Source organism: Uranotaenia lowii, chromosome 3, assembly GCF_029784155.1.
Source record: "Uranotaenia lowii strain MFRU-FL chromosome 3, ASM2978415v1, whole genome shotgun sequence".
Lineage (NCBI taxonomy): Eukaryota > Metazoa > Arthropoda > Insecta > Diptera > Culicidae > Uranotaenia > Uranotaenia lowii.
Window position 1 is genome coordinate 73,205,451 of NC_073693.1, and position 72,089 is coordinate 73,277,539.

At 36.9% G+C, this 72,089-nt stretch overlaps 3 protein-coding genes across 7 annotated transcripts; 1 reads left to right on the top strand and 2 right to left on the bottom strand.

The window, feature by feature from the left end:
- Positions 1-16,014: 16,014 nt before the first annotated feature.
- On the bottom strand, positions 16,015-50,929 carry LOC129751877 (activating transcription factor 7-interacting protein 1). 5 transcript variants are annotated; one of them, XM_055747635.1, is made up of 5 exons: positions 50,787-50,929; positions 27,850-28,214; positions 17,692-21,352; positions 17,034-17,623; positions 16,015-16,962 (listed from the first exon to the last, which is right to left on the bottom strand). In XM_055747635.1, exons 2-5 carry the CDS (start codon positions 28,115-28,117, stop codon positions 16,538-16,540), a joined length of 4,944 nt encoding a protein of 1,647 aa, XP_055603610.1. In that variant the 5' UTR covers positions 28,118-28,214; positions 50,787-50,929; the 3' UTR covers positions 16,015-16,537. The 5 variants fall into 5 exon arrangements, with proteins under 5 accessions (XP_055603610.1, XP_055603607.1, XP_055603606.1 ...); XM_055747632.1 differs by lacking the exon at positions 50,787-50,929 and adding an exon at positions 43,967-44,090; XM_055747631.1 differs by lacking the exon at positions 50,787-50,929 and adding an exon at positions 42,357-42,574.
- Positions 50,930-62,439: 11,510 nt separating this feature from the next.
- LOC129751879 (transmembrane protein 223) lies at positions 62,440-63,386 on the top strand. Its single transcript, XM_055747637.1, has 2 exons — positions 62,440-63,006; positions 63,073-63,386. The coding sequence occupies exons 1-2, from the start codon at positions 62,562-62,564 to the stop codon at positions 63,366-63,368; spliced, it is 741 nt and encodes a 246-aa protein (XP_055603612.1). The 5' UTR covers positions 62,440-62,561; the 3' UTR covers positions 63,369-63,386.
- A 112-nt stretch (positions 63,387-63,498) lies between these two features.
- LOC129751880 (H/ACA ribonucleoprotein complex subunit 3) lies at positions 63,499-63,918 on the bottom strand. Its single transcript, XM_055747638.1, has 2 exons — positions 63,757-63,918; positions 63,499-63,697 (listed from the first exon to the last, which is right to left on the bottom strand). The coding sequence occupies exons 1-2, from the start codon at positions 63,808-63,810 to the stop codon at positions 63,557-63,559; spliced, it is 195 nt and encodes a 64-aa protein (XP_055603613.1). The 5' UTR covers positions 63,811-63,918; the 3' UTR covers positions 63,499-63,556.
- Between the last annotated feature and the right edge of the window lie 8,171 nt (positions 63,919-72,089).

Consider the following 72,089-nt stretch of genomic DNA (forward strand, 5'->3'; position numbering starts at 1 on the left):
TACAGACTGTCGAAAACAGGCAAACACAAATGTCAACAAAGTGTTGCGTCAAGTCGTGCCCAATAGTATTTTATTGAAGCAGTTTTCCCGCTATTTAGTAAATCGATCTTGCTGGTTCCTGGAGATCTTCGAGAAGCAGGAATGGAGTTCGCGACGTTACTCAATTTTGGATCCGGTACTTCGGGGAAGAAAATAAAAGTAAGAATGCAACTCCTAACAAAAAATATTTGTCCGATAGAAAAATTTGCCACTAATAAAATGATTAATTATACACAGAAAACGATAATTACCGAAATCGGTAATTTTTTTACCGAAATCCTAACATGTGTAAATCGTTAAACTGTTCGGTAATTTTTTCGGTAAAAAATAAACGAACATCGGTAAATGAAGAATCGATTTACAGATGTTCGTTTATTTTTTACCGAAAAAATTTCCGAACAGTTTAACGATTTACACATGTTAGGATTTCGGTAAAAAAATTACCGAACTCGGTAATTTTCGTTTACTGTGTAGAAAGATTTTATTTTTTATTATAAAATGAGAAAATTCCATTATTAAATCATAACAACAAAAAATGAAACAAAACAAATTCCTATTGGATTTTTTTCTTCCAATATTTAGTGATTTTATAATTTACATCATTTTTATTTTACACGTTTTTAAATTTTACATCATTTTTTATTTTACATGTAGCAAAATTTTACTGACATGTAATTTCCAACTAGGACTGAAAATTCCGTCATATATGATGCTTCTTTTTATTTACATCACATGTGATGTGATTTTACAGATTTTTTTCGTAGTGTGTATGTTCAGTTTTTTCTGAACTAGAAAACTTGTTTCATTGTTCAAAAGTTTGCACAAATATTATTCCATGGCATCTCTGCCCTCAAAAAAGTAGTTTTTCTGCTTGTGACTCTCATGCTGAGGAGGCATCGACATTCAAGACAAGAACCGTTTGTGATGCTTACGATGAGATTACCTAACATCACACTGAGATTCAAAAAGGGAAAATCTCACTCAAAAAAATCTCAATCTCATGAGATTTCGCAGCCTTGCTTTATAAGAGCGCTAGAGAAGGTGGTCCAAAATAGGTCCACTGGTTAAAAATAAGTCCGTTACCAAGTCTAATATTATATCACATATGAAGGAATTTTCAGTGCGAATTAAATATTACACGTCTTTTAAATGTTACATGCATGTTGAAATTCATAGACGTGTAATATTCAACTCGCTCTGAAAATTGATGAAATATGTGATGCTTCTTTTTCTTTACATCATATGTGATGTAATTTCAGAAATTTTTTTGATCACACACAATTTTTAACAACACTGAATTACAAATTTCTTTAAATGACATGTCATGGAATGTGATGAGGACATTTAATTTGAATTTAATCAATATAACATACACTGAACGTGATAATGTCATGTAAAATTATAAACTGTCAAGAATAGGACCATAGACAAATGAAAACAAAGTGTCAAGTCAAGTCGTCGTGCACCAGATTATTTTGTTTAAGCAGTTTTCCCGCGAGTGAGGTTCCCGGAGATCTTCGTGAAGCAGATATGCTGTTCCGGAAGCGGCTCCACGTTACTCAACTCAGGATCCGGGGAAGAAAACGAAAGGGTAAAGTGACTCCTAATAAAATAATTGTGAGTGATAAAAGTCTGTGCTGCTAAATAAAATAAATTAAATTAATCATAGAAAGGTTTAATTTTTCTCAAGACGTGATATAATACCATTATTGAATCATATAAACAAAAATTATAACGAAACCAATTCCAATGGGAAAGTTTACCTTTTCACCTTTTTTAATTCAGCTAGCAAGAAGGTAAATTTAACCTTTTTCGCATTCACCTAGCAAACAATTGACAAAATTGACAAAATTGACAAAATTGACAAAATTGACAAAATTTACAAAATTTACAAAATTGACAAAACTTACAAAATTGACAAAATTTACAAAATTTACAAAATTTACAAAATTTACAAAATTTACAAAATTGACAAAATTCACAAAATTGACAAAATTGACCAAAATGACAAAATTGAAAAAATAAAAAAAAGACATTTCAAAGTTGTCAAAATGTTTAATATCTATAGTTAATCCGATCGATTATTGTACCCTACGTTGCCGCATCGTATTTTACTCTAGCAGTTGTAATTTTACTCAATTATTTTTTCAATATATTCGCTTCCTTCACTTGAGAGGTTGAATTATTTAAAACACATGTAGTGGTATGAATAAGGTTTAGCAATTGCTTCGGTAGCTTTTACTTTGCTCGAAATCAAGCAAAGCAAAAGCCCAAAGCATTTGCTTAGTTTGGTATGAATAAACGTTTGCTTAGCAGATGTGTACTAAAGTCTTAGAACATAGCTTTTGCTACGAAAAAAAAGAGCTATCCAACCAGCAGAATCTGAAATTTTCTAAAGTAAAATGAAAGAAGACGATCAAAAAATTGAAAAGTACGGCTAAAATAGCCATGAAATCGACGGTGCGGGTGGTGGGTGTAAGAACGATCGGAAAAATTTAAGTCAATACATGTTCGTATGTTGATGTTTAAAGAAAATTGAATATTGTCAAACAAAAAATGGCCTAGCTTTTTAACATTTATCATAAGCTCTCCCACACGTTTTCGGATCGGGATAATCCGATATATAAAAAAAATAGGCAATAGGCGCGCATCTTAACTTAGATGTTTTTTTTTAATCTTTGAATTATAAAAAAATCATATAAATTTGGGAGATCTGAATTATTACAACTTTCTTCCAACTTCAAGCCGATTGGGACTTCTTCCACTGTAGCCGGATTTTTTTAATTTGAAATATTTACTAATTGATTTGTTTTGTTTCATCTTAGACCAGCGGTCGGCAACCTTTTGAGACAGAAGAGCCAAAAATTGCAAATACAGGAAATGTCCAAGTTTCAAAGAGCCGCAACTCATTTTATCCTTACTACAAATAATGGTGATTGCTAAGATACATTGCATCCTGTTGTTAACTCAGTTTTATTACCATTTTTCACAACGCCACAGATTTCCGTTGTTTATTGGCAAACGGAAGCGATTTTCATTCTTCTGAATCAATACATTTTTATAACGGGTACAGCTTAGTAACGTTGAAATTTTGGCGATTTACCATTGTGACCTGATAAAATATATCATTTAAAACTTTGGTGCAATTCTTTCCTTACACCTATTCCCAGATAAAAAATAGACTTTCGATGTGTTCTGTTGAAATATTAAAAAGAAGCATTGAAAATTTTATATCATAAAAAAGCATGCTACAAGGTGTAAATTAATATAAAAAAAAACTATACAAGGGTTTGTCTCTATTATTTTTTCTTCAAACTTTACCAATAAGCATTCAAATTCTTAAGGTTTTAAACATAATACGTTAAAATCCATTGAGGTTCATTTGTTTGTTATGTGCATAAAATTCATTTTAAATAGATAAATCTTTTTCGGGCCTTAGGAAAAATAAACCAACAAATTTTAATTCATAAGTGATCATTTTACGGATTGGAAAAAAAATTGTCAAAATTTGACAAAATTTAGCAATTGGTCGCGAGATATGGTCTTTAAAATGTGGTTTTGAAATTTCTTTTAATTTTTTTTCATTACAAGCATTCCGATTCAGCTCTCTAGTTCTCATTTTGATTTCTGATAAAATTATAAAAAGGTTTCAAAAATTATATTTTTCGATTATTCTAATTTTTCAATATTTCAAAACAAAACAATTTCAAATATTTTCAACAGTCGAAAAAATATTTTTAAAATACTTTTAATTCTTGAGATTTACTGTATTTCAGTGTACCTTGGATTTTTGGAATCGTCAAGAATAGATTCAACCGATGATGTAGAAATATACTGGGGTCCGATGAAAGTTTTGGTAGCTATCTCGGATCTCCCATAAAAATAATAAATCTTACATAATAATAGACATCTCATTTTGGCTTTGCTTCGCTGTATTTAATTTTTCAACGAACCGATTTTTTAAACTCAAATATTTGTTTTTTGACGTTATTTTGATCATCACTTCATAGAACAAACCAAAATTCTGATAAAGACTTTGAAATCAAAATCAACTTTTAGAACAGCCATGATGTTTCAAAAATAATTGCAGAATTAGAAATAAGGTTTAGAATTTAAAAAAAGATGTTAGAAGATATATTAAAGTTTATGGAAGAAAATGCTTCTTTACCAAATAAAGTTTCTCCTTCAAATAAATTCTTAAAATATTCATATTACACATGAAATTCTAAAATTAGACCAGCACTAAGCTCCCGGTTTACAAAAATATTTTTTAACAAACTTGAAAATTTTGTTCAGTTGAACTCATGTTCAAAATTAGAACGAAGAACTTGATTTTTTTTCATGGATTTGAAAAGGAACATTGAAAAATGGAATTCAATATTTGAACAATTTAAAAACAAAATGTTTTAAGAAAGAAATTTCAATGCACAAAACAATTATTATCAGTATTCATCATCATCATCATCATCACTATTTTTAAAATATTCAATTCAAGAAAAACAAACTCAATTTCATAATCTTAACAGTGAGGACTTTGTTTGACAATGCTCGGTTTTTATCCGATTAAATCAGGAAATCAAATTTAACGGATAACTTCCCGTTCCCCGAAGAAAAATTTCTCCAGGCTTCCAAATGCTATATCAGACTTTCATGAAGAACGTTCACTAATTTCTAAATTTCAACAGGGTTGCAATCTGAGAAGATGCTGTTAATCTGTTCTATTTATAGTAGTTCTTTTTGAATCCTGGGAAATATTAACTGAACTGAAGGAACTTATGTTGCGTCCGATTACTCTAGAAAATTCCGAGGATTTTCAAAATTTTCACACATTCAGCTAAAGAGCCGCAGTTATACATCCAAAGAGCCGCATGCGGCTCGCGAGCCGCAGGTTGCCGACCTATGTCTTAGACGAATCATTTCATACAACGACAGGAATATGAAAAAAGTTGGGTTATCACTTCGACTGTTCTTTATCTACGTCGAAAATGCCTTTTTAAATTGTATTGAAGTGTAATATTGCTAATTTTATAAATTCATGACGTTGTTGAAGAATTTGTTTATTGGAAAAGTCTGCTACCAAGCATGCTTAGAAAATAAAGTAATTGCTAGGAGATTTCTCGAGCGATTGCTTCAGATTTGGGCTTTATTCATACCGAACTAGCTTGTTCTAAAAGTAAAAGCTCCTGACTGAGAAAACAGCTGTCAGAAAAAACTTTATTCATATCAACCGAAGCAATTGCTTTCTGCGACTGCTCGAATGCTCGATTTAGTTTAGCAAAAGCAATTGCTAGGGGTTTTTCATACCACCTATGGTTACGCATCTTTTTTTAAGTCGTATTCTTTATTTTTATATCGCTTCCATTTTATAGATGCAAAGCTATAATGTCATAGAAATGGGATCATACAAGATATTTCAGTCATTCAAAAATCTCCAATTAGTCGCAAATTATGTTATTTTTATGAAAATTAGGATTATTTTAAAATACTTTCATCCCATAAACAATTTAGAATCTTAATTTCCTAAATTCGTTTAGGATTTACTGTGTTCGATATTCTTTATTCAGAATTTATGAATCTATCATTAATTTATTATTTTGTGTCATGTGTATCCAGATATAATTTACAGGCTGTAATAAAGGCTACAATCCACTGTCAAGTTGCCCATTTATTTAATTTTGGTTTGCTTTTTCTAATGTTCTTATTGATTTAGAAACTGGTTTGTTAGGATATGAAAATTTCACCTTTACATCATAGCATATTAAAAAAATCTTAAAAATGCTATGATTTATGGGTTAAGACGAAATGATTTATTAAAGATAGAAAACCGTTAAATAGAGCTTAAGTGATTGATTTTTTTAGGTAATACATATTGGGAAATTCGTGAGTCCATACGGAAAAAAATTCGGGAAAAATGCGGGAAATCAAAAACTGAAATTGGTTGGCCATCCTGTCATTGTGAACTGTTTACGAAGTTTTGATCAACGATATGAAATAAGAAAAATGTGATACAATGTTAAAAAAGAAGCAAACTTGTTTCAACTTATTCAGTGTGTAATGTACACTTTTGTAAACCAATTTTAAAAGACAATACAACCCAGGAGTGGCAAAGTGTCTCTAAGAATCTAAATAATAAATAACAATTACCTCCATCTAGTGTAAATTTACAGATTTTAAAATTTTCTTTTTTAATTTTTAAAACGTGAAAAATGTACAACAATGTACAACTACGTTCTGAAAAATAGCTTTAAGGTACTTTGATATAAATATCACTTTGATTCTTACAGTTCGTGTGAAATAGAAAATTTTAAAAGGACTACAATAAAACGCCTAAAGTTATACTCAAAGCTCAACGTCTACAATTGTTCATGTACAAAATACATTAAATTTAACTCCTTATCCTTTTCTTAGCCAAGACATGAGCACATCAGCCCACATTTGAACAATAATTCACAAATTTAACTCACCTGGAGCAATCGTTCAGTCAGATATCCTAAACCCACACACAAAAATGCCGCATCGTTTGACCTTCATTAGCGAAACTGCATGGAAATGCGCACTCCAGCAACGTTTTGGCTTGGCCCCCACCAGTGGAACACAACACAACACACCTCTCAATTTTAATTCTTCACTCACCAGAAATTGTTCTTCAACTTACTACCCTCTCACCATCATCATCTTCAAAAGAAAGCCTTTCCTTCGTTTTCCTTTTTTTCCTGTGTGTGGCCTAAAACCGGTGGCGGTGAAAGGTGCAGAAAAATCCGATTAAGTCACAACAACAACCATTTTCACTTAGAACAAGCTGTTCTGCTGCTGAATGATATATCGATAGGCCACCTACAACGTCTCATTCGATTTAACTAGTGGTGTCGTCCGTTTGTTAGCTGGCTAGCTACCTATACCTAGTTAGTTTATGTACCTTCTCTAAATGAATGGGAATGTTAACTTTCTTTCAGTGGTCATTCTTTGAACTCGACGGCTCGTTATCGTTTGGTCTCTGTATGCATAGTTATATGAAAGGTATCCGATTCCATTCGCCAATCGATCGATGATGATTGTCCGTTACTCATAGGAAAAAAAACTATAACCCTTGCCAACAAACTTCATCAACCAACTACATATCTCGGTCGAATCAACTCGACCGAGGTTCGGTCCTTAATTTAGATCCTTATCACTCTGCCACTATTTATCCGGATGACGAAACTTTTGGAAGGAACCAGAACACACAAAAAACACGAAACTTTGCCCCACAACGGTGATACTTAATTATAATTTGCCACAACGCGAGGCGGGCAGTTTTCAAACGATTTTCGCCGACACTAAACCGCCAACTCCAGCCGATTTGCGCCTAAAAGTAGACCAACAATTAACGAGAACCGGCACCGAAAGACACCGAAAAGGAAAAAAGTGGAAGGATGTTTAGCAAACCCGTCGCGGTACCGAGCGGATTTTCCTGGAAAAACAGCCAGAAGCGTGCGTTCCTGTCGACCGAAAGGAATGTACTAAGCCTTCCGCTGGCAAAATAAACATAACCAGCCCTCACATTACAGCAACGACAACATCGCAGGCAAGGCAGGACTACTTTTGCCTACGCCAGCAGCACCAGAGGACATGCCACGATATTTAGCCGTCCTTCCGTTTGTTTGCTGCTGCTGCTTGCTAGTGGGGTGGTGGTTGGATTGGAGTCTACACTTGTCCCGCGCGCCGTCTGTCAGAATGTCCTTCCTCCGCCCAGTTGCTCACTACCACGGAATATATCGTTGCTAGCCTTTGACTGGTATTTCGGCCTCGATTTACACGTTTACTCTTGCCTTCATGTTATGGGATCCCGAGCAGTGGAAAAGTGTAAAACGATTTCTAAAAATCTAATTACCGAAGAAATTTGATTTTAGTTAACACTAACGAAGTCTCTTACCAACCAAAAACATTGAAAACACATTGCATAACAGTAGGCGATTTAAAAATTTAAAGATAAAACGCTGCTTTTGTACAGGCGTTAAAAAGCCAACGCGAATTTACATTCATTAATGTTTAAAATTCTGTAGAATTCTGATTCAAAACTTCAATTTCATACTTCAAAATGTAGATTCAAAATTTGACACAAATATCCTATAAAATCTTATTTTAATCAACACTAACAAAGACCTTTTTTGTTTGGAATATATTTTTGTGACCATAATTTTCAGCACAAAAATAATCGTTTCGTAGAATGTTTTTTAGATTGTCATAATTAATCGTAGGTCATGAAACTTCCGAGTTTAAGCTTTTGTTACGACCCTGAGCATCGTTTTTTTCGTTATGGAACTGTTATGCGGATATATTTGAGACATTTTTCAGTTCTACTCGCATAACAGTCGCTATTTTAAAAAAATCGACATTAACAAGTCATAATCTCTGCATACATACAGGCGTAAAATAAGCTAGTACAAATTAAACTCAAAATTTAGGATTCTACAGATTCAACATTCAGAAGTTCAATTTCAGAGTAAAGAATTTTATTATAATACAGTAAATGTTATCTGACTAAATCTAAATTTAGTCAACACTTACAAATTTTCATAAAACACATTGTTTATCAACAGGTTACTAAAAAATCTAGAGATAACACTCTGCATACATTTAGGGGTGAATGATCTTAAGTGATCTTGAATCTCTTTTTCAAGAACATTTAATGCATACTTTGTCCTTTTTGCTCAAATTTATTAAATGAAATATTATAATATATTCGCAAATTGAAGAAAATACGGCTTTTCTACTTCAACTTTAATCAATCTATGCTGACTGCGAACGTTAATTTATAACTCTCATTCGACCAATATGAAAAGGTTCTTAATGACTGAAATGGTAGGGGAGAGTGGGGTAACGTGGGCCACTTTTAATATCTCAGATGTGTGTTGAGATAAAAAATCTCAAACCAACTGTCATCGTCGTCGCTTTGCGTGAGCATATATTTCTATATGTTGTTGACTGAAATACGCATCATATGCTTCTTTTATTTATCAAGCTAAAAAAAGTTAGACAAATTTACTTACATAATTAAAAAAACACCCGCTAATTTCATCGATGGAGAGCCTAAAGTGCATAACAAAGATATGCTCATACGCTCATGATCTTAGTTTTGTCATGATCTTTCACATGGAAAAGCTATTTTTGATGAAACATCAATAAGTCAGACAAACGCAACCAATTTGCAAATCATAGCTTGTGGGGAATCGTGGGCCACATATCTTGAATCACCTATATTTTTAGGTTTTTATAAACATTCAGAACTTAAAATACGTTTTACCTATCTGTAAAATTTTCTTATGCCAAATGAAGAGTTATGAAAACATTTTGTCCATCCTATATAAGAAATTTTGCCAAAACGTTCGCGAGCCACAGCCCTCTTTTGTATTTAATCATCTGAAATTGCTTTGAAATAACGAAATGAATTAGGAAATCACAGGATCAACTCATAAACTTTGCATGTTATTTGGTCAATTTGGATTTGGTGGCCCACGATTCCCCACCATTTTTCAAAATCCAAAAAATATTTTTTTAAACAGTCAGAATTTGTGGAAAATAACTTATTAAAAATTTTAAAAAAATACCTTATGATACCTTGAAAATGTAGAAAACCTTACCATTTTTTATTTTCATTTTATCTTTTATAATAAAGACGTTATGGAACAACGAAAAAAAGTGGCCCATGATTCCCCACTCTCCCATACTAAAACTCATAAAAAAGCATGATTCGGGTTTTCGAAACAAGTTTTAAACAACAAGATCAAATAGATTTTCACATTTCAACCATTACCCATCGATTCAACCATGTTAAAAAAGCGACTAAGCTTTGTTGAGTAATTGACAAAACAAGATTTTTCATGTTCATTTTCACAAGAAGTGTAAATGGACCTTAAGAAATAAATTTGACCGGATATTTTGCGAACAACTTTGCAAGGATGAGTTTCTGCTACGAAAAAACATTATTTTTTAAAGTTGAAACAAAAAATAAACATGGCAATTAATTGCAGTTTTCACAGTTATATATACAAAGAATATGATTGAGAGATATTAACAATGTTGTCAGTGCAAAATGGTTTCACTCAAGATCATATTTCAGATTCAGAAATTAATTTTCAGAGATTCAGTTAAAAAACTGAACAATGAAAATTTTTCTGAAGAATTAAAAAAATATTCTGAAGATTTATTTTATAAAAACACATTCCATAACAATAGGCGAACAAATTTAGAGTTAAAAATCTGCATAGGGGAGAGAGGGGATACTTGATCCATTTTTCTTATTTTCACCATATCTTTTAGGATAAATTTAGCAACTCGCACCTTTTTACATTTTCTGACAGCGTGTAACTTCATGTTTCTATGCTCTAAAAATAAGAACGATACTTGAACCCGTAGATGAACTAGAAGCTTTTTCGTGGGAGTAAAAAAAATTGCGATATTTTTGAAGCTGAGGGAGACTTGATCCTTTACTCAGGAAGCTCAAATCCTTAGAAAACAATAAAACCAAACCCCAAGATAGAATGTCAATTGACTATTTTGGTCATGTTTGTTCTTATTTCTCAATTTACATATAACTGTCAGAAGAAGAAAATTCTATAATTTTATCTCAACCCTAATGACATTGCATACTTAAAGGCGCTATTTCCTATAATTAGGAGAAAATTAATTATTTCAGTCCTTTTCTTCAGACAGTGTTGGATAAATATTAGCTATTGGATAAATATTAGTAATCTCGTAATCAGCAATGATAACGATCCATTCAGAAGGAGAATTTACCGTTTTGAACTCTAGGGATCAAATGTACATCCCCATAATCAACATTTTAGAAAACTTTTTCTGAAAAAAGTTGAGAGTTTTCCATTGCTTTGAAAATATAGTATAATGAAGTTCATATTATACTCTAACGATAGCAATATATCTAAATATTTATGTTATATTTTTTCCATGTAAGGAACATTTCAAAGTGATGAAAAAAGATCTTCAAGTCACATTTTCTTATATTTTCCAAACATAGTTCAATAACTCAAATAATTATTTTGTTAAAAATTTTTGAGCTTCAAGCATTGTTGTTTTGCTCCATCTGGCACATTTTTCAGGAACAATAGATCTTTATAAGACATTCCAGTTACGAGATATAGCTAAGGAATCAAGTATCCTCATTCTCCCCTACCTATAGGCATAAAAAGTCATTTCAAATTAAACTCAAAATTTTTAATTCGCCATCAGAGTTCAAATTCAAGAGTTTTATTTCAAAAGTTCAGATGTCAGCATTCAGATTAAAAGTATGTACTGTAATTAAATCAACACTAACAAATCGTCCTAAAACTTAAAAAAAACATTTTTTTAATTTTTTTTTAAGAAAACATTACATAACAACACGCGAGTTTAGAATTCAGATTTAAAATTTTGTATTTCAATTTCCGAATCAGGGGTGTCAGGTGTTCTGATTTTTCAGGATTTGTTTCAGGAGGCCGTCCTTATTTTTCAAAAACGCTTGAATTGTGAAGAAAATCAATCAAATCTTTATTAAAATTGTTTAACCAGTTTAACCGATGATAATTTTTGGTTCAAATGATATTTAAATAGTGTTTTCGATAATAAACTTAAGGACAGCCTATAGGTTCTTCTCGCTTTAGTTGCATAATTTGAGGCGTCTTCAGCACCTGTATTTCGCCGTTAGTTATGCAATCTATGCAGAGCTGCATGATATTTTCATCAATTTAGTTGTGTCCTGAAAAATCCTGATTTGTTTCATCGTGGTGATTTTTGTCAATACCACCTGTTCCGAATGAACCTTCTAAAACCAAATCCCATCTCTATAGAAAGTAGAGGTGCCAGGTCGTTTTGTCAAAAATCAGGACATCGCAAAAAAATCAGGATTTTTCAGGACACCACTAAATTGGGAAAAATAAAATGTAGTTCTGCTTACATTGCATAACTAAAGGCGAAATTTAGGTGCTGAATACGTCTCGAATTATGCTACTTAAGCGATAATATCTTGGCTGGCCTGCAGTTAACATCGAAAAAACACCATTAAAATATCATTTGAACCAAAAATTATCATTGATTTAACTGCTAAAACTATTTTATCAAAGATTTGTTCGATGTTCTCAAAATTTAACAAAAAATTGAGTTATCATTTATATATTTTTAAAAAAATCAGGACATTTTAAGCGTTTAAGGACAATTCAAGCGTTTTTGAAAAATCAGGATGGCTTTTAAAAAATCAGGACAAATCCTGAACAATCAGGACACCTGACGCCCCTGATAGAAAGGCTTCACAGAAATCCGCATCTGATCAAAGTCAATCATTACTTACTTACTTATACTTACTTTTTGCGCAGATTGTTTCAAAACGTGTTAATCAAATAATCCATACTAAAGACAACTGCTCAAAACCTATAACTTAGATAAGCTTAAAAACGTGAGAAAACTGGAAATGGACCTAAATAGTTTCTGAAAATTATCATATTGGTAGCCCTAGAAAATCTTGGCCGATATAATGTTCAATCTATAAAAAATTAACAGCAGTTTGGTCTAAGAGTTTCAACAATTCTGGATCGATTCTGGAATGAGGAACTCTAATAATGTTATAAAAATCTGAAAAATTGGTTTAAGAAAAAACTAGAACCGAAAAAGTACTGAAAATTGAGTTTTTAAGATCTGTGGTATGCAATTTTTGAAAAATAAATTTAAAATATGTTCTGAAAGTTGTTAACTATTCAGCAATAAAAATATGAATTTTAGAGGGTCGCAACAATAATTGACGTTAAAATCTGGATATAAAACTGCATACATAAAGGCGCAAAATAAGCTAGTACAAATTAAATTCAAAGTTCGAAATTCTTCAGATTACAGAATGAGAAATTATAAAAAAAATCTTACTAAATCTGAATTTAGTCAACACTAATGAATTTATAAAAAAAAAATTTCCCATTCCTTAAATATTTGCGCTTTCGGGTAGTTAATAATTTTTCATCGAATTCACCATTTTCCGAAATGGTAAAAATTTCAAAGCCAATTCAGTCTGAATTCTTCCAATTTTTTACTGTTTTTTTTCAGTTCTAATTTTTTAATATTAAAACTTTTTTGGCAAAACTGCAGAAATGTTCTTACATCTAAGATATCATAAAAAAGAGGTTTCAATCCAATGATCAACTAGTTAGAAGACCACGAGTAATTCTGATTTCCGACAAAAAAAAAGTTATAGAAAATTTCTGTTTGTTTAGGTTCGCCGATTGGTAAAATGTGAGTATTTCAATGAAATTTGAAAAGCCATTTCACCAAAATTAGTGGGCTTATACAAAATCTGAAAAAAGACGCCAAATACTTCATTATATCTAGTCAGTTTTTAAAACACAATTATCTGTTCTACTTTGATATCAAAACGCCCTTCGGTAGGCTAGAAATTTAAGGAATACATATTTCGAAGTTTTGAGGTGCTTTAAACGCCTGAAGGTAGACTACACAACAGTACTGCCCCTATTCGCATATGAGTCCCATGTGTATTTTCATCGTTTTTGAGTTATCGATGGAAAACGCTTCTTTGTGCTCCAATTTACCTAAAAAACAAGTTTTTGAGCAAAGTTTGTTCCCAAAATTTCGAAAAAAATATGACCCCTGATGTGTCCTATGTGAAAAATATTCGCATATGAGTCCCATGAACAAAATTCAGCGCCAGAGGTTACAATTGAAGGAAAGGATAGATAGAAAATGAATTAAATCAATAATTTAATGCTTAAAACATTAATTTACATAAAAATTTAACGTATAGTAGTGAAATGTTTCCGAAGAAATTTGTTTCTTAGCCTCAAAAAACATTAATAAGTAACTGGTAACCAAAATTATTTCTTCGACAAAAATCAACCGATGAACAACGCTCAATAGATCAGTCTTCGGTCAGGATGGTTCCTTCGTGGGTAATTTCGACGATCTAATGTGAGATCGGGTGGGTAGTACTTGAAGTGTTGTTTCGGTAACAAAATAACAAACTTTTTTCAATACTTTTTTCTATATGCACAACAATATCAATACCACTGTTTTCGTTTTTTACCTAGAAAGATGTTCCCGGAAGAAATCTCCTTCTTTGTCTTGAATCCAGCAGACTTTTGATCGGTGTTATCTACGTATCCGTAACACACATTGAAATGAATGATAATGATGTATGATAAAGCAATTTCACACGAACGAAAACAAAGTTTTGGAAAAACACATCCCACTTGGCGAATAAACCTTGATTGAAATCAGTTTAGAATCAAAATCTTTCGATAACTTTCTTCTGTCATCAAAAAGAATGGTATACAGATGAAAAAATATGTTAGAAACGTACTTGCCACTTGCCGATAACTTTAGCAGCAGAGACTCATTTGCGAATAATCTTTGTTCGAGGGTTAAGAATATTCGCATATGAGTCACACGAGTGTTTTATTGAAATTTCTCCGTAATTATTAGTTAGTATTAGCGCAAAAGTAAACAGAAGTATTCTTTGAAGTGTTTTCTATCCGAACTATTGATAGGTTTTGGCAACAAATGATTTAAGGTACACCGGGGCAAGTGCAAACGGTTTTCACCATAGTTCAACTTTCACATGTCCTAGAAAAATATGTATATGTTCAAAAATTATCAATTAACGTTCGTTGCATCACTAAAATAGTTCTCAACAAATTCCCGTTGGAAGTGAAAAATTAAAAAATGTTGGTAAAAAGTAACGGTGCTTTTGTGAAAAAATTTCAGAATTTGCACTTGCCCCGTTTATGGGGGCAAGTGCAAACGCAATACTTTTTCCAAACTAATTGACAGATGAGTCAGTGTATCGGTCTTGAAATGAATTGAATACATGTTCCGGTACGTTTTGTCAACTTTGATTAATATGTTTGCTGTTTTCTTGCAATATTGATAACTTTTTGGAACTCCATTTTTGGTGACTGTTGTTTTAAGCAAAAAACCTTCATTTACTAAGGCATTACGGAACTTTGAACATCCGCTTCAGATACAACACTTTGGATACCCCTTCTGACCATTTTAATATAATGCTGAACCATTTTGGTGATGAATTTTCTGAAATGGCTGATGTTGCATGGCTTAAAGGTGCGTTTGCACTTACCCCGGTAGTGTCGTTTACACTTGCCCCACAGTGTGGGTTGACAAGAGCGAATATTATTTTCACAACTTTCGGGGTGTACTGAAAATTTATCATAAATTTTCTGCTTTCACTTGAATATCGGTCTCAAACACTCACCTTTCAACGAAAATTCGGATTTAAATGCCCTTTTTTGTACGCAAAATAGGCAAAACAAAAACACACTGTTCATGTCTAGTACGTACTTGAATTCGCGTGTGATCGAACAGTGCCGTGTTTTTAGTGAAAAATTTAAAGAAAGTTTAGTTTATCTATGTCAGATTGTTTGTTTGGGTCTAAACAACAATTTCTAGAAGAAGAAATATTTTTTACTTTTTTTGTAACAGAGAAAAGTTGAACGTTTGCACTTGCCCCGAGTTTGCACTTGCCCCGGTGTACCTTATACGATTGTTTTTATGAAAACAAGTTTCAAACTTTACAAGCGTTTTTCTCGGTTTGCAGTTTTTACACATGGGACTCATATGCGAATAGGGGCAGAGTAGCTCAACTATAGTGAATTCTCAACTGCTATTTTTTCAAATCCAATCGTCAAAATTTCTACCGTAAAAACCAAATATTAATTATTAGAATATAATATCTTACCAAAAAATTTTTATTGCCATTTGGAATTGTCAATACGAAATTTTTTCATCCGTCCCAACTTAACACATTAAGGACCGCGAAGGAATCTTAGCACTGGACCAAATTTAACCAATTAAGTATGTCTAAGTTACCCGAAGTAATTTATAACATTCGAATCTTGCTTCGATTTTTTTCTTAACTAAACTTTTTCCAACCGTTTTGTGATCACTCCTGGAACTGTTCTTTCTTCATTGAGAAAAAAAAAAACACTGAGCTCAAATTGAATCATAATTTATTACTAAACGCCACTTATCTCTCTAAAAGCATAACTTATCGTAAGCCTAACTAGGTAGTACAACACTTCTATTTCAATTTTTTGCTAATGACAGTATTTTACGAGCGTCGACAGTTTTACCATAAGGTACCTGGAATATATACGATCAGTTACTGTGTAAAAGTGTTCGGGAAACACGTTCCACTGTACCTTCGGACCGGCGAGATGAACTCTCTTGTTTGTTTTTTTACTTACTTTTAGACTGACCTCTCCAAATGGGCCTATATTTGTTAGTTTGTTTATTTTTTTTAGTTTATATAGAATTTTGCTGATAGAACACACCCATAAAGCAAATGATTCTTAAATCTGTTTAGATGTATTTTATATCATAATTATCATTTTCTGTCCTATTCTGCTATATAGGTAAAATCTTGCTCTAGACACGCCGGGACATACAGAAGTGTACACTCTATTAAAAAGAGACCTTATTCAATAGAAATATTCATGGATAAAATCTACCCAACTTAGGCTTTGCCCGGGGCTGTCTCGTTCCAGGTCCGCGGAGGGCTGAACTGGCCAATGCGCTGATGCTCATCGACAGCCCGCACCGCGAAATGATACCGTTGACCTTCCTGGAACTGTGTCAGGGTGACGGCCATCGGGAGCAGCATCGCTTTGACGTCACCCACGTGGCGCCACATGTCGACTGCCGGCGCAGCGGACGTTTCCTGGTACGCATATATCTGGTAGCTAACGATGGTCGCATGGCTTTCGGAGAGATCATCCATCGTCCAGGAGATGACGATACCCGTTTCGATGTTGTTAATACGTATGGAAGGTCGAGGAGGGGCTTGCTTCCAGCCCGGATTAACAGCCTGTGGTGCCGCCTGGGGTAACGGTGCCGGATGCCGGTAGGTGATCGTAGTTCGCTGCTGCAGTTGCGCTCGAACTGTGAGGAATAAATTTGGAAACGTTATTAAAACTATCCTAATGTAGAATTTATAAACTTCATCAACTAACCAATTTGTCCGTTTGCCATACGCGCTTTGAACACCTGCTGCTGTTGCTGCATTTGTCCTGGAACCATGCCGCGCTGCAAACCGTTGGTAACACCTGGGCGCTGAATGAGCATCGGTCGAGCTGCAGTAGTTGAACTATTAGCTGCTGTTGGCCGCTGTTGTAGCGGAGGTCTGGCCACCAACCTCTGCTGGTTGATAACAACCAAAGGTGGTAGGTTACCTTGCTGCTGCTGTTGCTGCTGTCGTTGCTGACCATACTGATGTTGAAGATGAGTTTGTCCGTTCAAAAGAGTAATCGGTGGTTTGGGAACAACGTTAGCCTGTACTTGTGTTGGCTGTTGTACCGGACTTGGTTTGGGGCCATCGTCTTCGTCGGTCAAATCGATCAGAGAGTTATCGACAGCCGGACTGGAGGCAGTACTCGTTGGCTGATTTGGACGTTGAGGTGTAGAGGCAGGAGGAATAGAACTAGGAGTTGGCCGATTGACGATCTGCATGGCATTCGGAGGTCCAACTTTTTTAACAACAATGGGAGGTACGCGACCAGAAGCGTTTCCTATTGGAGATGATGCCGGTTCTGGAGTTCTTGTCCTGTAATCAATTTCAAGTTGTAGCATAAAATTTACAGTTAAACATTAAAAAATAAAAATAATACTTACAAGGGAGAACCTTGAGGTGATTGCGTTAGGGGACTTTGAGGTTGGCTTCCCGGAGCGCTTCCAGGGTTTTGTGATTCCTGAATCTGTTGCCTCAAAAGTTGTTCTTGCATCTGTCGAGTTTGCTGTTGCTGTTGCACCTGTTGGGTTAACGAGAGGGGCGGACGCATAGGAGTAAACTTTTGAATTGGTTTCTTTCGGACAATATTCGCTGAAGTTGCTTGTGGTAATTGCTGTTGAGCGTTTTGTGCGGGTGAATTTTGTTGTTGCGGTGTAGACACCGGCGATTGTAGTGGAGTGATGCTTTTGTTCACTGGTGTGGTTGCCGTTCCAGAAGGAATTATCCTATTGATGGAATTGACAGTAGCACCCGTGCGCGAAATAGCAGATTGATTGATATTGGATTTGTTCGCAGCCGTTGTCCTGCTGAACTGAGGTTTCCTAACTTGGATTGAGTTTTGAGGAGATGCTTTAGTAGGAGATGGTCCCGTTTGAGTAGGAGTTGCCGGCTGGGACCTACTTGTTTGTGTCTTGGGGGAATTTGTGGCAGGCGAATTCGTATTAACACCCGATTGTCGATTGTTGGCGCCAAATCTCGGCTGAGAAACTTGCAAACCAACAGCACGAGTAATCTTAACCGGTGTTATAAAGTGCTGGTTCCTCTTTTCCAAATCTTTCACCACACGCTCGTGGACCATCTCCAAATCTTTGAATTGTTTATTCAAATCATGCACCTTTTGGCGATAGCCCTGAAGTAATGTATCATGCGCCTCCAGCTGATTACGCATATCCGCAATAGTCGACTTAAAAGCAATCCCTTCCACTATTTTCTGCAAAACAAACTCCTCCAAGTCAGAGCGATTCATCTTCTCCAATGGCTTTTTGAATTTTTTCAGGAAATCTAATCGAACAGGTTTCAGTTCCTTTAACATTTTCGGCTCCGGGTCTAGATCAATTTTGATGGGTTCGATTGATTCTAGCGCTGATTTGCCAGGTTCCTTACCCGGTTTGTCTTCCTCTTTTTTATCTGATAGACGAACCTTTTTCGCGGAATCTTCGTTGGCATCTTCATCCGATGGGCAAGGCCGTTTGACACCGGCTTCTTTCTTCTCCGCTTTTTTCTCGGGCACGTCGTCATCATCGTCGATAACTAAAATTTCATCCTGTGCGTCTGTGTCTTTCGTTTTTTTCGTGTCTTCTTCGGTGTCCTTTTTGGGTTCTTCCGGCTTTGATTCCGCTTTTGCCTTCTCTGTGGCAGGAGCTTCTCCTGAACTAGCAATTTTTTCTTTATTTACTTCAACAGATTCGGCACCATCAATTTCAACACAGTCGTCTTTTTCGGATTTTTCCGTTGTTTTTGGAACTTCTTCCGACGATTTTGTTGTTGCCTCTGTTAATGATGATTCTGCTGCTTCCGTTGAAACTTCTTTCGTTACTTCTTCTGATTTTTCTTCAACAGTTTCTTCAGATTCCGTTTTTGCTACCTTCAGAGACTCCTCAGTCACTTTAGTCTCTTCTTGTGTTTCACTTTTTTCGACTGATTCACTTGTCTTTTTGGCGACCTCAACAGATGCTTCAGGAACTCCTTCCGACTTTTCTTCCAGCTCAGGTTCACTTTCTGACTTCGGTTCTGCAACATCAGGTGTATCCTCTGAAACATCCATAGCTTCCAACTTTTTCTCCTTAGTAGCTTCCTTTTCACTAGTCGATTCTTCTTTTTCGGCCAGCTTCTCATCTTTCGGGGCAACCTCTTCATTAGTCTCCTCTGCGATAACTTCTTTTTCTGACACCTCCTTTTCAACAGCTTCCATCAGGCTTTCGTTAACCTTTTCCTGAGGGCTCCTAACATCGACCGAGCATCTACGCTTGCTTGGTGGTTCTCCGTCAGCCTCTTCGTCATCCTTTTGTTCGGCTTCGGTTCCTTCCTCCGCGTCTTCCGCGTTTCTACTGGCCTCTTCATCGTCCACTGCCATATAATCCGATTCGGCTTCCTCGTCAAAATCATCATCTTCACCATCACCTTGGGCAGTCTCCGGTTTTGCGCTTCCCGATTCGCTGCTATGATCATCGCCATCTTCTTCGTGTTGATCGTCATCCTGTTCGGCACGATCCGGTTCTTCCATCATCTCCAATAGATCTTCCTCGTCGGCCGCCTGCAAAGCTTGGGGACAGGTGATCTTCGATGTTTGCGCATCTTCTTCGCTGTCTTTCGTTTCAGTATCTTCCTCGGCCTTTTCCTCAACTGTTTCCGATTTATCAGTTTTTTCCTCGACTTTTTCCTCAATTGGTTCTAATTTATCGTCATCTGTTTTATCGGTTTTGGTCTCGGAACTAGCTTCCGATTTCTCGTCTTCCTCACTTTTCTTAAGCGGTTCCGAAAAACGTATCAAATCCGAAAGCTCCGATTCTATTGCAGCACAATCCTTTTCAACGTTTTCCTTAGAAACGCTTTCGATTACCGTTTCCTCTGCTTTATCAGTTTCTTCAACGGGTGTTTCTTCCGACTGAACATCCTCTTTTGGACTTTCTTTGGGTTCAGCATCAATGACTGGCTGATCCTTGAGGGTATCCTTAGTTTCTGATGATTCATTTTCCGATTGCCTTACTTTCGTGTTTTCAGTAACTTGTTCTGAATTATCCTTCTCAGCTTCAGAGCTTTCACTTTCAACTTCACTGGGTAGCTCTGGATTAGCTTCCGGTTCTGACGGTTCTGACGGTTGGGGTTCAAGAATGCTGGTAAATTTGATTAGGTCAGATATTTCCGGTGAAGCTTCTGGCTGACAAGAAGATTTTTCTGCTGCCGTGAAACTTTCATTTGATACGCTTTCCTCAGGAAGTTCAGCAATTACAGGTGTTTCAGATTCGATTCTAGTTTCCTCAGGAAGGTCAACAATGGCAGGTGTTTCAGATTCGACTCTAGCTGGCTCTGGTAAGGTTTCCTTTTCATCGACTTCGACAACGGTATCTGAAAACTTTATTAAATCTTCTAAATCCGGCGATGGTGCTTCAGACCTGACCATGTGCTCTTCTTTTTCGAGCAGAACTTCTGATTGTTCGGGTGCAGCAGGATCTGTTTCGAGCTCCACCGGGTTTGATTCCCCGTTTTCTATTTCCGCCATTAGATCTTCCAAGACAGGTGTATCCTTCTGTGCGGCATCTTCGTCTTCCATCGGTTCATCCAATTCTGTCTCATCCACGGAAGTCATATCTACCGCAGCCGTGTTCAGAATACTAAGTCCCGCTTCATCATCCACGACTGTCGAACTGTCAGTCAGATCTTGAATCGTAGCATCTGCTTCCGGTACCTTCACTACAATACTGTTATCAACGACAGTGACTGGTTCATCTTCCTTCATTAGCTTCTCAAGCTCGACAGAAGGTAACGTTTCGGCAAGAAGTTCGCTCTCGTCCACTTCCACTCCAATCTCGACGGCATCGTCATCGTCGTCTCCTTCCAGGAGCAGCTTCTCGTCTAGCTCGTCATCGATGAGTGTGTCTAGCGTTACCACTTCGTTGGCAGCTTCTTGTTTTCCCTGCTCCTCTTCCTGCTTCTCCTCTTCGGCGCGATGAGAATCTTTGTTGAGCTGAATGATATCCTCGATCAACGTATCCGATATGGTCTGAACTAGTTCGGTGCCGGAGCTGATGGTGTTGTCGAGTAGCTCTGAAAAATTTCGAGAAAATAGGATTTTTGAATCTTTTAATTCATAAAAATCTCGTTTTTAACATAAATTTAACATGAAATTGAAATGCTATTGTTTAGTTCCCAGTAATCCCTTTCCATTAAAAAACCTTTAAAATTAACAAAGTGTTAAATTTTCGCATGACTCGTTTCAACCGTTTCTGGGATAAGGAATTTGAAAGGTACTTTTAAGAAACTCGGGAAGGTACTTTTAAGATAATCGGATTTCCCAATAGGTAGATTGAAGCAACAAAGCCCAAACAAAAAAGCATCATGAGATTTCTACATATTTTTAACACCTAGCTAGCGAAACAAAGCTATGACTTTTAATGGAATGTTAAAATCTCCCTATAAAGTACCATCATGTCACCATCTACCGAACAGTTAAGCGGTTTTTCAAATTCAAACATGTGTAATAAAAAAACGACGGCAGATTTTTATTCGCTTTCTTTTCCAATACATCTCAAAACTGCTCCACTTTAAATAAAAAATTTAGTGGAATGCGAAAAATGTACGCTTTTAAAAATAATTAACTAAACGTTGAGGTGTTCAACTGGCCCTATTACCGCCCACTCGACTTTTTCGGGTATCGATAATGTTTTCTTAAGGAAAAACTATCTAACAACACGGAAACTGTTCTTTTTAATATTGTCCATGTAACGAGCTGTCAAAACCATATTTTGGACATTCGATAGAGAACCCTGCTAGCGTTCACACCTATCTCGGCTTGTGTAGTATCAAAGTTACTCTCTCGGTGAAATTTGGCAAAATGGCCAATTCGGAAAAAGACAGACCGCGTCGAATTAGACAATACGGCCCATGTAATACTGGGCCCTTCATAGTTATCGCGGAAACGGGTGAAGACTTTTTAGATCCATCTAAACTGTTGAAAAAGATAATACGTGATTTCGCGAGTTCGTATGTGAAAGGGATATGCATGTCGCGGAAGAAAATGAAAATTCTTATGGCATCTGCTAAAGATGCAAACGATTTGGTGAAGAAAACATATCCCAAAGTGTCTTTCAATATTCCGCAAAGACTTGTCGAATGTCTGGGAGTCGTTTATATGGAAGGAGTTTCAGACGAAGACTTGCCAAGTGTTAAAGTTTTCGAAAAATCCAAAAGTATGCAGTTTAACAATCCCTTAATCCTTGAAACGCGGCGTATGAAGAAGAAGATCGGCATGGAGTTCCAGAAGCTCCCTCTTATTGTTTTCACGTTTGGTAGTCTGGAACTGCCCTCGCATGTCGAACTAGACAATGTCCTTTACCCTGTGAGGAAATACAACTACGCAGTTAGGCAGTGTCAAGGATGCTGGCGTTTCGGCCATCTGGCTAAGCAGTGTAAAAGTAGACCAAGATGCAAATCATGCTTGGAGCTAGATGTAGATGATAATCACGCATGCAATGGTGACCCGATCTGTGTCAACTGCTCTGGGACACACAGAGCAAATGATCGGAACCTATGTCCTATGTTTTTACAAAAAAAGGAAGAAGACAAGAAGCGGCAAAATAGTTTTTCGCAGGGAAAAACTGATTGGTTCGCTGCTCTTGCCCTAATTCCCCCACAGATTTCGGAAGAAGTGGTCCTAGAAACAACAATTAAAAGGCGTGGCAGAGAAGATATTAGTGACAATGAGAGCGATTTTCCCCCAATAAAAATTCGTACGCTAGAAGAAGATGATGAAACTATCAGTGTCCACTCTGATAGATGCGAAACAGTCGGCGTTGCTCAGGAGACTAATGCTCCCAGCAACTATGGGGAGATGGAAGAAGATGTCGAAGCACTTTCTGACTACGAATACCTTCTACAGAAAGCAAAGCCGACCACTACATCAGAACAAGGAATGTACGTAGATGAGAACAATGCTGACGAAAGCCCCGGAGGTGAAACTATCCCCGAGAGATTATAAGAATCACACTGGGCACTCAGGTGCATTCTACGCCGCTCCGCTGCTTGCAGTGGAACTGCAGAGGAGTATTGAAAAAATCGTCAACACTTGTAAATCTTATTAACACTCACAATACAAACGTACTTCTTCTCCAAGAAACTCACTTACAGCTTACCTGCCGCTTCAGTTTAAAAGATCATGTTCTGTTCCGAGCCGATCACACTAGGAACTCTATGGGAGTATTGGTCGCTGTTCGTAAAAACTTACAACCGATAGCCCATGATCTAAACTGCCACAATACGTTAAAAGCCGTTGCTTGTTCAATAAACACACCAAATGGAAAGATCTACATAGCCTCTGTCTACATCCATCCACAAACTGTGGTAAACTACAACCAGATGCATGATTTGCTATCTTCCATACCCAAACCCTGTATTATTGGTGGGGACTTTAATGCGCGGCACACTCTGTGGGGGAATAGGGAAAACAATCGGAGAGGAGAGATAATCATCGACGTTATGGAGGATCTAGGCCTAGTAGTGATCAACAACGGAAAATACACACGATTTGATCGGTCGCACCTACCTAGTGCCATCGATATTACGATGGTTTCAGCGGACATCAGCCTACTGTTCAACTGGGATACACTCGATGCATTGTATGGCAGCGACCACATTCCTATAGTGTTCAAAACGGACAATGTTCAAGTAATAAATAATAGTGTTCCTATGAGTAATAATATAGACTGGACTTCATACTCGAATGTTGTGGACGAAAAAGTGTGTGGGTATGATGAAATGGACTACAACAACTTTAGAAATGTGGTCGCTGAAGCCATGGCAACGGCGTCCATGACATCAACACCAACAAATGGTGGAAGACGCTCACAACCCTGGTGGGATTCGGAGCTGGAGAGTAAAGTGAAAAAAGTGAGAGTGAAATTTCGAAGATGGAAGTCATGTGGATACACATCTGAAATGTATGACAGTTACCGAAAAGAAGAAAGTGAGTTCAAACGATTAATTAAAGAAAAGAAACGATCTTCGTGGGAGAAATACTGCGACGGTTTATCAGGTGACACAGCACTTTCGAACCTCTGGCGGATGGCCAAAAGGTTCAAGGGGAATAGCGGAGCGAAAAATGAACTGCGAGATCTGAAGGTTATCGAGGGAATTGTTGACAGATTAGCCCCATCATCCACTCCTGAGCCCGTACACCCAATAACATTAACACATACACCAACTCAAGATATGTTTTTGCTGAGCGAGCTCATAAATACGCTCAACGAAACCAAAAATTCAGCCCCGGGGTATGACACTATTCCATACATAGCCCTTCGCAAACTACCACACGTTGCAAAACAAATACTTCTTCGCATCTACAATCACATCTTAACATCAGATGTCATTCCAGAAGAGTGGATCATCTTCAGACTTGTTATGATCCTCAAACCCGATAAGCATCCAGCGGACCCGAAATCGTACAGACCAATAGCTCTCGCTTCATGCTTTAGAAAAGTGTACGAGATTATGCTTAAAAACAGAATTGAGTGGTATATGGAATCCAACTTGCTTTTCTCTGATAGTATGTACGGTTTTAGAAAAGGCAAAGGCACCCAGGATGCTCTTCAAGTGGTACTACATAATGCGAAACAAGCTTTATCATCTAGCCAACGTGCGCTCTTCTGTATGTTGGATATAAGAAGCGCCTACGACTGCGTTAACATCAATAAATTGGTTGACGAGATGCTCCGATGGGAAATACCAACATCAGTCGTTAAAGCTGTGTATCGTTTGTTCCGGGAGAGGAATCTAGTGGTACCTATCGATTCAACTACCGCGGTACGCAGAACAACGTGGATGGGACTACCTCAAGGCTCCCCCTTGAGTCCTACATGCTTCAATGTGTTCATTAACCACGCAGTTCGAACAACTTGTGAAATTCCGCGAATAATCGTTGTCGATTTCGCTGATGACATATCGTTAATTACAAGTGGGGAGAATTTAAATCTACTGAGTGAGGTTATGCAACGAGCTATTGATCACTTGTCAGAAGAATTGAGTGGGTTGGGGCTAGAAATCTCTCAAAACAAATGTAATGCTATGGTGTTTGCTACGCGTCAGCCAGAAGATCGCCCAGTGATCAACATAAACGGTCATGCAATTCAGTACGATATTTGTGTGAAGTTTTTGGGCTTGTATCTCACACCAACACTTGCCTGGAGCCCTCATGTGCGGTATTTGAAGAAACGAGTGTCACCATATATCAACTTTCTTCGTAGTGTGGCAGGTCAGAAATGGGGAGCTCATCCAACTGCTCTTCTCAAAATCTACAAGGCAAACATAAGGTCGATTCTGGAGTACGGTAGTCTTTTTCTCGCCGACTGTCCAGATTGGCTGTCAATACAGCTTGATCGAATACAATGGAGATGTATACGAGTATGTATTGGTTCCACAAAAACCACACACACCGCTTCACTCGAAGTACTTACAGGGGTCACTCCGTTGAAACTACGAAGACAAAAAGCAGCCGAAAAATTTGTCAACAAACGGTTTTCCATGAAAACCTGGTACGAGAAGTACGCTGAACCTCTCCTTCACGGTGGGGTCCCAAGAACGGAGATTCAACGAAGCATCCTGAGACTAAGTAATATTGTCCCAAATGAAACCCTCATCGAGCAACTACCATGCTACCGCTACGACAGAGGAATAAAAAACTGCACACCTCTTGTTGATTTAACACTTACTAAGAAACATCCGGGAAGTGGTAGTTGGAATCAACTACTTGAAGAGTTTATGATCTCGAAATACGAAGGAGCAATCCAACTGGCTACTGATGGCTCAAAGTGTGGCGACAAAGTGGGATCAGCAGTCGTTACTTACGACTCACAGGATCCAGTACTACGAAAACTACCTCACAGTGCTTCAGTGTTTAGTGCAGAAATGTTTGCTATAAAATGTGCAGTTGACATGATATCATCTAGACAAAGCAACTCATTTATTATCATGTCGGATAGTATGAGTAGTTTGACGCACTTGGGAAATAATGCTGTCGGTAGTCGTTGTGGCGAACTTTGGTACCAAATTCGGCAACGTATTTCGGAACTGACTATCTCTGGCTATCATATTGTGCTCTTGTGGGTACCGGCGCACAAGGGTCTGGTCCTCAATGAAATGGCGGATAGAGCAGCCAAGCTAGCAGCTGATTGTGGTATAGATGAGTCTGGAGGATTGACGAGCTTGGACATACACTTACCGAGTAATGCTAGGAATATGAGCCAGTGGCAGGACTTGTGGAAAAACGGGGTGAAAGGAAGGTTCTGTTTCAACATTGTGTCGAGGGTTCAACAAACACCTTGGTTTAACCATTGTGACCTGAGTCGCAGAGAAATTGTGATACTATCGAAACTAATGGCTAACCACTCAAGATTACCCGCACACCTACACAGAAACAACATCATACAGTCCTCGGCATGCCCCTGTGGAGCTGCTGAGGCGACTCCAAATCACATACTTTTTGAATGTGCTAGCTACGAGACAAACGAAAGGATAAAGCTATGGATGGAATTGAGAAAACGCAACGTGCCACCGGACATTGTAAAGATTCTGAAAAACCAAAACATTGTATTATATAAAAGTGTTTGCCATTTTTTTATAAGTAGTGAAATAGATATTTAAGTAAAGAATTGAATGTTAAGAAAAACTCCACTTGGCAGAGAAAGGCTTAACAGCGAGAAGCCAGAATTTAGAAATAAAATTTAATTTATACTTAAAAAAAAAAAAAAAACCATATTTTGGATCTTGAGAGAATACATTTTGTGAAATCTTACCCGCAAATTTTGTACAAATTTTAACAAAGTGCGTTGACTGACAAAATGATGATTCCCGGCAAACAGCCTCAAGTAATCGGTTACTTTCAGCGATAAAACATCATTTTCTAAAGTAATCAAACTAAATGCTTCTTACAATTTACACTTTTGACACAATACATGCGTTAAAAATATAGAAATTGTGCGTGACCGGTAATTAGGAACCCACACTTTTTTTTATACACCAATTACCGCCCATCACTAAACGCTTAAAACAACTACAACTACAACAACAACAACTATTGAAAAAATTGAAAAATTTCCGATGCAAATCTATTCTACAAAAATCAAACTATCGTTTCAAGCCGATTGTAGGACAAATAGGTACTATTTAGTAAACAAAACCCCTTTTTTCCCTAGGAGCACAGTTATGCTTAGTTCGCTAACAGGCGTCGAATTCAATAATTTGACCGGAAACGAAAAACCAAATATTTTATTTCTGGCTATAGTTAGCATAATTAAGTGATGATTTTTCAGTGAAAGGGTCGAACAATGATGCCGACACAGAACACAGGTCTTATTTTTGGAGAAAAAATTCCAGTTTTTTCGAAATACACACAAAAGGGTGATTATGGGTGGTAAATGGTGTCTGGGCGGTGAATTTAAGGTATTAAGTAAATTCCTTTTTCTTTAACATTGTTTTATAGTTATAGTTAGAGACTTTGAGGCAACTGTTAAAACGAACGGATAGATTGCCTAAATCCAATTAAACCTTCATACCTTCATCGTTGTCATCCGTTTCGCTCAGCATCAACCGTTCCATGTTTTCCTCGTCCTCGAGACCCTTTCCGGCTAGGGTCGAAACCGAGGACGATTCGACCAGGGTTTCATCTATGTCCATAACCACATCTTCTTCCGCTAGAGTTGCCGACTGTGGCTGTGGTGTTCCTACTGCTCCGTTTTGTTTGATACTTTGTACAGCATCAGCTTCCGGTAGCTTTGTGGCTAGTCCGTTTCCGTTCGTAATCGGCTGGTCTACTTCCATCATTATTATAGTTTTTCTTTTCCAGAATGGTAGCTTTTTGCTGATGATCCTCTACCAGTGAATTTTCAGATCAGACCAACTCCAAAGTTACGAAACATTTCTGAAAAGAACAATAAGGATTTCCAATTAGTTTTGTTTATAGGTTATGTTGGCATTCAAATAAAAAATAAAAATATTACTAACATATTTAATTGAAATCAACAGTTAAAATTATATTTGCGATGAAAACCGATGAGCTAAGATCACAGATTTTTTGTTTAAATAAAAATTAGTAAGCTGTTCGGTTTATGGGTTGATGGTCACCCTTGACCGGGGACACTGGTTTTTGATCGGGATCTATTTGCTAGAACCTGACAACTTTCCCGAAAAATTCGTTACTACAGGTACTTAACACTACACAGTTCTTGTAATTCGTTACGAATTGGTAAACTAAATTCTAAGTTAATAAATAAAGCTGCAGATGCCTTCTTTCGGCTTTGCCCACTAGTGAAAAAAAGTTAAAGGCAACGAGACAAACAAAAAAAGTGAGCGCCGCGAGAACGGAACGCACGCACACTAACGAATCTTTTGACAGATTTTCGGGTTGTATTGGTGAAATTTCTATATACATAGCAGGGGTGTCAGGTGTCCTGATTTATCAGGATTTGTCCTGATTTTCGAGAGACCGTCCTGATTTTTCAAAAACGCTTGAATTGTCCTGATTTTTGGAAATTGGCCCTTAAAATGTCCTGATTTGTCCTGATTTTTAAAAAATATCCAAATCATGACTAAATTTATTGTTAAATTATGAGAAAATAAAACAAATCTTAAATAAAATAATTTAACCAGTTAAGCCAATGAGATTCTTTGATTCAAATGTCATTTAAATGAGGTTTTTCGATATGACTTGCAGGCCATCCAAGGTTATTCTCGCTTCAGTTGCATAATTCGAGGCGTTTTCAGCACCTATATTTCGCCTTTAGTTATGCAATCTAAGCAGAACTGCATTTTGTTTTCACCAATTTGGTGGTGTCCTGAAAAATCCTGATTTTTTATTCGCGGTGTCCTGATTTTTGACAAAACGACCTGGCACCTCTGATACATAGCGATTATATACACCCAAAACCGCCCATCGAATAAAATGATTGACGACTCATTTCTCAATCTGACGTTTTTAAGGAACACATCGATGTGATGAAAAAAAATTTTTGTATGAAAATGATTATTCCTTTTTGGATTCCCTTTCAAATATATTTGAAGAAAAAAATGGAATGGTTAAAAATTTTAGCACAACATCATTTGATGCGCCCTTTTGAAAGCAGACGTTCGATATCCGTTTCTATATGCATGACCGGCGGGCGGCGGCAAAGCGGCTGTCTTTTCTTGCTGCCTGCAGGATCCATGGATGTTAGAGGAAACGTGGATGAAAAACGTGCGACTCAAAGCATGCGGTGTTACCTGAATTGTTTATGGGTATAAAATCGGTAAACAAGATGGTTTTTGCTTTTCGGTAGTTTAACAAAATACGCTATATTTTTTTAAGTTGGTATTTCATTCTCATAAGTGTGTTTCATAACGAGTAACATTCGTCAATCTTTTTATGGAATTTATACTTTAATTGTTAGAAGAATGCGTTCAACTGATTAGCACAATTGATCGAGTGGGTCATTAGACCGAATGATGCCGTACGCAGAATTGAACGCAAGGCTCCGGTCTAATCAGAAATGCAACAGTACTGTTTTTTTTAATGATAGACCGACAGGCTAATAGAGAAGAAGGACGAATGTGTCATAAGGCTAAAAGGTCGAATGGCCAAATGTACACTAGGCCGAATAGACGTTGTTTTTTACACTACGTTTTCGAACGAAATATATAAAAGATCGAAAAAAGTATGAATTTTTCGATAGAAATAACAAACAATTTTCGATATAAATATGAAACTCCCAGAAAAAAAGAAATAAAAAAGACACTAATACTACGGATTTGTTCATAAAAAGTAACTATATTAAGACAATAGATTAGAAAAGCTCATTCAACCAACGTTCATAGGTAGTTTGCAAAAAGTTTTGTTTACTGCGAACATCCCTTTGTCTTAAAAGATCCATTCGCTACAAGGAGCAATACACGAACACTAAGCGCTAATGTGCCGAGTGAAAAAAAATACATGAAAGGGGAGATTCGCTGACCTGAATTCGTTGCCAAAATTGAACGAGAACCTGCCGACGATACACTTTACGGTCCGCTGCTGTCTCGCTTACAAACTACCTACTGATGGTGATTGCAATGTTTAAAAGCAGATGTTTGCTAAAGTCACTCCAGAAATTGTTGCATGTAACCAAGCTTATAATTGAAACCCATTAGTTTTCACAATTTCATAAAGAGCCATTTAAAAATTTAGCTAGTGTAGAGAATACAACATGTCACCATGGTGACGAAAACAAAATGGTTGCCAAAGATTTGTGTCACTGTCACGTGAAACCTCGTGGCATGCTTTGCCACGTACCTAATAATGAATTCGAAGCAGGCTTTCCCTTTGGAAAAGATATAAGTATATTTTTTCAGCTTAGTCAGAAGCACTACTTCCAAGCTCCTAAGGCTGAATATGGTTTATCATTTAAGCTACGGTTTGAGGATCGTTCCAGCGAGTCTCATAAAGGGGCTTGGCGACTGGGAGTGCCGCCAACGGCAAAGAAAGCGAACATTCATCATTTCAGCATGCAGCACATGAAAAGGCAGCGATGTTCAGCATCAACAAAAACGGTGTGTGCGCAGTTTGTTCCTTCGCTCGCTCGTTCGTCTGTTTCGTTTGCTGCTGATGTGATCTATACAGGGCTTTTCGTTGCCTACACATACGAAAGTGAGAAATTATTTTTAGAAAACTTCGATTTCGCCTTACAATTTTAGGGTCATATTTTTTTGTAAAATGCATAAAATTGAGGGATTACCAACCAACTATGTATTATCTTTGATTCGAAGTTGTTCGATTCTGCCTGTTTTGCACTGTACTGCAGAGATGCGGCCGGTGATCGATACGAGGGAAAATAAAATGGCGTATGTTAGTTGCTATAGTATATTTTTGAAACTTCAAATGATGAACTAGGGACTTTTAGTTGCAATGTGGGCTTAAAACTTTGATAGTAATGAATACCATTCTTCAAAAATTTGTTGACAAATAAATTTAAATTTCAAATAAATCAATTTTTTATTTCTTTTTATTGATTGCACAGAAAAAAAACGGCACTGAAATATTCCGGAATTTGTTAGCCGTTTTTGGGGAAAACATTGAAAGCAAACATGCTACTACTGACCGGGGTGCCTGTTTCAATGGGTACCAGAATGGTCGGATCGATAATGATTGTTGTTGTTTGTGGTTTTCGCCGAATCATTTGGACTACAGAGCGGTTATTTTCCAGGAATTTTTATGTTTCATTTACTAGCACTTGCTGTGCTGTTTTAGGCTAACGAAATATTTATTGTTTTATTTATATTTGGTAATGTTGAGTGACTATATAATATTTTAGAAATATCATAGAAGTTCAGAATTTTAGGATAGAAAATTTTTTCCGAATAAGAGATAAACTAAACATATATGTATGAACTATGTACCTCATTTGTTCTTAAAAAAAATAATTATTCATTGATCTGTCCTGAGGTTTTTTTTTATAAAAATCTAGTACTTACTAACAAAAAAAAAACAACCTCGGAGTGATATCTCGAACGCTGAAATGTACACACAAATGTTCCAAAAGAAATTCTGCTAATGGAGGTGGAGATTTGGGAGCCGGGCGAAAAATCAATAATCTGGAACCGAGCACAAAGCGACAGGACTATTTTTATTTTCAAAATGTAAGTATTTTTGCGTTTTTAAATTTTTTCTAAGTGTTGTGGTTTTCGAATAACGCATGTGGTATACCTATTCATACCGCGAGCGGTCAAATGACGGTTTACACTGTTTTCGCTAAAACTTTCTTGTTTCTCAACCGATTTCTTTAAAATTTGTAGTTTTGAAAAGCCTATATTTTGACTCAAATATGTTTCTCAGACAATTTCCAGCTACAATCAATTATTTTAAAGTTATGTTAAGTCCAAGAAATTTTTTATGAAAAAACATGCTTCGGGAAAATTGCTATAAATCTGTTCATCAGTGTTCGAAAAAAATTTCACTTAGTGCATGAAAAAGCTGAAGTTAGAAGCTATATGTTGTACATACGGAAATTTTTATCAAATTTTTTTTAAGATCATGCTCACAAAAAATGTAAAAAAGTTGTGTAAAACCCGTACTTTTCAATCAATCAACCGTCAAAGCTTTTCCTGTTACAGTAGAAAAATTTCAAAAAATGTGTTGGAAAGTTGACGTAATTTGTCACATTTTGGCATCTTTAGATTTTTTAAAATACGAAATACATAATTTATGGCGAATTTTCAAAGGTGGCTGTTTTTCAAACATTTCATCAATTCGGATTTTTGATACAATTCCTACACCTAAATTCAGCTTTGCACTAGATTTTGAGTATGTTATCGTGAGGTTTAGGCAAAAAAAATATATGCAATAGAAAGAAAATTTCATACCGGTTCTAGTGATGTAACTGCATTGGCAGTGCGATGCTTGACATTGTATTGCACCGCCAATGTAGTTACGTCACTAGAACCGGTATGAAATTTTCTTTCTTTTGCATATATTTTTTTTGCCTAAACCTTACGATAACATACTCAAAATCCAGTGCAAAGCTGAATTTAGGTGTAGGAATTGTATCAAAAATCCGAATTGATGAAATGTTTGAAAAAAACAACCACCTTTGAAAATTCGTCATAAATTATGTGTGTCGTATTTTAAAAAATCTAAAGATGCCAAAATGTGACAAATTACGTCAACTTTCCAATACATTTTTGAAATTTTTCTACTGTAACAGGAACAGCTTTGGCGGTTGATTGATTGAAAAGTACGGGTTTTACACAATTTTTTTACATTTTTTGTGGCCATGATCTTAAAAAAAATTTGATAAAAATTTTCGTATGTACAACATATAGCTTCTAACTTCAGCTTTCTAATGCACTAAGTGAAATTTTTTTCGAACACTGATGAGCAGATTTATAGCAATTTTCCCGAAGCATGTTTTTTCATAAAAAATTTCTTGGACTTAACATAACTTCAAAATAATTGATTGTAGCTGAGAAACATATTTGAACCACATTATAGGCTTTTCAAAACTATAAATTTTAAAGAAATCGGTTGAGAAACAAGAAAGTTTTAGCGAAAACAGTGTAAACCGTCATTTGACCGCTCGCGGTATGAATAGGTATATACAAAGTGTCGGTATGTTTAGTGTTAAGGCTAGTCCACACTAGGAGACAGTTCGTCTCGAGACGGCCTCAGCGTCTTTTATTTGGGAGACTGTCTGTCAAAGTTCGTGTCAAAACAAAAATCGCAGTTCAGCTTGCCTAGTGTGTATTGAGCTTCATATACCGATTTATTTCGATTGCTTTGATTCAGTATAATTATTCAAACAAGTAAACTCATCACAACAAACATTATATTAGAGCACCTGTATCTGTATCCGTGGTCAAAACAGCCGGTTTTGCCCAAATTCCGCAGCAGCAGCGCAGCAACCGAACTGGTGGTCCATTATACCAGTTTCAACTCAACTTTTTTTAGAACTGGTAAAAGGATTGATCCAAAAGTCCAAAACTGATGAGATTTGGATCCAATTTGACGGAGTTCTAAACCGTTTGACAGTTAATGAAACACGAGTGGGGTTAGCAGTTTTTTCATTGTATTGGATCTAATTTCTTTGGTCCAATTCTTGTATAAATAAGACCCAAGGATAGACTACGGATACAGGTGCTCTTAGCGTGCCAAAGGAAGTAACGAAAAAAAAAAATTTGTAGTTTGCAGCTTACTTGGACTTTTTTTAGGGGTTCCTTAAGCATCGAAAGTTTCGATTTTTTTATAAATCATCTGATGGAAGAGCAAAGAAAATTGTGAAAATCGAAATTTTAAATTTGATTAAATAAAAAGCTATTACGAATGCATAAAATGGCGAGATCTGATGTTACTTTAAAAATATTTGTTGGACAGAAATCGACTTTCTGGGACGATTTTCGGAAAATCAATAACCCATTTGAATGTTTATGGAGCAACCTAATTTCCCATTAGGGTTAAAGACCACCTAACTTGTTTAATTTATACAAGAATTGGACCAACGTAATAAGATCTAATCCATGGAAAAACCAGCAACCCGTGTAGCATTAACTGTCAAACGGCTTAGAACTGCGTCAAATTGGGTCCAAATCCCAGTAGTTTTGGACCAATCCTTATACCATTTCTTAAAAAAAAATTAGATGAAACTATTTTAACGGACCACGGTAAACGGATGCTAGAACCACGGATACAGATGCTCTAACAAGACAATTTGTCGTTTTAAAATTACGTTGATCGTGCGATGATTTCTTCAAAAGTCATATAACACAGTTATACAAAAATGACTTGAAAAACAAAAAACTAAAAATTAACAAACTATAAAAAACTTCAAAATGACATTTAAGACAAAAATAACAAAAAATAAAATACGTCTTAACAAATACGTACTTTTAGTCGATATTGTCATTTTTGCCTTTTATTGATTTTGTTCTTTTTATTATCTTTGTCAGTTTTGTCAAAAGTTTTATTTCCTTAAAAAAAATTTTTTTTTTGCAATTACTTAAGTCATTTTGGAATAAAACTTTTAAATAAGACTTTTAAAAATCATCGCACGAACAGCGAAATCTTAAAATGACAAGTTTTCTATTTACTATTCGTTTTCCGTTTTTTTTCGTTTTAGTTATTTTTGAGCACCAATGTATTAAGCAAAAAAAAAGTAGCATTGCAATTGGGCTTGGGCCTGCTAAAAAGAATAAAGCTTGCTCTTTACTTTTACGCAGATTTCCATAAGAATGACAGCTAATCGAAGTGAAATTGGAGTTAAGGCTATTGCTTTTTCTGTTGACATACAAATGTCACTAATATTCAGAAATAAGGTATGAATAACCTCTTGCTTGAATATGGTTAACATATGCTATGGATGTTTGTTTGTTTTAAAACAGTTTTGCTGGGAAGATTCGCCTCTGAATATGGTATGTAGCGAGTTGTGATTCATTTTCTAAGCCAATTTTTAAACATTCCATATAAAGTCAGCGAGTCTTAGAGAGCCAATTTTTTTCTCGAAATAATGTCTTTGACCATAGCGTGCATTCAAGTCTTCAAAGCCAACGGTCATGAGATCGAATCTCGGTCCTGGCAAAATACGCTTCTTCTGGGCTGAGGATTGAGCATTTCTAAGAAGGCATCATATCTTCAAAAGCTATAAGCACTGATTATACTGACTGGACACTCGAATTTCTCTTGTTGGATAATTTTTCCAGCAACACGCAATGTCGATTCCAGAATGCGCATCGATCGCTTTTGATGAAATGCTATCCCAGTTGAAAAGTTCTTTCACGGATAAATAGGAAATTTCTACGAATCAATCGAACTAAACATTAAGAACTTCATTTCTGTCGAGGTTCGCTATACCACACAGCAAAAATTATTTCCTGTAAAATTACTCAAATGTCCTGTAACAAAAAGGAGCAGGATATTTCTCGTTATTTTACAGGTCGAAAACATGATTACGTGACATTTAATTTTTAGTGTACAACTTTTTTACAGGACATTTGCTGTAATAATAAATACTAAATTGCATGCTATAGCATTGCACAAAACCCATAAATAAAGTATTTTTTTATCGAAAAATAAAATCAAGAAAATAAAAGGTAGATACAATCTGTTTTTTGCTCTTGTAATGTTTCGAATATTCGATAATTTTTTAGAAAATTTCCATAAAATACATCAAACTTTATTTTTGTTTGTCATCATCAAACTTTATTTATTCCACCTCCGGGTTTTTTGGAAATTTCGAAGGTGGGGTGAAAAAAGGAGAAATTGATATTTGTTTTATTTGAAAAAAGGGGAAATTCGTAAGATTTCACTTACTTTTCTAATCATAACGATTAGTAAGGACTGGCGTCTTTGTTGCATTCCAAGTCAAATATTTTTCACCTATCAACCATTTTCAACAGAAGTCAATAAACATGTAATTCATAAAAAAGCCATATAAAACAAACGCATTTTTTTTTAATTATCTGACAATTTGCGCCGGGGGTCTTAAGATCTTCTCCAAAATTGGAAATTTGGTTCATTTTTACGACATAGAAACACATGTATTTTTTTCAGATTTCCAACATTTTTATTTTTTGAGTTAAATTTTTTGTGAATAAAAAATAACCATATTTCAAAGCTACATAGCTCTGTTATTTTTCAACGGAAATTATAAAATAGCACATCAAAATTTTATCAGCTTTCAAAACAAAATACTTGAAAAAATTAATTAATGACCTTCAACATGAAAAATTGTAAATAAGCTTTCAATGGCGTCTAAAAGTACCGTCTGCATCACCGAATATTTTGCAAAAATATCATTGTATAGCTCAATTTATGATGCAAATTTCACCTGAAGACATCAAAGTTGTTTTGTTTCCACGTTGTTCTACGTTGTTGAAAGTGCACGCTACCTCCATAGGTAAGTGCAGTTGTTCGACCATTGTTTGTTTTCGATACAAAAAAAGAGATTTATTGTCATTATTTCTTTCATAACTCTTCAAAGAGTTGTTAGCCCACTTTGGTGTCTTCAGGTGAAAGTTGCATCATAAATTGCGCTGTACAATGATATTTTTGCAAAATATTCGGTGATGCAGACGGTACTTTTAGACGCCATTTAAAGCTTATTTACAATTTTTCATGTTGAAGGTCATTAATTAATTTTTTCAAGTATTTTATTTGGAAAGCTGATAAAAATTCAATGCATTTTGATGTGCTATTTTATAATTTCCGTTGAAAAATAACAGAGTTATGTAGCTTTGAAATATGGTTATTTTTTATTTACAAAAAAATCTAACTAAAAAAATAAAAACGATAGAAATCTGAAAAAATACATGTGTTTCTAAGTCGTAAAAATGAACCAAATTTTCAATTTTGGAGAAGATCAGAAGACCCCCGGTGCAAACCCGTCAGATAATAAAAAAAAATCCCCATAACTTAAAATGGAATCCATAACTCAGAAATCTCATCATGTTTATAACCAATTGTGAGTTAGTAACCTTAAAGCAATATCAATCAAACAACGAAGTCCCACAGGGCCGCATTACCCGCAGACATCACCGGCGTCATTTGCCCCTCGTATTTCCCGTATCCACAAGCCAGCCTTTATCACAAAAACAATAGTACCCGCACCACCGAATCAATCAAGCAACCACCCGACATACAAACAGACGTAACATTATTTCAATCACTCACCAATAGAAGCGAATCTCTTTGCCCGGCTGGCAGTCAAGCAACCAACACCAGAGGCGTATATGGGAGTGGTTTTCGGTGGGGGAGAAATCGAGGGTGGGAGGGCCTTGCACTGCACTACTCAGCCAGCACCACACGAAAGAAAAAAAATAGTTTCAGCACTGTGACCGGACGAGCATTCACAAAACACGTCTTTCGCTCAACAACGCCGCACTAATACTAATACGTCAGCTAGCCCAGCCAGCAACGAGTGAGCAGAGCAGCACAAAAGTTGGCCAAGATTTTGAGACAGCTTCGTTCGTAATCGAACACGAGTTGAACCCGAAGCGGAGCCGAAGTTTGACGTTTGGTATTATATTTCATTTAAAGTTCTTATAATCATTATAATTTTAATGAAATTGGTTTTTAACCTTAGATACAACACTTTCTGTTATAAACTGATTTTGACGAAGCTAAAGCATTCTTGAATATTCAGTTAAACAAAAAAGTAATTGTATTTCAAGCGTTATTAGTATTTATTTATTTTTTTTTTATTTTGTCTAATTCATGAAAAATAATCGACATACAACACTCGTTTACAGATAACGTCTTTCTAATAAAAACGGTCAAAACATATTAACACTGTCATCGAGAAAAATATATTAAAAAACAAGTAACAAAACAAATAGAATGAAATAAATACTAATAAATAATAATCCAACAGCACCGTTTCCGACTGAATACCGCCTAGCGAATACACGAGAAACGTGCAACTTGCTATGATATCAAGTAGGTGTAAATAGAAGTAAAACGATTTCATCAGCAGCAACAGCAAAATACTTCAGCGTCAGCGGTAGAATAAGGGGGAAAATGAAACTTCGCTCAAGCGTCGTTGATTGAACCTTGGATGTAGGCACTGTAGAGTTTATGGTCTGGAGGAGCGTGAGTTTTTGTGTGAGCGAATCTGAGGATCGCGATGAGTTGTTTATGAGAAATTATAAAAATACTATAAACTTAAAGCGGACTTTCGATTAGATGATCAATTTTGTACATTCTTAACAAGGAAAAAAATTTGAAAGTTAAGGCAGAAACACAATACAGCGTCGGTCGTCGCGTCACGTCAGCGGTCAACGCTGTCGATAAGTACTAAAACGCGGACGCGACGCACCCGACGATTTTTGCATCACAATTCAGCGTCAAGAGACATCTAAGATGACTCTTGACGCTGAATTGTGATGCAAAAATCGTCGGGTGCGTCGCGTCCGCGTTTTAGTACTTATCGACAGCGTTGACCGCTGACGTGACGCGACGACCGACGCTGTATTGTGTTTCTGCCTTTATGCACTTTCGGTGAAACAGCCAGAACGGTTAACTAACTGTAAGATAATGATTAACTAAATATACCTATAGATAAAAAACCAAAACTTTGATTGCTTTCTTAGACATTTGATGGAGAGACATATTACTTCACTATGCTTTAAGTTTGCTTCAAACACGTTGAAGCAAATTTGACCAAAAGAACATCCGCCTCTAACATACACTCAGAACATTTGTATGAGTTTCATGTCTTTCTCACATTCTCACAGCATTGGTATGGATGGCGTGACCAGTTTTATTTCCTTTTCGTCGGGTGCCAAACCCCTTAGAAAAGCGATAAAAAAAAATAATAAATTTGCTGTATCTAGCATTGCACTGCCCGGGCGCGTGTTGAAAAAACTGAAGCTTCCAATTCGAGAGAGTTCTGCAGATGCTTGAACATTTTCAAACAGTGCTGCCAGCTGTCAGCTTTTGAAGATTTTTTTCATCAATTGAATCTGGAAACTTAAATCCTTAAAGCTAATTAGGTTCAACAAAAAGCTTGTCGACTGCCATGAAACGCGCATATGTAGCTGAAATACGTAGGTACTTTTTGGCTGGCGAACGGTAGGCAAAGTGCAACTCGAGACCCCATACTGGCCCATACACCCAACCATCGTGTAGTGGTCATATCACCTCTTGTCTCACAACTCCAACTCTCTACCTCCCCGTGGTGCTAGCTGGGGTACGAGCAACTTTAGCAGAGATCGGGTACCCAACCCCGGTGGATGCTTTGGTCGCATGCAGACTTAAATAGGGGACTCCGTACGCGTCTGTCCTCCAAGTCAGGGGCGGCGTGCGGAGTGTAACAACGTCCTGGTGGTGTTCGAGACCCAAAAAATCAACATCACGTCGGTCCTCCTGTGAGAAAGTGGGGTCGGCGAAGACGCACGCGACGAAAACGGACTAGCGATCGGAACATGGAACTGTCGATTTCTGAATTTCATGAAGAGCCACAAATATGACAGGCGCTGCGAGGCGCTGCAGGAGGTATGCTGAAAGGGCTCCAGGATACGAACGTTTCAGCATGGTCATGCCATCTACCAGAGCTGCGGCAACACACATGAGCTTGGAACAGCTTTTATAGTGATGAGGAAGATGGCAAAGCGCGTGATCGTGTGGTGCCGGTTTAGAAACAAGGGCCGATTCTTCAAAATCATCAACGTGCACAGCCCTCACCTCGGAAGTACCGGTGACGACAAAGACGAATTCTACGCGCAGCTGGAACGTAAATACGACCGCTGCCCAAACAAGATCGTCATCGGGGATTTTAACGCTTAGGTCGGCCAGGAGGAGGAATTCAAACCGACAATTGGAAGGTTCAGCGCGCACCAGATGATAAACGCAAACGGCCTAGGACTCATAGATTAGTACACCTGGGAATCACTGTACTAAACGCAATCACAGATCGACCACGTTTTGATAGACAGCCGGCACTTCTCGGACATCATCGACGTCAGATCCTGTCGAGGCGCCAACATCGAGTCAGACCACTATCTGGTGATAGTGAAGATGCGCCCAAAACTTTCCATAGTGAACAACATACGAAACCGACGCCCGCCTCGGTCAAATATCGCACGACTGAAGCAACTTGAGGTCGCAGCAGTCTAAAGAAGGAACTGGACGGGGCCCTCCTCTTGAGGACTGTTATCCACCACACCAACAGCGCTGCAAAAAACGCTTAGATTTGGTCAAAGACCCAGGTAGAATTAAACGAAAAGAGATCTACGGGTGATGGTGGCCATCCAGTTTTCTTTGTACATGCGAAACTTGGGACGATTATCTTAGCATATTTTTTTTGTTGGGGAAAGACCACTGCGACCAGTTGTTAGATCTTTTTTTGCATTATACCGCGTTATTTCTTTTTTAGTATATTCTTCCAGGTACACTGCTACTATTCATAAGTGCAAGGTGAACACTGGTTGAGCATTTGATGAGCACACGCATATGTAAGATTCTAAGTTCAACCACTGACCACACTGACATGACACTTAAAACAAAAATTCAACCATTTTCTGTCTAATTTTTTGTTGTCAGATTTTGCAGTTGCAGATTTTGCGCAATACCGACGGCAGGTGGCGAACCTGAAAAATTTGACAAAAAATGCCCTGTAGGAAAAATGGTCCTGTTTAGCCCGATTGTATCGTAGAAATTGCGTGTTTCACTTTTAAAGTTGGGTGGCATTTCCTAACTGGGATAGCATTTCTTCAAATCGATCGATGCGCACTCTGGAATCGACATTGCGTACTATTGGAAAAAATGTTTTTTTTTGTTTTTTTTTCTGGAAAAATTATCCAGAAAACGAAATCGAGTGTCCAGTCAGTATGGTCAGTGCTTTCAGTGTGAAACCTTATACCACACCTAACATTTTTCCAGGATTGTAACACACCTCAGGTCACGTTGCTTTTGAAATGTTTGTTCAGATAGCTCTGTGGCTAGGTTTATGATTTAGGTTAATGTCTATTTATTATGGTACCGTCTTCCAGCAAGATCATCATCACCAGGAAAAGTATCATCAATTATACGCTCTCCCATTCTGTGAAACTGTAAGCGAATCTTCTTTTTTCGACTTAACACATTGTGGACAAAATACGAGATATCTCGTTTTATCGCTTGACGCGTGTGCGCTTCACAGAGCTTCATAACTAAAACATTATACATTTTATAAAGAAACTTCATTCTACAAAATTTAATTCGACACTTTCATTAACTCAAAGATTCTAAATTTGTAGAAATTGGTCCAGTGGTTTCTGAGACAAAGGATGCCAAATTTTGCTGTTTTCAAGCTAAGATTTCTTCGCGGTCCTTAATGTGTCAAGTATTCGGCTTGGAGCAAACTTACGGGTAGGTCATTTGACCGCCGAAGACAATAAGTAACAGCAAAAAATTCGGGACCTAAATTTACACCTTAAATTGACCACAGTCCCCTCTTGTAGTTAAAATAAGATTTTTGAGGCAACAATAAAATCACCTTAGCCACGAATTTTTTGAAATTCTACTAACTAGACGGTATGCCACATTCAATACTCAAGAAATCTACAAGAATATAAATTCTCCTAGATTTTGCATTTTATATTTATAATACTCAATACTCAGTAGTTAACCGGCTATTAGTTCTAGGCACACCGATCCGCTGCAAGGAAAAAATATATCAACAAGAATTCAACGGTGGAATGAAGTTAATTCTTGGAGATTTTAGGAGAGATTCAGGTACACACGCAAAAAATCAAAACCCTCATTATCTCTAACAAACCCAAAGACAGATCAACCCTGAAGCAATGTTGCCGAAATACACCCCATTCCCAATCGCTCACATGAGTGAAGCAATATCAATCAAGCAACGAAGCCCAACGTTATCATATTCCCAGCCACAGGCGGTGTGCTTTGATGAACCCCTCGTATATTTTCCATATTCACCACTCACAATCGCAGAAACAATAGCACAACGCCACCCAACATTTAAACAACCAACCAACCCACCATACAACCCACCCACCCGGTCAACGAACGAGCGCATTAAAAGTTCCTCCAACCCACAAACGAATCATAATTTCAATCACTCACCAATAGAAGCAAATCTTTTCGCCGGGTCGGTCGAGCACGTTAAACCAGAGGAGTATATGGGAGAGAGGAATTTTGAAGGGGAAACAGGGAGGTGAGAGGACCTTCAATTGCACTTCCCAACTCAACACCACACGAGGGAGGGATCTAATATCAGCTTCAGCACTGCGAGCCGCGAGCACCGACAAAACACGTCCACCGCTCAACAGCACCGCACTAATACTAATACGGCAGGATCACAGCACCAGCAGCCAGCGCTAGCGAGCAGCACAGTTGTCCTGGATTTTGAAATCGCCGCCCGCCTGTTCTCTGCTAGCTTCGTGGAAAAACCCGACGGGAACCCGAAGATGAGCCGAAGTTTGACGTTTGATGATATAATTCTTATAAAGTTACATTAATCATTATTATTTTAATGAAATGTATTCAACAAACGCTTTATTCAACTCTTTTCTGCTTGTAAAGCATTCAGGCGTCAAGGGAAGAAAAAAGTGTAGCAGATTTTATTACAAATTTTTATTAAATTTTTTAATACATTATATGATATTTTATTATAAATCAAAGTTTGATTATACACCAATTCGAAAAAAAAAAATTAAAACACAATAAAACAGTGAACGAATAGAACTAATTATAACTATAAAAAAAATAAAAAAAAAGATTATAATAAAAATAATAATAATCAGGTGAAGTCGAAATACCACTACAGCGATCTCAAGTGAATACCGTCTGGTAAATACACAACGAACGCGCAACTTGCCTTCTCCCATATCAAGGGGCAAAATGATTTCATCAGCACCGACAGCAGAAACAGACCAGCAGTAGGATAAGGGGAAAAATGAAACTTCGCTCAAGTATCGATTGAACCTTGGTTGTATTATAGAGTTTATGGTTTTGTAGAAGCGTGAGTTTTTGTAGGAGCGGATTATAAAAATGTCGCAACGATGGTAGCGATCAAGTTATGTCGGGTAGATATGATAAACTGAAAATCCTTCATAAGACAGGGGGCGGAGTTTATGGACATATAAGCTGTTGTTGGTTGAGAATTTATCCGATTAGCAATGTTCAACTTATAGCTTATTATAAAAATAATAATTTCTTTGTTAAAAAATGTGACCGTCCTAAAAAGTTTTGTTAACCTATTTTTAAAATAGGTTTTTAAAATATATAATTACGTATCTTATGGAGAGCCCCAAAATCAATAAAATTATGAGTATATTTCTAACAATCTTCAGTGATTTTTTTTCATGCATCGCAAATCTTGATTGATGCTTAATTATTTCCTTATAAACGTTCTTAAAACCAAAAAATACCAAACAAGGTTTTAATGGCATGGGTGCCATCATTTAATAAAAGTCGAGCGCTACAAACGAAACGCTAAGCAGTGCAACCATCCCGGGGTTTATCAGTTCTCGCGCACACCACCAAACGCCCCGTTACCGTAGCAGCAATACACTCTACCTGCTGCTGTCTGCGAGAAAGAAAAAAAGCAAACCCACTTCGCCCTGCACATGGCAAAACACCCATTCATTTAATCTACCAAGCAGACTCCATGATATCCCCCGATGTTAGCTACTAAATCATTAGAAACAATAAAAAGATTTTCGAAAACTTACCAATAACGTCACTAAATTTCACTTTGAATTAAGAGCAAAAATTTTCACTTCCAATGCACCACAACACTACTACTGCATTTGTATGGGTATGGAAGTTTCCATCGACCGTCCTACTTTGGCTACGTGGTGGTCGTTAGTTACGAAAGCGCCTGCTATATTCGGCTTCAACGATCGCAGCCGAAGGCGGATCTGAGAAATGGTTGTGTGTGTATGTCATGTTACGCAACAACTTAAATCTTTTACCTAAACCTTAGTGAATGTTTCAAAACTTGAAATAAACATTATATACACTATTAAAACATCATATTTTATTTTATTTAAGCATTTAAGCATGTTGTTTATCCTTACGGACAGCTTAAGTAGAGTTTATGTAACAAATTCAGTTAGATCAACGATCATGGCATTTATAGCAAGTTTTTGTGTACTCATTTGCTTCTACCCAACATACCCAGCCAAAACTGATTATTTTCATAATTTTAAGTCAAATATTAACTACACAAAAGCGTTTCCCACAAATCGTCGAAAACATGAAAATAATTTACGAAGCAAATATAACGCCACGCCAACTCGCGGCAACGTGCCATATAATTGCCATCGATAGGGAAAAAACCAACCGAACGAACAGCAGCGCAACTAAAAGTAAGAGGCAGAAAAAACCAACCAAGCAGCAGTTCGCTCGACTGTTTTCTGATTTCTTGCGCTTTCAGAATTCCGATTAACGCTGTTTTCGGTATGAAACGTTCAAAGCGCTTGATATAAGGCTGGATGATTATACATTCAGAATGTTCTAATATTAGGATCGTTTGACAGATATTTATGAACCAATGATTTTAATCAATCAGATCTGAAGCTTTTACGACATCTCAAAGATCTCAAACATGTAACAATACCGATGATGACAAAATCTAGTAGTCTGAAATTTTCGTTCCCTGAAATGGGTCACCGAGCATTCACACATACAACGATCAATCATCGTGTCAACGACCCAGCCCATATTTTTCATTCGTTCAATCAGTAGATTGCAACATACTCTTGCTGTTAAATCTTCTTTTACAACTTGAATAATATGGCCAAATTAGTAAACTTTTTCCAAATTCTTTCGAACAAACATACAACAGGCAGACGAAAAGGTCGTTCTACGCGAATCACACATTCATTTCCCTTAGCTGCACAAATACTGCTGCACTCCTATACATTTTTGTACTTCATACATCCGCTGTGTTTGAACGGACTGTACCAGTAGAGAAGCAAGTACCGCTCCTCTTCCGTCTGTCGTCATACCGCTCAACCGCTCTAAACCGGATGAGGTATAGGAACTTTTTCATTTAGTTAAAGAGAAAATACTAAATTAGAATTAAGATATATTTTTCAAAATTAGGATAAGTTCGATACTTATTTTAAAGCGGCTGAGGAATATACCGGAAATATCGGAAAATTTGTAAAATCCCAACAGCCACAATTACGTCACAGCTCTAAATTAGCAATTTTATATAACGTCTCTATCTAAAAGAACAATAATTAACCATTATCGGACTCAACAGCTTAAAGTTGAGCGATTGAAAGGAAAAATTTCGTTTCGTGATAAAAACTGACCAAGGCTGAACGAACATCATCAGCCCAACGAAACGACAGTGAAGCAAAGAGAAGGCAACAAAACTTCCTGACGACAAACGGGTCAGCAGACATCTGCGCATTGCTGCAAAATACGCTGCAGTGAGTATGGACGAAATTGTGTTCCATAGAAAAAAAATGGGAATTTTCTCGTAACAAAATTAGAAAGTTTTATAAAAACAAAATAAACAATTGTCTACGAACCAAACTCATGTAAAGGATCAGTTAACTCACACACTTATTATAAGAATTTTGGAAAAGCGACATGTTCGAGAAATCGCTTTTATGAATTTCATTTACGTACATACATAGCTAAAAATGCAAGTACATAGTAAGAATAGGTAGGCAGCTATGTATTGTTCAGTTCCGATATGAGTTTTGTTGGATAACTCTTTTGATATGCACGAATGAGAGGGAGCGTTATGATAAATTTTCCTTTGAACGCAAAAAGGTTTCTAATTTTTTTTTACTGGCAAGAGGAATTTTTTTTTAAACTTTGATATGTAAATCTCCTAATTGTAAGATTCTATTAATTTGGTATTTCTATTAATTAAACATAGATTTTATATGCTGAACAAAAATCCAAAAAAATTAAAAAGTTGTTAGGTGATAGCGATTGTGTATCGGAATTTATAACTGATGCCAAAGAAAAACAACAAAACTTTTCAATTCGATAATTCTATTTGGTCACATTTTTGAATAGATTCTAAGGAAAAAAAAAATGCCACCGGAGAAAAATACACAACGCCGCTCCGAAGAAATGCCCTGTGGAACAATCAAAGATGTCACATCACTGTATAGACCGGGAATAATCCAACAAACATGTTTACTGCTTTAAAATGCCAATTTTCTGAAAATACGCTGTGTTAAGGTGCTGATTGCTGTTTCAACTTGCTGGCTGAAGTAAGTAATACTTGAGCAAGTAAGGAAGTTTTATTTCAGCGAATAGAAAGTAAGGGAAATTGGCTAAAGAATAACTTGTTCAGCCTTTGTTAAACAATTTTCCACATCATTCAAATTTGAAAGCGCTTTTTAGCTACACATATCACCCAGTCTGTTATTCAATCAGTGATCAATCAATGCATATTAATTAATTGATCAAAACAAGGATTTTCCTAATCTTCTAAATTTGAAATTTCTTACTTCACTTAATAAAATGGCCTAGCCGAAAATTGACGTTTTATTCTCGAAGTATTTCGATTCCCATTTCAATTTTTTTCAAATGAAATTGACCTTATTTATTTATTTATTATCGTCTTTGGTTGAATTACCGTCCAGACTAACAGCTTAAATCTAAGAAATTCTGCTAAGTGCTAATTTAAACCTACGTTTACACATATTAAAATCAAACAAGTGACACACTGAGTTAAAACGTTCACAACACTTGTCAATAGGATGATTTCTGCCATATGCGGTACGATGATAGGGTATCCAAAGAAACTAGCGTTGTCGAAGTGACCTTGTAGGAACGTAGATATTGACACGTTGAAGTATGTACGGGGAGTCGACACGGCGAGTCAAGGTATTAAAAATGAAAACTTGCTGCAATTCGATACGACGCTTTTCAAGTGTGGTTAAGGAGTTGCACATCTCTGCTCATACGGCGGAAGTCGGAGCGGTTCGTTCCACGGGAGACGCCGTAGAGCGTATCTGATGAAGCTACGTTCTCGAAACCTTCGGTGTTCCGGAGCAAAATCCCAAGTGCAGCAAATCCTTTTGCAGAGGTAAGCGCAATGTGTTCGGAGAAAGTAAGTCTGTAATCAATTTTCACTCCCAGGTCAAGAATAGACTTCACATTCTCCAAGCAGGAACCTGATAGTTGGTAGTCAAATCTGATCATGTTTCGAGAACGGGCAAAGTTGATCATCTTACACTTTTTAGCATTGGCCTGCATTCCGTTCATTCGGCACCAGTTTTCTAACGAGACAATGTCAGCTTGAAGGGCGAGACAGTCTACAGTGCTTACAATCTTTCGAAAAAGCTTCAGATCGTCGGCATACATTAGCGTATCGGATTGAAGAGTTGCACAGAGATCGTTAACGAAGATTATGAAGAGAAGAGGCCCGAGATGGCTTCCTTGAGGTACACCTGATGGGATGGCAAATGTTCTCGAACGTCAGCTGTTGACTTCCGTGAAAGCATGACGGTCGTTGAGGTACGACGCAATCCAGTCAAGTGCCCAATCAGGGAAACCTATACGATCCAGCTTTCCAATTAGAATTTTATGCGGAACGCGGTCGAATGCTTTCGCAAAATCAATGTAGATAGAATCGACTTGACAACCTTTCTCCATACAGTCACTGAATGAGCTTACGTAGCACATTGCACAGCACAGTTGGTAACGGTCGACCTTTGTTTCACAAAACCATGTTGAGCCTCGCAGATCAAAGATTTAACAGCAGCATATATCCGTTCGTGCATCAAGACTTCAAAAATCTTCGAGATGGAAATTGACCTTGGTTGGGAGATATTCCGGTCGCTTCCGGTCGAACGACACATGCTCCACAGTTTTCATAGTTGGTTTTGTTTTCTGCGGCATGAGACCAACAAGTCGAAGGTTCAAAGTTCGAGACAAGTTTAAATGAATAATAAACAACAAAAGAGGGGAAAAGTAGCTGGCAAACATCCTACAGACATCGGTCATCATTATTTTTGTTTTATTTATCGTTTCATGTCATCTTCACTGATCAATTTCTCCAAATCCAGATGTTTAACAGCTGAACCGCAGCTTCTTCGTGAATTTTGGTTGCCTTTTTTCCAGACAGATAGTTGATGCTTGAAATGATGAAAGCCGACCCTGACTTGTCAGCACTCTCAGCACAAATGTTGCACTGTCTTTTCGCTGACATTTGGGATACTGCTCCATTCCCGGCCGACTGGATGCAGGGTATCCTCGTAAGGTCCCAAAGAAAGCAGACCTGACAAAGTGCGGTTACTGGCGAGGCATAAAGTTGATGTGTACAACCCTCAAAGTTATAATTTAATGCCGTAGAGCTAGTTCCTGATACGTAGATTAGTTGATCTGAACCAGGGATCAGGGTATTCGATTGATCTTCTCACCAGGAAAGTTCGACCATTACGAATCATCGAACTCTGTTTCAAATTTTTTGTTAACTTTTGTGAAAAGCCCTACGGCCATCACCTTGATATCCGGCTTCATCTCAGTTTTAGTGATCGGGTGGTGCCTCTAAGTATTGGAAAACAGTGATAATTTTACAACGGGATGATACTTAGGTGACAAGGCATACCCAATTATATCCACGTGATATAATTGAGCCTTCAACCATTATATTCTGGTGTGCGTGATCATTTAAAAAAGTGATTATTTTTAAAAAATTATACATTTGGAATACTGTTCCTAGCATTAAAACACCCAAACTTCGATCACATTTATAACCTCATCAATCACAAGACTCAGCGCTTTTATTATATCTAATTGTGAAGAAGACATGGGCGGTTTTTTTGTAAATCTTTATTTGAAACGGCTTATACCTTCAGATTTTCAGGAGCCAAACTCATTTGGTGTTTTTACAATTGTTTGCTTAGCTTAACACTTTTATTTTAAAGCAAAGGAAAAATGAAAATATGAAAGATAATAAGAAAGAATAAGAAATATGAAAATAAAATAAAAATATAGACGAAGATCGATAGCTTTTAAAAAAAGAATGTAGTTCAAATCTAGCACAGCTAGTACATCTCTCACTGGGACGTTAGGTGGTTCTCCTCGGGCTCGAAGGGAGTCTATAAAATTCGTTCTGGCGACACGATGGACTTCACATGACCAAACAATATGCTCGATGTCATGGTAACCTTGGCCGCAACTGAACAAATTGCTGCCGTACTACTTGTTCTGAAGTGCTGAGTTCACTCTTCTTCAAGAAATCATTAGAGCCCAAAAAATAATAGCTACCACCTCATATAACCTCCATCCACCATGCTCGGTATACATCGAAGAGTCAACGGACAGCCTCAGTTCTGTTGAAGCAATCCGTTCAATAAGACCGGAAAAGCACTCACCGTATTTCCTCGGGAAGATACGGGAAATTCTGAGAGCTTTATCAAGACGTTGCTTTGCCATCACCTTCGTTTGGGTCCCCTCACATTGCTCGATAATGAGCAATGAGAAGGCAGACTCTCTGGCAAAGGTGGGGGCGACAGAAGGCGACACTTATCACCGTGAAATCGTCTCAACGAAATTTACTTTTTAGTTCGAAGGAACTCTCTTGTCAACTCGCAGCGCAAATGGGACGAGGATGAGTTGGGTCGGTGGCATCATTCGATTATCCCAAAGGTAAGCCTTAAACTCTGGTTTAATAGGTTGAACCTGAGTCGGCATTTTATTCGTATATGTTATCGTCTCATGTCCAATCATTATTCCTTAGACGTGGTACTCTATCGTCAACATCAAAACGATAGAGTACCACGTCTAAGGAATAATGATTGGACATGAGACGATAACATATACGAATAAAATGCCGACTCAGGTTCAACCTATTAAACCAGAGTTTAAGGCTTACCTTTGGGATAATCGAATGGTGCCACCGACCCAACTCATCCTCGTCCCATTTGCGCTGCGAGTTGACAAGAGAGTTCCTTCGAACTAAGAAGTAAAAATCGTTGAGACGATTTCACGGTGATAAATGTCACCTTCTGTCGCCCCCACCTTTGCCAGAGAGTCTGCCCTCTCATTACCCATTATCGAGCAACGTGAGGGGACCCAAACGAAGGTGATGGCAAAGCAACGTCTTGATAAAGCTCTTAGAATTTCCCGTATCTTCCCGAGGAAATACGGTGAGTGCTTTTCCGGTCTTATTGAACGGATTGCTTCAACAGAACTGAGGCTGTCCGTTGACTCTTCGATGTATACCGAGCATGGTGGATGGAGGTTATATGAGGTGATAGCTATTATTTTTGAGCTCTACTTCAGAACAAGTAGTACAGTCCTTCTGCCAATGTTCCAAAATACTTACGAGATTCATGACTACCATCAGAACAGAAAATATCATAAGCAAACCAGCACACGAAACAGTGCTGCCATTTCTAGCTTCATTCCCGCTCCCGCACACTAACAAACCAAAGTGAACTAATAAAAACAAACAATGAACCAGAAAATTGTAACGCTAATCCCCACAATTTGTCCAATTTTAATTACCCAACCCAGCGCACTTCAACATAATTAAAAAAGCAATAAAAATTTACAGAAACTCACCGAAAATTCAGCTGAAAAATCAGAAATCCAGTCACTCGCGAAAACCATACACTCTTCGTTCACACCACTTTTACACTGTAGGTATACAAAGATGTGTGCTTGCCTGCTAGCCTGGCCTGCTTGGATGTTTCCCTCGTCGAGTGCGAGCTGAAGTCAAGCAAGAGCATCTCGCTGTGTTGTTTACACCGACGATGCTCTGCCTGTCTGCTGCCACGTTCTTGTTTTGTTGAGTCGCCGGCTCTATATTTTCAGGGAGACAGCGAAGAGAAACAAATTCAGGAGCGTTTTTGTAATTATACAGATCGTAGGGAAATTCTGCCGTTTTCAGACACAAACTGATAATAATATAAAAAAGACTAACAACACGTTCAGCAAAATTTGCAACAATCATTATTAATATGAGATCTGCCATAAAGCATGTAAGCACAAGATTTTGTCATGTTCAAAAACATATCCTTGGAATGATCAAGTTTAAGGCTACTTAAAAAAATTGAAAATCTCAACAATACACCAGTTTCTAAAAGCTTTTCTGGTAAATGTTGAAAAGGGATAATAAAATAAATCAATATAAACGTAGCAACCCGAGGCTGTGAGTGTGTGGTTCAACGATACAATTTTCTACAGAAATTCTATACTTGCTCTGCAAGTAGGTCAAAAGTGCTCGCTCTCGCGTGTATGTACTTTTTATTGCTTAAAACTCTGTCATGCAATAAAACTACATAGATTTTTTAATAGTACAATGTTACTTTGATGTGAATTTTTAAAGGCCATTTAATACAACTAACAAAGGTTACCTACATAATAACATATACTTCATGAGGAATTGGTTACTTTGTTCGATCACAAAATCTTATTAGAAATTTATGATTTTCATAGCCCAATTAAAGAAGATGTAACTAATTTCATTTAGTGTTGTTTACAACTTAATCAACCAGCTTGTAAGTTGTTTTGAGACATTAAAAAAATGAAATCAGAATACTGTCTGCAGTTCCAGAAATCGAAAGCCATTCTACAAGAGGACACATCTTAAACCAATACTACCATAGAGTGTATTCGGTCTGTTTTGTTTGAACGGACTGTACCACTAAAAAATTTTATCGAGGTTTGCCACTCCCGAAGGCATTGATTGATTCAACGAAACATGAGATGATAACTCGTTTTAAGTTTGTTCTGTTTGAATCCAGCAATATTCAATGAAGCTTTATTAGCGACACTTTACCATCTTTGTGGAATTCGTGAAAAATATTCAATGATGCTATTCAACTTTCAAGTTATTAATGTTCATTCTTTATATTCTTAACGATCTTAGATGGAATTTACATATTTTGAAATTTTATTTTCATACTTTTTTGTTTGATTGTAAACTGCAACATTTGGAAAATGTATGAAAAATCCCGTAACACGAAAGCTTTAAAGCGCTTTGGCGCAAGGGCTTCATATGATAAGGGTAGTTAAACCAACAACTATAGATACAATATTGATAATTAGTGGAACAATGAAAAAGTTGAAAAAAAGTTATCATCGAAATAATCAAAGGCAGTTCATGCGAGAAATTGACCAATATTTCCATCATCATTTCCATCATACAACCCATGCAGGGCAAGAGAGGCAAAACAGAAACTGGTTTTCGGAAATATGCGCAGTGAAGCATAATGAAAACAAAATAGCTTTTAACATTTTATCTATATCTATATATTAATTTCAGAACATGAATACAAGTGTTTCATAGTAAAAATATTCTTCTTCATTTTTTTTTAAATTTTCCATTTACACTAATTTCACCCATACAGATGTAAATATTCGTCATGAGGGACAGTTGAGAGCTGAGTAAATATACGATGGGTCGCTTATAAATGATGTAACGTAATTTATGAAGATTCAGCTCGTCATTCACACTTTAGTAGTCATAGAGGTCATGGACAATTTAAATCATTGAAGGGAGAGATTTCAGGTGAGAAAACGGTGCTTGCTTTACGTAGTTTATGATATCAACCCTATGTTTAAACTACCTACTTCACATCCTCCCCGCGTCATGACTCATGATTGTGTTATACTGTCTTACTCTTTTTTCTACATTGATTCGAGCTATTCATGGAACATTTTGTTCGCTGTCTCGTTACTTATCTTTCAACATATTTTTCCAATATGACTGGAAACTACAAATTTTTGAGAAAAAAAATTGCGTTGTGACGTCACGAAATTTTATGGTCAGCTACATGAAATAAATCAAAATATAATCTTAAATTTACTTAATTTACTAAAAATGCTCAAAAACTCAACAAATAATGTGATTTAATGGTGAAATCGATCCATTTATACCTAAAAAGGGAGAAGCAGGCGTTGTCTTCATGACACCGCACGTGTTTTTTCGGGTTTGATTTTATTAAATTAATTTTGAAATAGTGATTATTTGATGAATTGTTTGAAAAAGTGCAGCCGAAAGTCAACTGGAACATTGATCACCGGAAGTGATTTATTAAAAAGGGGCTTGGGGAGGATTGTTCCTTAATATACTTTAATTTATACCTAAAAAATTAAGGGAATTGAATCTAAATGGCTCTTATAAGCAGGTAAGGTTTGCAACACTGCGCACATCAAATTTATTCCAAATTTATTTGTGCGAAGATGTGAATATTATTTATCCTAGGAAATGTTTATTTGTAAAAGCGTTGAAATATGTTCCTGAATCTTTTCAATATTTTATTGCAACCGATAGGAAAAATAAATGATAATTTCAAAATCCTGCGATCTAAAAGTTAGTTAATGGACACTAGAGTGCCTAAATCAGCCGACTTATGAAAAGCTAAAATAGATCCCAGGCCTAGCACAAAGTCCAGAGCTCAATTTGGGGGATCGGACCACGAAAATAGATGACGAAATGAGCCTAAACCACAGAGAACCTAAACTTTGTATGAAATTATGAGAAATTTTTCTTCGAAAAAACATGAACACCCAGTTTTGCACCAATTTCTGAAATCCCTAACGGGTGATTTGTTTTCATTATAGTCATTCACAAAGCTTTCGTTATGACAAACAATTTATCCCAAGGTCCCATTTCGATAAGGGTTATGGTTAAAAAAAAACCGTATTGAGTTTCAAAAAGCTTCTGATGGGTCAATCACAAAAAATACACGAATGATCGTTAAAATCAATAAAAAATAATAATAAAACACAATTTAAAAAAATAAATTAAAAACCAAAATTTAAATTTGAAAAAAAAAATTAAAAAAAGTGACAATAGAACTAAGTTGAAAGAGAAGAAACAGCAATGAAAAAAAAAAATAAAAATGATAATAATAAAAAAGTGTCACATCTTGAAACCGGCGACAATGGTTTTAAGTATTTCTTTGTTTTCCTATTCATCACTCAATACAATTAGAAATAGAAATCCAAAAAGGAAAAATGTAGAAAATAATAAACTATCTATTAATATTAAGAACAGTTGAAGGCATAACGAGCACTCGGGGCGAAATGAGAATCTTTTCTGCGGAAGTAAGAATTTCCTTTAATGAATTATCATTAGGAACGGTTTTGTAGTTCCTAAAGTATTGATTTTCTTTTACACTTTACAGAAAGATTAAAAAAAAAGGAGCTTGGTACTCAGGATTAGGAGGGTTAACATAGGGGACCCGAGTTCGATTCCTGGTTGGGGTTAATTTTTTTTTTTTTCGTTTACCATTCATGAATACATGGTCGACTTAGTGTAAAGTGCAAGTGATCATAAGTCCGTGACCGGCCCTAATTCTGCGCAGTCCCAAACTCTGCGCATTTTCATATTCAAACAGAAATATTTCAAGATGTGATGAACAAAATATCCATGAAACAAGCTGAAACTCTTCAGTTACTGTTTATCTTCAAAATGCTTCGAATTATTTTGAAATCTGATGAATTGTTCGCGAGAAATGGAAAAAATCAAAATAAATGTAAGAAGCAAACGTTGAAAAATGGCCGCCATTAGCAGTACAGCTAAGTGTTAGGAAAACAAAAAGATCAAATGAAACAGTGTTAAACGGAATTTTCTCATTGGAAACGCCTTTCCCTGAAAGATAAAATCATTCTGAACAGGACTGCCAAAAAAATTTTGGATAAAAATGGTTTTTCAAATCAAAACAATGATTTAAGCAATGCGCAGAATTTGACACCATTGGTTTACTTATGTTCCTAATGCGCAGAATGAAAAGCACCGGAGTGAACTGATGTTAAAGCTGCAAGGAATTGAATGCAGGAAGTTAGGAGACTTTCAATAACAGTTTTCCATAAAGTTTTATGAAGATACACAGAAAAAAATAATGAATATTACGTGTACTTGAAAATGGTTGCACGTAAAATAATAAAACCTGTAAAACAATAAACCTGTAATTTTCAATGTATTTGATTGAAAGATAAAATAAATCCTTAAATATTACAGCAGATGTCCTGTAACAAAAAGGAGCATGACATTTGCTGTATTTTTACAGGCCACTCAATTTAATTTTAAGTCAACATGTCTTTTAAAGGCTTACATCGTTTCTCGTGTCTGTGCGTCCAGTTAGCAAAATTATTTTTTACTTCAGTTAGCACTTAACCATCTGGTCTTGAATTTAGCTCAACTTGAGTAAAAAAAACTCAATTGCTACTAACTTAAGTAATTGCAGTAACACGAACTCAAACTTTTTGCCTGTGATCAAACTGTGGTCGTTTTTTGTTTTGTTTTTCTCATTCGGTCGGTCGCGAATTCGGTGCGAGCAAAAATGTCAAATTGGATTCCCTTGGAATTTGCTACAATTGTGCTAGTTTTCGGTTCCGATGCGTGCAGTTCATCACCGGATTTTGAAAATGACGATTAAACTGTCCAGTCTACTCGCTACCGGGAGGACATTAGTTGCTGCTCGTATGAGGCGAGTGTTTACCAAATTTGCATAGGAACTGCAGCGGCGCAGTTTTTGTTTTGATTCCGGAACCGTGCATGCAGGATTCCCTGCGAAATGGGAAACGAGGTAAGTGAATAAGTGTTCCAGTTCCATAGTAATCTGAGTGTGCGAAAACTGCTCACAGTGCTTCGTTCGAGTTCGGAACTATTTTTCAACCTACCTTCCGGAACAGCCAGTCGGATACAGCTTAAAAACTGGTTGCAGTGCTTTTCCAATTTCTATTCAGCTTTGCTAATAACTATGAAATTTCTAACGCTTCGTAACCAAAGGTGTTCCAAATTCAAATTAAATACAGCGAACAATCTTCACTGCTCCAGAACAGCTGTTCCAGAATGCAGTCAATCGAAAATATTGGTACCGAATTCAAACGGAGAACTGTGGCCAGTTTTTCTCGCTATTCCGTACTAGCTGTTTCAAAAGCAGCAGCATGAATTTGAAGGAAACAAAGTTGTTTTGTTTTTTTAGGACTTCTCAAGATACTGCAATTATGCTGCTGTGAATGCGCGGGAAGTTGAACATGGCGCCGTCATCTTTAAATTTACATATTTAGCATTCAGAGGCAGGGTAAGTTAAACTTGGCGTTATTCCAAATGCTTTCAAAAGTACCCATATTAGTTAAGCTCTAAGATTCAGAATCTTAATTGAAGTTTTTGTAATGTATAAAAAAGAAAACAAATCACTTAGTGTGTTTGAGGTTTTTTTTTTTCAAACACTTCTTTAAAATATGAACAAGACAATTTAGTTCTCTAAATATTTAAAGTCTTTTCTTTAAGCCGAGTTTCAATGCGATTGCGTTTGATCAGTTCGATTCGTTCAAACATTTCGAGTCGTACGAACAACTTGTTTGAACCGTTCGGTTTGTTTGAACCGTACAATTCGTTTGATCGATCCGCTTGAATCGAAAGATTTGCTCGATCAGTTTGAATCGTACGATCCATTTGAACTGTACAATCTGTTCGATCCGTTAAATCTGTTTGTTGATTCAAAATTTCAAGAACAACTCACAGAGTAGTATGTTTTACATTTTATTTGAATTTGGAACATACCTATTTGTTTAATCGTTTAGCAAAATGTAACTTCTAATCAAATTCATATTTTGATTTCTAACTATTTTTCCTCTTAAAAATTTCAGCTAATCTGATTGGTCCGGCCTATAACTGTATCTTGCCTCCTTCGTTAATGACTCAGCAACGTTACGGTCCACTGCCAAGCTCGTTTGATTCGCGCATTTAATTTTGGTTATTTTGATGACATTGAGGAGACCGCAAGCCACTATTGTATTAAGACGTTTCGTAAACGAGTTCTAGGGATTCGATGTAAGTTTGATATGCGTCAATAATTTTATAAATTTTATTTTACCCTTTTTTTCTAGAATGGTATTGGTCTCTCACCCAGACTCGAAGGTCGGTCTGGAGATAAAAGTGGTGTCGTATGCCCTCAGATGTAATTTCGTTCATACCAGTATGGAAACTCGGGATACCATAATGTTAGCATGAAAGACTCCGGGCTCCGGAAACCGAGACACAACCGATAAAAAAAATTACGTCATTAATTGTAAGTTAAAAATAACAAGGCGGTCCAGAATCAGTCCGTTGCCCTATTCGTACAAAATTTATTGTTTCACAGTCTTAGAGGCTTTTAAATTACAGATTCCATTTCTTTTCAGACATCGCCATCTGCCGTTAAAATATCTTAAACTACTAAAAGAAAACAAACCGGACCAGCTGCTAGACCTGAGCCAGATGGGTCCGTGCGAGATTTGGATTGAATCGGGCAATCGGATAAAGACGCAAAAGATCGACGACAGTAGCGGCACCGATGGGGATGAACCGATTGGCAACGACGACGATGAAAATGATGTTGAAGTCGTTTCGGTCCGTTTTGTGGTAGAATTTTACAACCCTTTGCGAAGTTGGACAGCATGGACTCTGCCAGATAGCTGATCCTCCGGGCAAAAAGTCCTAATTTTTTCGCAACTTTGGGTCGCAGAAAAATCACCGATCAATCAGTGTTGATTGTGCCCTGCCAATAGTTTAGAGTGTAAATATTGGAAATTTCTAAACTGATTCATAATAGTATTAATGATTTTTGAACAATTCATTGATTTTTTTTTTGGTATTTCGGGCATCAGTTCCTTACGACGAACTGTTTTGTTGGATTGAACGCTCCAAGGTATACACTGTACACTCAAGTAACAATATTAAGGTATGTACTCGGCACTCATCTTTGAATCCTCGCAGGGTCATATTTGATTCATATAGACATGAACCATACTACCCGCAGAGTGTTCACTCACTATTACTAAGGTAAAAAAGCCATAAAAACGTAATTCCGAAATTGTTCAGTGATGTATTGAGGTTATTATAATAAATAATAATGTATATACGAGTACAATTTGTTTTATTCAATAATGAAATTCCTTCCTATTATAATGAATCAAAACAAACAAATTACGTGCACTTTTTTTCTAAAGGTCGCTTGAAATTACAGGTCCCTTGCAATTACAGATCGCTTGCAATTACAGGTCGCTTGCAATTACAGGTAGCCTGAAATTACTGGCCTGTAATTTTAAACTTGCCTGTGAATTTCCATGTCCTCGACCTGTAAAATTACGGTAAATGTCCTGCTCCTTTTTGTTACAGGACATTTACTGTAATTTTACAGAAAATAATTTTTTCTGTGTAGTGTATTCGTAAAGTTGTTGGGAGTTTCTTAAGAATCCCTTCGAAACTATATCTTTTGTTGACAAAAAAAAAAAGAAAATCTTGATTTGCGTTCTCTATCATGTTCGCGGGTTAATCCGGTTAATCGTTCAATCTCTCAACTGAACAGACTGTTTCCGACGTATAGAAGCAGTTCCGGCGAGCCACAAAATCGCCCCAGTTGGGGGAACTACGCGAAGCTTCTTTCGGTTCACCCGCTCACTTGCACTGGTTGACTAACTGATACTGAATGAGATTAAACTAATGGCGTTTTTTTTTTTTGATTCCGGATTTGGCTCTAGAACCGTCAGAATAAAAAAAACGAGTTTCGGGTTTCGAGTTATTCCATACGTAGGTGTGCGTGAGAACGAGCGCAATGTTTACATGCAGCTGTCATTTTGTTCTCCCTTCTGGATTTCTTCATTCGGTTCTTCACATCCGGATTGCCTTTTTTCGTGTCCGGATTGCACTGGACAGCAGATAGTACGATTTTGCTTGGCTGAGAGGTTCAAAATCGCGGCAATAATCATTTTCCCGTTCATTATTTCAACTGTTTTGCTATCAGCCAAAAACAGCTGTTTAATGTTTTGACAACAATGTTGAGAGTATTGGTGAACTTCTCGCAAAACTGACTTTCTTCTCAGGGCGACTCCGTCCGTTTTTCGAGCGAACCTAGGTTGCCTCTCGAGCAATAAATGAGCACGATGACAGCAGTTAGAGCGAACCTAGGTTGCCTCTAGTTTGCCTCCAGGTGAAAAAAATACGGTATAAATGAAGCAGCGCGTAGTTACCCCAGCTGGGGCGATTTTGTAGCCCACCGGAACGTCTTCTGTATGTCGGAATAGTGTGCCCTGCACACCAACGAAACAAGTTAATTTGACCAGATCCGGCGAAGAACGTGATCGGTCAACAAATATTGGGTAAGCGAGCAAGTAACACAGAGCAAGTGTAAGAAATAGTGAAAGAAAGTGTCACATAAGCTTCAAAGATCCAAGGCTTAAATTTGCCCTTTTTCATAATTTACAATATTTTACTAAGCGTATAACATGTTTCTAAGACTTTTTAATTAAATTTAATGTTTGTCTTACCGGTCTTACCAGTTCGGAATGGTAGGTATATTGGTTTTATTTGGGTGCGCAGAATATGGGACATATGCGCAGAATTAGGAACAAATAGAAAATAGTGCGCAGAATAAGGGCCACTTGCGTTTTTCCCAAATGTTCTAAATAATCCACATTTTTGCTCCAAAATTGAGCTCTCATTATTTTTGCCGTTAAATTTGTTAGTTAGCCCAACTGTACACGAAATTTGGAGGAAATTCATTGAAAGTTAAATTTTTTATAACTTAAAACATTTGAAAAATCCTTAACTGCGCAGAATTAGGGCCGTTCACGGTAGTACGTATGTATGTACACAGCAAATTTTTTTTTGCTGGAAACCAGCAAAATTTTGCTGGTTTTTGTCCCGCTGACTTTCCAGCAAAATTTCCAGCAATTTCAATTGCTGGAAAAAACAGCAAACGTTAATGCTGGTTTCCAGCAATTCAAATTGCTGGAAAATCAGCAATCCAGATTGCTGGAAACCAGCTATTTCTTTCAACACAACCGGTAGTATTTAGTATGAAATTTATATTTCAATTCAAAATTAAAGTTTAATATTGGCTGTGCATACAATAAGCAATAAAAACAATTATTTTCTCCCATTTTCAATAAGGGATTTATTCATTTTCAAAAAAACTTTTTTTTCACCACTCTAACACCGGCTCTGGGGTGGCCGCTTTGTGCCAAAGTGTTGATCATCCGCCACCTGTAAAAATAGTTTTGATTAGTATCTTCTATGGAATATCTACCTGTACAATAAAAACTTACCCTTGACTTGATGCCTGGTTGCTAGAATATAGAGGAAAATAAAATAATTATATTAATTTAACCTAAATTCGTAAAATAGAATCTCACCTTACTTCAGCGTACGAAACAAAAACTAACTACAAATTGACAACTCGATTGCTGATTTTCCAGCAAACTAGATCAATTGCTGGAGAGTCCAGCAATTTGAAAACCGATTGCTGATTTTTCAGCAAAAATGACAAGCACATAACCGAATGCTGAAAAATCCAGCAATTCGAAAACCGATTGCTGGTTTCCAGCAAAAATTTGGATTGCTGAACGTTTCCAGCAATTTTTTTTGCTGGAAACCGAGGCAAAAATTTACAGTGTATTTATGGTACCCCCATCGGTAACAAGATCCTGCCTATGTCTGTGTGGCTTGGCCTTCGAATTTCTTCTAGGGCTTCCACGGTTCGAAGGAAGGCATCCAACCCTCATAAGGCTACAATGGCCGGCTACCCGTGCCGCTTGCAATAGTCTCTTCAGATTAACCCCAGATGCATTCCATCTGAAATATTATTGATAACATATAATTATTTATGCAATGAAACACATCTTACCTGTCGGCAACTTATGGGATTCGAACCCAAAAGTTTTCTTGACGATACCGGGAATGGAACCCGGTACGCCTGGGTTACCAGACTCGCGCCAGCCTATCCACTAGACCACATCAGCGCTCTGCAAGTGATCTTAAGTAGTCAACAAAAAAAAAATCGCATCGACCGAGTTTGGAGCTCGAGTCCTCTAAATTACCTTTACGACTTCTTACCACTAGGCAAACTCGTCAGATGAAATTAGTCAAGCTGTAATTCTTCAATTGAAGTTGAATTCTACGGCAGAAAATGCTCATCGTGCCCCGATTAACGGCGCTTATACTGCCCTACAGGGGGATCTCAGTATGCCCCATACAGTGACCGATTTTCGGCTATCGACAAAAATTTTTAAAATGCATTTTTAAACGTTTTTATCTACTTTTTCAAGTTTCAGCCAGATACCTAATAGACTGTTTTACGTGTCTGAACAAGAATCAGTGATGTAACTCACATACTATAGCTGTTTTCTATGGTTAAATAAGCGTCATCAATAAAGTGGCAATTATGCCCTTGCCTCTCCTACTTCCGTAAAAAAGATGGGTGCCCACATCGTCCCGGGTGCTCGTTATGCCCTTATCTCCCCTATGTATTCGATTTTTAACCATTTTTATAGGTGCTCTAATTATTAAACTCTAGATGTTAAGTTTGAAAATAAAAAAAGAAAGATTATTCAAGTTATTCAAATCGATGATGAATTCTGTATTAAAAAAATCGGAATAGGTACATATTTTTGAAATGGAAATTCGTACCGCAAAGTGTAAATCAGGAATGAATATTTAGTACCATCAAAGAGGAGAAATCCTAATGGCGAAACTAAAACAGCATTTACAATAAACATACATATAACATATTATAGAAAACTCGTTTGTCGTAGAATAGGAATTAGGTCCATCGAATTGAAAACTCTTTCACAAAAAAAATATTTGCAATTTTGAACAAATAAAATTTAAAAAAATGATACAATCATCTTGAAATCCGGTTTCAGAATCCAAGTCCTGAGTTTTGATTCAAAATCTTTAGTGGATTTTGAGTCACAGTTGGGTTTCTTACACAGAGTTCGATTTAAAATTCAGTATCTTCATCCTGAATCTGAATGTTTAATTTAATATTCTGTAATATGACGCTCCACATTAAAAACTATATCTGACGTTAGAGCAAAATTGGTCCTCGTTTTAATTATGTACCTACTTATGGTTACTTGGGAATGCTGTGGTAAAACAACAGATTGGTATTTTCAATTTCAAGAATAAATCTCGACTCACCTTCTGATGATTGATAGATGCTGGGAACATTTTCTGTCTGGGAACCTTCGAGGGGATCGTTCACAGCATACGCAACACCGGAACATTGTTCTTTATTCTCGAAAACCTGTTTGAAAAAAGCTTAATAATTAATTTATAAATTATTTTAAACTTGCCTTATGAACAACAAATTTTAAACCTACTGGGGTGACTTGATCTAAGAACGGCCCCTAAACTCGCGGTTGTCCTCTAGGGATGCTCAAATTATTTCGCACCTGAATTTATTAATTTACGAAAAATTTTCCTTGAGTGTATATGACAGCGTGTGCAACATAACAAATGTGCATCCTCCAAAACAATGTTAGATAACTTTTAGGGCAGTTTTAAAGTAGTTTTAACGGTTAAGCTGATTCAGTTAATGTAAAATAAACTTGAACCGAAGGATGATACTACGATTTGCTTTAACGTGCGCCAGGCTACAAGCATCGTTTCCCTCAATCCAATCGATTCCCGGTCGCTTTTTGTTGAAGGTGAACCAGCCGGTGTGTCGCAAGGCAACTTTGAACTTCAGTACGGCAACGAATGGTCTTCGTTCGGGAAGCTCAGCAATATCAGGCAGTGGAGGTCGAGCCTATGATGTGAACACCAATTTGGCCAAAGATGTGATGCTGTACAAATACGAGAATCCACGGTTTTTCAAAATACTTAACATATTCGCTATAAGCCAATTTGCGTTCTGGAGTTATCTGACACACTTTGCTTACACTACGCTTAAGGATGCCCCGGTTCCAGAAAACCCCGAACCGGACTCGTTGGCATGGTACGAAAAAATCAATCTAGGAGAAAACAAATACCGCAACGGTATTGCAATCATGTCCTTCGTCGTAGGTAAATAGAAAACATTGTACTCAAAATATATGTAGATATTTCTGACGTCTCGAGTTATTTTTCTAGGATACGGTATCCTGTTCGCTTCATGGATGTTCACCTTGCGTTCGGTGCGTTTCCTAATTCTCCGCAAGGGTGGCAATACCGTGAGTGTGGTAACCTACGCTCCATTCGGCAGAAACCGTATCATGGATGTGCCCCTCAAGTGCATTTCGGCTCAGGAATCGAGAGAAGCCGCCCGTGTCACCATCCCCATTAAAATTAAGAACAAATCTCTGTTCTACGTTGTTGACAAAAAAGGAGAATTCACTAATGGACGACTGTTCGATTACACCGTCGGTGTTAGTAGAAATTTGAAATAAATTGTTAACTGGAAATTATACCTACTTCACATTAAAATTGAAATTTCAAACTCCATTGGCTACTAAAATCGGGAATCGATACAATCAAACCTGAAAACGCGTTCGGATGAAATAAGATTGAGTTCCGGAATACCATTACATACTGTATTTGCAAGTGGTTCTTACAAGCTAATCAGGCAAATCGAAAACTAGTAAACTGGTTCCGGTGTTTGCGTTATCAACAAACCGAAACGCTTTTTGATGATGATACGCTGGCGGGAATATTTGTCTTCAGGAGAAAACCTGGCCGGATGTGCGGATTGTGTTGGAAGATCGTACGGGCCTTGTTTCTGTGAAAAAAAATGGAGAGTGAATCAAACAAATCTAACCAGTTTAAACATTCACATACCTTAAGCGTATAGACGCGTTCACCTTTCTCATTTAAATAGTACATGAGATACATTTTTACCACTTAAAATCACTTAAACTTTCTGATGGCGAGAATCAAATGTGCCTGCGGTAAACACGCGTTTTTGTTTTGAAAGCGGACATCAATTTTTGGATTGAGAAATCAAACTGTCGAATAGCGAAAATATCGTTATTACACGCTTGAGCTACGAAACCAAAATAAAAAAGATTAAAAACATCGGGCAGAGAAAAAGAACCCAATTTTGAGTTTCAGTATTCCCACTGAGAATTCAGCGCCACGAAGAAGCGGATGAACCCAACAAACACTTTTTGCTGAATAAACGCTGAAAAAATATCGTGGTTCAATTTTTAATCAGCAATCTGGCTGAAAGAAGGTATCAAAAATTCACTAATTCACGTGTCTTCAGCCTTTAATCATCTTGATCTGGAGAAGTTATTCAGCAAACGTCATTAAACGTCAATTGACGGATCAACCCAAGAAAAAACAAAAAAATAATGACAATGTCTGTCAGATGTTTGGCACCCACTTTTTCTTCTCTGTGTTGTTTTTTTTTCTTTCCGTTTGCCCCGAACTTTAAATCTCCGGCTTGTTGGTCGCATGCCGCAATACGCAGAACCATTCATGAAGTCTGCGGCGCGATGAAAATTTGTCGATCTTAAGTGACCAAAATGCCTCTCAACCGAAGATATTTTGAAGTATGTGTGAGAGAAATGATATTTTTTTACAGTTTTGGGGACCAAAAATCATTTTTTTTGGGAAAACCTACTCTTCATTTCAAAATAAAACTAAATAAGAAATCATAAAAAAAAGTCATTGAATAAGGAAAACGAAAATTCCCCTCTCATTCCAATCAAGCCGCCATCATGCAGGGCAGCTTTACCACAGTTCACAGTCTGTCAAATTCCAATGGTAGCGAATGGTTGAACAAAGGCTGAAAAAGTGTCATGGAAGCAACTCTTCAACTCCTCCTATTGGCTGCACTGAGACTTCTTTAAACGCTGAAACATGGTTACAGTTTGTCTTTATTCAACCAGTAAGCTGAAGAAGCAATTACGCTTTAGCTCAGCTTCTGTTCAACAAATTGCCGTTCTTAAGCAACCAAAATGTTTATTGGGAATATTCATGAGGCAAAGGTCAGAGGTAAACTGGGGAGGAAGACTTAAATTTGCTGCATCGTTTTCTGCATCGTTTTTTTACTGTTCGGCAAAAAGCCAGCAATTGTTGAAAAGATTTGTAATCGTTCAAATTTTAACTTTAGATGATCAGTTTCGTGTAGTGAGTCATGTAACTCAGTTGTTTAGAAGCTAAATTTAGATTTAGCTATATTTTTAGAACAACCATTAATCAAGCCATTTTTATTTATCAGCTTCAAAACTTTGACGAAATTTGAGCATAATAATACGCCTGATCATGCCAGAGCAAAACAAAACCTAATTAAATCATTGTTTTATGCAAAACAAGTGCTTTTCAGCATGAAAAAAAGTTTTATTAAAAATTACTAAATAAGAAATAAAAATTTTGAACCTTCGCACTGGTCGGTAGATTGATGAGAGAAATTTGACGTTTGATTTTTTTTTTTCTTTTTTTATTCAGTCTTCCTCTCCCAGGATGTAAATAGAAATTCGCTGCAGTATTTTTGCAGCATTTTTTTACTTTTCGTTTTCGACAGAAAAATTAGCACTTTTTGAAAAGTTTTGTAATCGTTTATGGTAAAAATTTGTGCCGGAACCAAACAAAATCAACAACACTGATAAATCATTTCACACATTTTGCAAAATAGTTTCACACATTATCAGCAAATATATGGAGCTGTCAAACTGGTTTGTGATTTTTACACACCATGCACATTCGTAATTTAGGGTAAGTGAGCCCTATTTTGGCATGGTCCTTTTCTTGGAATGCCAACATGTCTTTTCATGTTTTTCAGGTCCAAATTGAGCTTAAAAATTTTTGAATATATTTTCATTGCGAAGAAAATAATTTGTTTCAAATCTGTGCATACCGAATTTTTTTATTGTTTGTACTTTAATAAAGAAGTTAGTTTTTTTCGATCTGCATCCGAGGAAATTATGTTGGAAATCACCGTATGAAAATCAGATGAACTCACCTTTCTAGTGCAACTGTTAAATTCACATGCGCTTTCAAACGCGGACATTCATTTGAAAAATTTGCAATAAATACTCATGCTTACAGTTAAACTCGGCAAAAAATCAAAAAATACTAGAAAGACTAAAGAGTGAATATTTATTTAGGTTTTGAATAAAAATTTAAAACTAATTTTGTTCCTTTTCTTGGCATGCAACATCAATCGAAATACACCACCAGTGTTGGAAGCTGGAAAAAATACATGTTCATAAAAGAGGTATTTTTGAGCTGATGTTTTCTTTAAAACTCCATTTAAAACTACGCACAAATGTTTTCATACTAATTGGGTTGTATGATAAGACCGTTGTTAACCGAGTTAAATTAAGCATCTCACAAGACTTAAGATGTTTTTCTTATCTAAAAATTGTTAGATCGATGGCAATTTTGACTTTAGTATATAAAATACATAATTAATTGAGTTTTGGAATCGTTTTCTATTGCTTGGGAACCATATACCTACTCAGATTTAATTGTTTTGAATTTTGTTCTAATTTTTTTCATGGAAACAGAAGTTGGAAGTTCAGGAAAATATCGTTTGCTTTCCAATTATTCCTTAAAATATTTGATGTGAGTCGAATTAAAAAAACTGTTTTAGCAAGGTTTACATTCTAACATCTATTTGGCGTGTCAAACCACTGCGCAACACCCCGGGCATTCGAGGTGGCTCTTGCTAGAAGCTCATAATCTCAGCTAACAAATTCAAAAGGGCAAAATTTTTAAATATCATTCAAGGAATTTTTCAATTTCTTACTTTATGAAGCCGAACACCACAATATGAAGACAGTTGTTTGGTAGTGAAAATAACCGTATGTGTCGCAATCGCATTGCGGAATTTCTGGACTTCCGACTTTTTGAAATGAAAGCTATTTTGTGCTTCCCTTCCAACCAAATTTCATCAATGTTTTCGAAAGCCTTTTTGTTGTATGAGTGAAGCCCGGTGTTCCATCGTCGCATAAAACTTTACGCTCAGCTGACGTCATTCTGTCAGTGGCCTTATATTCAGAATAGCCAACGATTCTGTTAACTGTCAATTGAGCATTGTTGGTAAAGATCTATTGCACTTTGCTGGTGGCCAAGAATCGGATCATCGAAACGGCAAACAATTGGTACGGCGGCCAAGTAATTGGAGCACCGCAGTGAGTACTTTGCATGCATTTTACTCAAATTAATGAAAGTTCCATAGAGAAAACATATTTTTGTTGAACTCTAAGCCAGTTAGCAAGTAAATTCTTCAAAGGATGTTATACGGTGCACTCAACAGGAAGATAGGAATGTCGAAAAAAGGGTAAACCATGCCTTAGGTGCCAAGGTCGGGTACATTTAACCTACACATTATCCGAATCAGTCATATAGTTCACACTTGGTAACTTGAACTGCGATTTTCGTTTTGAGACAAATTTTGTTGTCTGTTGTGGTAGAGAGAGTAAAATGGGAGACAACGAGACCGTCCCGAGACTAACTTTCTCCTAGTGTTAACTAGCCTTTATTTCAGAATTGTAATCAAACAAAACGAGTTTGGCTCCTTAAAGCCTAAAGGTATGAGCCGTTTCAAATAAAGAATTAAAAAAAAAAAAAAACTAGCCTTTACGATGATTCTTCCCTGTGAGATCCGACGGCGTTGCCTATTTGCAGGAGAAAGAGCAGTTTTACAGTCAATTGAACAGCGTGGTAGAGAAAATTCCGAAGGGTGACATCCAAATCCATTTGGGCGACTTCAACGCGAAGATTGGCTTCGATAATCAGGACTTTGAGCGCATCATGGGGCGCCATGGCTTAGGACAGATGAGCGAAAACGGAGAGCTGTTTGTAGAATTTTGTGGCAACAACAACATGGTGATCGGAGGATCGCTCTTCCCCCATCGACCAGCACATAAGGTCACTTGGGTATCCCGAGATGGCCGAACAGAAAATCAAATTGACCACATCTGCATCAGCCGAATATAGAGAAGGAGCCTTCTTGATGTCCGCAACAAACGAAGCACAGACATTGCATCTCACCTCACCATCACCTCGTCCTTGGCGAGATACGACTGAGAGTTGCGCGTGTCCAACGGCGCGAGGAGAAAGTCGGGTGTCGATACGACGTCCGCCGGTTGGAGAATCCAGAGGTGAAAAGGGCATACGTTGAACAGCTAGAATCCCGAGCCTCGGAGCTGCCGATAGACGGAACAGTCGAAGAACAGTGGTGTGGAATCAAGAATGCTTTTATCACGACGAGCCATGGTACTCTCGGTAAAGTTTGTGGAAGACGAAGTGAATGGATGTCGGATGAAACTTGGAGGATGATCGATGATCGGAGAAAGGCGAAAGTCGGAATTGAGCAGGCATGTACCGGGTCAGCCAAAGCAGCCGCCCGCTAACGATATGCGGAGCTGGAAAAGGCAGTTAAACGAGCTTGTAGACGAGACAAGAGAGCCTGGACAAACTCCCTAGCCGAAGAGGGAGAAAGAGCCGCCGCCATTGGAGATATCCGATTATTATATGATATATCTCGCCGCCTTAGAGGTGCAAGGACTAATGCAAGAATGCCGCTGAAAGACGGAGCAGGTCAGCTGCTGACAGATCGAACAGATCAGCTCAAGCGTTGGACTGAGCATTTTGAACAACTTTTCCGAGTTACAAATAGCAATGGCCAACAGAACCCGCAGCTCGAGGCGTCCACAGTAAGTCGCATTAATGGCTCCAACTCGGAAGCGCCCTCGCTGACTGAAATAGAAGCGGCAATCAAGGACATGAAATCCAAAGCGCCTGGAATCGATTGCATTCCTGCTGAAATGCTCAAAGCCGACCCTGGTGTCGTATCTTTCTACTTCGAATTATCGGCCTTATACCGCGTGTTGATTTTCGGACATTTCTGGAAGCACATCTCGTTCGTAACACATCTCTCCTAAAACTGACGAGACGCATGAGACGCTCGTGCACGTCCTTCTTCTTCTTCTTCTTCTTCGTTTTAATGTTTTGGCCAGAGAACGTTACTCTATAACACCACTAACTTGACTATGACTATTTTTTCGTGTTTAATGTTGCCAATTATTTTTAGATTTTAAGTTTCGTTTTTTCAAGGAAAGATAGGACCTCTTTCATACGATTTTCATCGAAATCTCGAAATAGCTCGAGAAGATTAGTAAATTTATCCCAATCGTAGTAATTGCGTAGATGATTGAATTTAATACAATATAAGATGATATGTTCGCTTGTAAAGGGTTCTTCACAGAGATCGCAATATGTTGTGTCGCGAATTCTCATTATTCCGAGCCAGTAAGGGGAATAATCATGTCCACTTAATATACGATTCATGGTTCGAATTTGTGTGTTTTTCAGTTTACTATTCCAGTACCAGGGTTTTTTGTTGAACGATGACTGGAATCTATAAAATTTTGATCCTTTTTGTGCTGTGTTTGTATATTCTTTATACCATCTATCGATAGAATTCATCCATTCCTTTTTCGCCTTCAGCGTTTTGTCACTGAATCTCGTTTTATTTACTAATATACACGGACTCGATAATCCATGTTTGGCCGCGGTATCCGCTTTCTCGTTTCCTGGGATGTTTATATGGGCAGGTATCCATTGTATGGTGGTCTTCTTTGTATCAGCTAATTTGAGAATTTGGAAAGTCAATTCGTCAAATTCGTTTGTTTCCTGTTGTTGTTTTAGAATGCAACAAGATGCTTGAGAATCTGTGAGGATTAATGTTCTGACTGTTGTTTCAGTGTTGATGTTTTCCAGCGCTGTTTTTATAGCGATGAGTTCTGCTGTGGTTATAGAAACTTCATTTTCAAGATGCATGCTAATTTCTCTGCTATTGTCTGCTTCGAATATTCCAATTCCGCATTTATTCGCATATTTTGATGCATCCGTATAGATTTGTGTAAAGGTTGGGTATTGAGTGTTTAACATGTGCATGACTTCTTTTCGCATTACTTCTGGTGACTGTTGTTTTTTCCTTATTTGTGTTTCTGGTATCTGATCCAAAATTGAAACGTTGGAGATTTGAACCTCTGTAGTGTGTTGTAAGTATAGCTGTTGAAACTCATTCTTGTTTTCTAGGTATATTTGTTCCAAGAAGGTATTTTGTTTTTTGTAGTTTACATTACTTTGGTCTAGGCTTTGTAATTGTTGAGCAATCAAGTCGTTTCTAAATATGTGTTTTAGTATACGATTTTTTGTTAAATAGATCCTTTTAAGGTATAGGGGACCTTCTCCTGCTATTGCTGCTAGTGTGTTCAAAGGTGTTGATTTTGAACAACCTGTAGCTATTCTAAGACATTGTCTATTAGTTACTTCCAGTTTTTCAATGTAAGTCTTGCTAGCTCCTCCATAGAATATTGAACCGTAATTGAGAAAACCTCCATACAGAGCTTTGTAGTATAGCATCATAACCTGGGGGTTTGCTCCACTTTTTATGCTTCCGATGACCTTGAGCATTTTCTGTCTATCGTGTATTTTGTCGATCATTGTTTTTATATGCATGCCGTATCTTAGTGTTTGGTCTAGGGTTATACCCAGGTACTTATAACTTCTAACTGTTTCTAATATTTCTCCGTTTATTCTAAGATTAAGAACCTTCGCACTGTTTTTGAAGATCATAGCTTTTGTTTTGGTGCAGTTTATGACGAGTCCAAGGTTTGTGGCTTTTCTTACAAATACTTCAATTTTTTCTTGCATTTTCAGTATTGCTTGATTTTCGTTCTTAAGTCTAACCAATTTGAGAAAATCGTCCGCAAATTGAAGTGTTGCTTCGTTAGGGTCTAGATTAGTCTCATGGAGGCTTGAGGTGTAGATGTTGAATAGAGTGGGGGATAGAACATCACCTTGTGGTAGTCCACTTGAAACTACATGTTCCACTAGTCCTTCTTCTGTGTGGATAATAGTTTTTCTATTTACTAGAAAATTGTAGATCCACGTGATACTATCGGGACTGAAGTTATTTGTCGTCATTATATTTCTCAGTTTGCTGACGTTTATTGAATTGAAAGCATTTTTGAAGTCAAAAAATACTCCAATTACCGTCATTCCCTTTCTTTTGCTTTCCATTATAAAATTTGTGGCATATGTCACGCAGTTTTCTGTGGACATATTTTTTCTAAAACCGAAGGAAGTATCAGGTAGTATTTTGGAGGAATGAAGAGTTTTATTGATATCCTCTAGCACTGCTGTGTTTAGTGTTTTTGTGATGGTAGAAAGTAACGCTATCGGTCTGAAGGAAGTAACTTCGTTTGCTGGTTTATCTGGTTTGAGTATAGGAATGATCTTTATCTCTTTGAGATGGTCTTGGAGACATCCTTTTCTCCACATCTCATTCAAACATTCTATGATTTTTGTCGTACTTTTCCAATCTAACATTCGAAGCATATCATATGTTAGTTGATCAGTTCCCGGGGAAGATCTTTTCGGTTTTTTATTTATTATAGAAGTCCATTTAGCTAAGTCTATTATGCAATGTCTGGTACTTTCATGTGGTTGTGCTGTCGCTTCTCTACTACTTTCTCCGAAATTAATCAGTAAAAATTCGCTAGCCAGTTGTTTTTGTTCTTTGATAGGATTGTTTTTTATATTAACTACTGGTGTAGCTTTTAAACCTCTCACAAGTTTCCAGTTTTGTTTCATGTTAAGTGGATCTATTGAACCTGCTAGTTCTTGCAATTTCTCTCTTATATGCTTTAATTTAGCTTTTTGGAACTTGGCTGCGCTTTTTTTCCACTCAATTAAATTTATGCTGTTGCAACATTCGTGGTATTTCTTTAATGCGCTTTGTTTTTCTGCATATAGAGTGGATAATTCAGCACTCCAGTAATATTTTGCAGTATAATCACTTGTTTTTTTATTATTTTTTAATATCATTTTGGCTTTTCCTGAGAGTTCTTGAAGATTTTCAAATTCCCAATGTTGTATTTTGGCAATTTGTTCTCTAATCGATTTTCTGTCATAATAAGTTTTAATTTTTCTACTCCATTGGAGTTCAAGTAATATTACTACAAAAAGATGTCCGCTTCCTCCAAAGGATTTTGGTTGAGTTGACCATTTTGTGAGGTTGTACAAGTTTGCTGAACATAAAGAAAGATCAATTGCACTGAAATTTTGATTGATTATTCCAGGGATATAAGTTTTATCACCTGTGTTAAGCAACACGAGGTTTGAGTCAACGATAGCTTCATGTACTACTC

Bases quoted from the DNA above. Each gene is read 5' to 3' on its own strand.
- LOC129751880 (XM_055747638.1), bottom strand. From the start codon at position 63,810: ATGTATCTCATGTACTATTTAAATGAGAAAGGTGAACGCGTCTATACG. The intron at 63,698-63,756 runs GTATGTGAATGT...TTTTTTTCACAG, and splicing joins AACGCGTCTATACGCTTAAG to AAACAAGGCCCGTACGATCT.
- LOC129751879 (XM_055747637.1), top strand. From the start codon at position 62,562: ATGATACTACGATTTGCTTTAACGTGCGCCAGGCTACAAGCATCGTTT. The intron at 63,007-63,072 runs GTAAATAGAAAA...TTATTTTTCTAG, and splicing joins AATCATGTCCTTCGTCGTAG to GATACGGTATCCTGTTCGCT.
- LOC129751877 (XM_055747635.1), bottom strand. From the start codon at position 28,117: ATGATGGAAGTAGACCAGCCGATTACGAACGGAAACGGACTAGCCACA. The intron at 21,353-27,849 runs GTATGAAGGTTT...GAAATTTTTCAG, and splicing joins AACGGATGACAACGATGAAG to AGCTACTCGACAACACCATC. The intron at 17,624-17,691 runs GTAAGTATTATT...AATTGATTACAG, and splicing joins TCACCTCAAGGTTCTCCCTT to GACAAGAACTCCAGAACCGG.